The sequence below is a fragment of the Dendrobium catenatum genome, unplaced genomic scaffold (genome assembly GCF_001605985.2).
Source record: "Dendrobium catenatum unplaced genomic scaffold, ASM160598v2 original_scaffold_235663, whole genome shotgun sequence".
NCBI classification, from domain to species: Eukaryota; Viridiplantae; Streptophyta; class Magnoliopsida; order Asparagales; family Orchidaceae; genus Dendrobium; species Dendrobium catenatum.
Window position 1 is genome coordinate 1,205,266 of NW_021554071.1, and position 53,636 is coordinate 1,258,901.

The window sequence follows — 53,636 nt, forward strand, 5'->3', positions numbered from 1 at the left end:
GTGTTTTTAAATTTTTAACATAAAAATTTAAAACAAATTCTAAGGCAACGCGCAATAATAAAATCTTTATCTTTCACAATTTTTCCAAGCAAATATTATGAAATAAAAATGCACGCAAAAAGAAAAACAATAAGAAAAAAGCACACCGAGATTTTTATAGTGGTTCGGTCAAACCATGACTTACGTCCACTCCTCGGAGTCCTCCGCTCTGGGAATTTCACTACCAACAAAAGTTCTCCTTTTGCCCCCCTCGGCAAGGCGAAGAAACCCTTACAATACTCCTTTTCATCAACTCGGCGTGGCAGAGTGCCAAGCACTGTTTTCACCCTCCTGGTGACGGCAGAGAACCTTCTCGTTTTTCTCTCTCTTGGAGAAGGCAGAGTACCTTTGAGGTCAACGGACGTAGACGAGTCTCCCCCTTAGAAAACCTGCCACAAGTTCTTCCCGGGCCACAGGAGGAGCAAGTTGCAGCAAGATCGGAGCAATCGTGTGATCTCCCTCACACCTCTTCTCCCTCACCAAGCTCACCTTCTCCTTCCTCTCTCAACCCCTCAAACTTCTCAAGAGCTCTCTCTAGGATTTTCTCTCTACTCACATTTTTCTCTTCTGTCTCTCACTCCTAAAATATGATAAGTTTTACACATAAAAACGGGCTCCAATAATTCTGAGATTTCAAAAGTAACCGTTACAATCGTACATTACGATTATTGGTCGTACAGTACGATATGAACAAACTAGCTTCGTCCTGGTACGAAGGTGTACGAATAGTTCAAAAACAAATTGTACAGTACGATAATATATCGTCCGGTATGATTCACAACACACTACTCGTACAGGACGATAGCCGGGACGATCAAATGTCGTCTCTATTCATCGTATGGTACGATCTAAATCGTACCATGTGAATAGTGAAAATCAAGGCATCATCCAGGACGAATTCTGAGATGATCAAATATCGTCTCTGTTCATCGTATGGCATGATAGTGATCGTACAGTACGATGAGACAAAAAATAGAGGATCGTCCAGGACGATCTCCGGGACGATCAGAATTCGTCTCTGTTCATCGTATTGTACGAAGGGGTTCGTACAGTACGATGTTCAATTTCTAATTAAGCCTTGATTTCTTGCACTAATCACATGTTAAATTAAGTATGTATTTAAAATAGATCGTACCGTACGAACGTCGTCGTATAGTACGAACGGCACAAAATATCATACTTAACTTGTCATGTCGGCTAGGGTTTGGATCTAAAACAGAACGTACTGTACGATAGTATTTGTATAGTACGATGTGTTCACAGAACACGTGTTATAATAGTATATCATACAATACGAAATAAATTAGTATAGTACGATTACTAGAGAATGAAAAACTATATATTTTTTACTTTTTTAAAAAACCCTCTCCCCCTTTGTGTGCATGATTGCTCAGATTTTACCTACAGTTTGTGGCCAGACTCAAGAAAATAAAAAATAAAATAAATAACAAAATACATTGTCCGACTCATACTCCTAATCAAACTAGTCTTGAGTCTTCCCGTTATCTTGAGTGGCTTGTGATCTTCCTGAAATGTTAGTACTCTCGGACAATAGCAAACATTAAATGATATTCAATAAAAGTAGTTTTGGCAACATTATTTGGCATCATCAAAATCTCAACCTCGGGGTCATGGGTCGCAACAATGTGTTCCGAGATAAAAAATTTCTACATAAGTTGGTATAAATCGCTACTGCTTGGTATTTATAGGTTCCTTGTACCGAGATTATAGATAAGTTCCATACGTATACTGAGCTTTTAGATAACTCGGTACTGCTCGATATTTATAGGTAATGCTCGGTATGGTCCGTTTATGTCTACATTTTGTTTCTTTACGTCAATTATGACTACATTGTACCGAGCTTATAGATAAGTACCATAGGTGTACCGAGAAATAAGTTTCGTCAAAACTTGGTATTGGTCGGTATGTAGTCATTGTGGTATTGCTCGATATTAATTTCCTGGTACTGATTTTTAATACTTAGATTTTTTTTTTTCACCTGAGATTTACAAGTCTGAGAAGAAAGCATATGATAAATATTGCCAATACGCTCATTCTCATGATTTTAGTGTTCGGAAAGAACATCATTCATTCTGACCTAATTCAAGGAAAATAAAATCAAAGGTTTTTATCTGTTCCAAAGCTGAATTCAAGGAGACAGAAAAAAAATAAGAAGGTCAAATTTCAAAAATCGACTATAAGAACTGGGTGTCTCGCTATGGTTAGATTTTTGGTTAGTGAAGATGGAATATGGATGGTGAAAAGTTCGGTAGAGAGTCACAATCATGAATTGGTTAAACCGGATGATCAACATTTGTTGAGATCATCTTGGCACATTAGTGAAGAAAATACCTCCATTTTGAAATCAATGTCTGAAGCTGGCATAAGAACAATTAATGCATTTTCCTATCTATCTGATGAGGTGGGAGGTATAACAAATCTAGGATTTATCCCGAGGCATGCATACAACTACATTAAAAGGAGAAAAGAGCAAAAATTGAGAATGGGAACACCAATTCGCTAATCGAATTGTTTAAAGATTGGTCAGCTACAGACCACCTGTTTGCATGGGATGTACAAACTGATGAAGAAGACAGGTTGGTAAATTTTTTTTGGGTTAATGGGTTGAGGAGAATATATTACGACTGCTTTGGGGATATAATTATTTTTGATACAAGCTACCGTCTTAACAAATATAATTCAGCCTGTGCCCCTATTATTGGAGTTAATAATCATTGGCAAAACATTATATTAGGGGTGGCTTTACTATATGAGGAAACAATTGATTCTTTTTCCTGGCTATTTCAAACATATTTAAGAAATATGGATAACAAACATCCAATTACTATATTCACTGATCAGGATCAAGCAAAACTAGGGCGATAGAGATTGTATTACCTAATACACAACATCGATTATGCCAATGGTATATATACAAGAAGGTTCATTCCAAAGTTTGGTGTTTTAAAAGTAACAACAAAGTAAAAGGCCTATTTTATAGGTTCTTTAGCAAGTGTGATTCTAAGGAGGAATTTGATAGTTTGTAGAATGAAATGATCAGAGAAGAGAACCTCCAAAGTCATCAGTGGTTAAAAGATCTGTACAGAATTAGGGAGAAGTGGTCTACAGCTTTCAACAAAAATTGCTTTAACCTTGGTATATTATCTACACAACGTAGTGAGTCCACCAATTATGTTTGTCATGGTATTTCAAAGGGTACAAGTTCTATCACCGAATGTTTCCTGAGATTGGAGAAAATTATAAATACTTGGCGTAGGAATGAACAAGATGAAAAATTTAGATATAGTCAAACGGAATTACAACCTTACATGAAAAGTAGTCCGATATTAAAGCAAGCTACCAATTTTTATTCGAGAAAGTTATATTTATTTTTTGAAGACGAGTTCTTATATGGTCTAGGTGGACTATGCATTGATCATTCTTCACCGGACTCATCAACATTTTTCGTTAAGAACATAGACCATTCTTTTGATTCACACAAGTGGACGGTTATCTTTAATTCTTATGATGGAACTATACAATGTAGCTATGTAAAGTTTGAGATGATGGATTTATTATGGTCTCATTACATGAGAGTGATGAGACAGTTAGATATTATCAATATTCCTAAAAAATATTTTATTCCAAGATGGTCTAGAGCTCGGAAAGATTTATATAGTGGACGAAAGATCCAACCTATGAGAAGCAATATGTGCACATCGATTCAGGGTTCCCGAAACATGATTTTTAGAAATTATGTTTGCCGATTTGCATATCAAATTAGTACATAAGCACAGGGTAATGAGGATGCTGAACAATGTATGATCGATGCTATAAGTGTAATGGCTTTAAATGTTCAAAACATTATGGAAGGAAAAAAATAATAAACACATACCTGAGGGGAGCCATAAAATAATTAGAGATCTTGCGAAGTGCCGGCCAAAGGGAATCTCTAATGCTAGAATAAAGGATCATTGGGAGAAGAGGAAGAGCAAAAAAGTGAAACCCACATAGAGGAATCCTCCTACAAGCATACATTTCACACCAGGAGAATCTGGAAGTCAGTCGTCCTTTATGTAACTTCTCTGTATAAGTCGGTATAACTCGGTATTATTTGATATTACTCGGTATTAATAGTTTTTCTGCTTTATTAAGAAATATTTTGCTATAGGGTTCAATTGTAAGTTGCACTATGTCTGCCGTATGCATCTTTTTTCATTTTTCAAAAAGAAATTCAAAAATTATTTGTTACTCGGTCTAACACAGAAATATTTTGGTATAGGGTTCAATTGAAGCATTGTAATTTATATAAAATATGAAAAAAAAAAAACACAAAAATTACTTATAAAAATACAAATTTTTATTTTATATTGGTACAGAAAAGGGCATATGCAAAATCAGCCCTGAATATAGGCATATTCTTTTGCCAGTTCTTATGGATATCCCATTCAATAGTATCTTCTTAGATCACTGTTTCCATATATTTACAAACAAACATTCCACAATCTACGCTGTTATCTTGTGTTGGTACGTTTGGAATCGTTAGTATTGGTCAGGTTCACATGTCATCATCAAAAGCATTTTGTGTATGAGTGTATAAATGAGATATCTTAAAAGGTAAAAAAAAATTAAAATTTTATTATTCAAAATCATAACTCAAATCTAATACAAATTTTACTAGCACTTACAACTTCAGGAGCCACAGCTTTGTGAGTGGCTTTGGGTAATGAATCGAAAAATTCCCCACTTTTTTTCTTAGATTGCTGACCAGTAGCGTCCAATGCTTATTTTTATGATCAGAACAAGGATCAGGTTAACATTCATAACAGGAGTTCTGGTGATATTAGCTACGAATGCAGTTGTGTCCATTTGATTACCATGACAGTAATAACCCTAGAATAAGTAGGATTTAAATTGAGAATTTGTTGAATGCACTGAAGTTCTTAATTACAAAATATAACTCACCCAATGGAAACTAGAAACAAAGGAAAAAGGTTGATTGAGTCCTGGTATCAGTTCATTCTTTTCTAATAATAAAATTCTGAAAGCATCAATATGATTGTTATCAAGCTCTTGTGCAAGCAACAGCTCGTCCAATTGGCTTATGTATATAATTGCATTTCCACTTGAGAAAATAGTATCAACCCTACATAGTTCAGTTGATCTTCGTTAGAAAAAAATAATATACATATGAATGCCAAGCAATACCGAGTATTTTTGTACTCGGTACAAGTCGGTATTAAAAAATTTTATTCGGTAGTTGATGTTCTTACTATTTACTTATCACTAAAAACTGGTAATATAGAGGAATACCGAGTATATTGTTATTCTTACTTCTTAATACAGAGCAATACCGAGTTTATCTTTTACTCAGTATTGCTCGGTATATGATATTTGTTCTAGGTACTTAATAATAAAAACTGGCAAGACTCAAACCATTATAAGTTATCAAAATTATTTATTTCAAACTTATCAATACCGAGCAATACCGAGTTAATTTTATATTCAGTATAACTCGATATTTAAATTATCAAGTCGGTACAATTAAGTTCATGATCATTGTACTTATCGATAATGTTCAATACAATAACTACATAAATGAATTACATGGGTCGTTGCTCATTGATACTCACTTGTCCTTGAACTGCTTCAAAAAACTATCAATGGAAATCTGTTTGTCTTAAGTTATAAATAATCGTCCTGGGTACTCTAACATTTTTTATGCTGTTTGTTCAATTATTTTTTATTCATCAACTTCATGAACTACAACAATCAATGCATCAGCCGGAACAGCAATAACAGTAACCTTCAGTTTTAAATTTTCAATGTCAGTGGCATTAACATTAGCTAGAGGAGCAATATTAGCAGCAGCAGTGGTCTTTATTTTTAATATTGTAGAAGCGTGAATGGCAGGCTTTCTTCCTTTGTGTGTAGTAACTTTGTTACTATTTTTTTCAACATCAGGATGAGATATCTTCTTCTTCTTCCTGTCACCTATTGTGAATGGAGTTTTAACCCGTTTCCATTTTCTGTCATTCCTAAGCTGTGCACGTTGAGCAATCCCTCCCTAATTTGATGAAGGAAATTAGTCATCTTCATATTGGCTTACAGCCTTATCTTCAAAGGATTCATGTACCTGGGTATGAGATTGGGAAACAGGGTCATCCATCCCTTTCAAATCTGCTTCTTTTGTAATTTGCTCAATAATTTGGTCGACAGATTTGGCTAATTTTTCCAAATTTTTATGCTCAGATTCAGTTCTTGATGAAGATTTGACTGGACTTTCACTCTAGTAAGCTTTAAAGGAGGCAAGAAAATTATCAGACAAGAATCTCTCTATAGAAGCAAATTTCAATTTAGCATCATCTTTTATGTCAAATACGACTTGTTCCAATGCCACAACCATTCTTTCAAGTATAGTATTCGACAGTTCAACTGAAGCAAGTCTTCTTACCAGTATGTTTTGCTGGGTGATGAGTTTGTAAATAGATTGATTAAGGATCTTTAAGTTTGTCTCCTCTGAAACATGAAGATTTGGATTTGCATCAGGGGTTGACTCTTTTGCTTTTAGTGAGGTCTTACTTTTGCTTGGCGGTTGGTTAGGAGGTTCAGTTTGGCTAGGAGGTTCAGTTGGCCTAGGAGGTTCGGTTGGGCTAGGCATTCTAATTGGACTGTCTGGACTTGGTGGAGATGGAGTTGGTGGCTTAGAAGATATTTTTTGGGTTGTGTGTGGGGTAAGTACAATTTGCAAATTCTCTTCTATTGGATATGTGGAAGAACTCTCTATTAAAGTCTTCTCAGCATCTCTTATTTCTTGTAAATGTGTGAAAATCTGCATAAAATATTTTATAAACATATAAATTATATAAGTATATAAGGATTTTAATTGACTACACATAGGTTTAATACCTCAGAATCCTTAAGGTCAGTTAACATATTTTTAACATCTTTATCTCTATAATTAAATTTTCCATCCCACCAAATGAGATGGGGTCGAGCTACATTATCTACTACCAGGTAGAACTTTGTATGTTCAAAAAAAAAAAAATTAAGAAAATGAAACAAGTCAATGTAATAATAATAAAAAAATTATTTACAATAGTTAAGTGAAACAAATACTCACAATTACAATCATCACAAATCCATTGACATATCATAGTGAATGACCTTTGGATTGTTTTTTTGCAATTGCATTAAATTCATTCACAAGAAAATCCCTAATGGATTTAGGCCAATTGTATGTTCCAAAATTTTGGACATTCTTTGCAACTTCCAATGTTGCAGATTGTACATGAAAGTTGGCCATTAGAAAGAAAATGTTGGACAATAAATAAACAATGAATTCTTTCACTACATTATCTACTGGAGTTGACACATCCAATTTCTCAATATTATGCCTTATATCATTTGTTGTCGCTCCACCCATTGTAGTAGTACCTGGCTCAAATTTAATTCCTCTATTCAGCAAGCCAATAATCAAAGCAATTTCATCAGATGTGAAAGGTAAGGTCTTGCTATTAATAACAAAACTTTCAGACTGCATGTCCCACTTCGACAATAACATAAAAATAAGTGGAACATTCTGAGGAAATCGAGGCAGTAATAAGAACTGATTAATCTGTAGCTCGCGTAGTCTTGTTACTAACGGCTCCCCAAATTTTACAACCATCTCATTGCAAACTTCTCTAAAAGTTGAAGTTCGACATCTGAAATGGATCTTGGGGCAATATCCCTGAATAACAAAGAGTAAAAAATAGAACCTATGTAAATACCGAGTTATAACTTCAAGTACCGAATAGTACCAAAAAATATTAAAGAGGAATGATACCAATCATGTTCCACATAGACAAAGTATTTTCATAATATATCCAAACTAATACCGAGAAATTACTTTGAATAACCTAGCAATACCTGGCTGTACCGAGCAGTACCGAGCATCACCGATCAACACCGATCAATATCAAATAATACCGAGCAACTTCGAATAATATATTATATATAAAATAGTTAGACACCGTACAGTACTGAGCAGCACCGAATACCGTTTAGTACCGAGTTAATGTACCGAGCATTAACTCTGTACTAAACAGTATACATTCAAATTTTATACTGAAAAGAACATTAGTAAGTTAACCTTAACCCTAAAAATTCCATTTTTACTTTTTCTACCACATAAACTATATAACAAGAATATATGTTCTTCGGAAGAAATTTCTAACCCTAGGCATTGTTTCTATGGAGGTATTCGACCGATAATTTGCTTCGAACTCAAGGCAACTGCTTGCGAACTACAAAGGAAAGGAGTAGTTGCAGAAGTCGATTCATCTTTGAGTCTAGTAAAGCGAAATGAAAATCTACATGGTGGGGGATTTATTTAAAATAATACCATATCGTGATCGGCAGGTTGTCGGGTCGACATGGATTTAAATTTCGCACGTGTGACATAACGGGTAGGGTCCGCGGTTTTGAGCCCGCTACGTGGCGGTATATTATTGGTGACAAGACGTAGTTATACATCAAGTCACCGGACCAAATAATAGTTCGATTTTGAGGAAGTGTTTGAGGAGGCATGGGAAGAAATGATCAAGGAAACCTTCATAACCATGAATGGTTGCAGGATCTTTATAAGATAAGGAGAAAGTGGTTAACAACTTTCAACAAGGATTATTTTACCATTGGGCATTTTATCAACGCATCGTAACGAGTGTACTAATAATATGTGTCATGGCATTTTGAAGCCAATAAGTTCATTAACTGGTTATTTTCTTGGGTTGGAAAAGATATTGATGAATTGGTGACGAAATGAGCAGGATGGGGAGTACAAATGCAATCAGTCTGAAATTATTCATGTGATAAAGAATAGCTCAATATTAAAATAAGCTACTCAGTTTTACTCAAGAAAATTATATTTATTTTTTGAGGAAGAATTAATATAGGTTGTGGGAGAAATGAGTATAGACTTTGCCTCGACTGATTCTTCAAAGTTTCTAGTCAACTACATAGAGAAAAAGGACCAACATCATCCTTGGGTGGTTGACTTTGATGTAACAGAAGGTAACATTCAATGCAGCTGTAGGAAGTATGATACCATGAGATTATTGTGTTCTCACTATTTAAGGGTTTTTAAACAGTTGAATATGAATAAATTCTCTGAGAAGTATCTACTTCTGCGTTGGTCAGCAAGGGCTCGACAAGATTTTTACTTTGGTAACTTTGTTAATTCTCAAAGAAGAAATAACTTTGAAAATGGTAGGGGATTCATATTTAGAAATCAAGTGAGCAGATTTGTATATCAAATGAGCACGGAAGCCCAAGGGAATGAGGAGGCAGATGAGTATATTCTTTCTTCAATAGATGGCATGATTCACAATTTATACTTAATTCTTGGTGGAAAGAAAAAAATCAGAACGATGTTGCAAGATCCCAATGTGGAAGTGCTAATTTGATAGACCCTCTAAAGCATAGACCTAAAAGGCAAATTAAATACAAGACTAAAAAGCAATTGGGAAAAGAAGAAGCGGCCTAATAGTAAGTTTTTAATAATATGTTAATTATATAATTTCATACCTAAGACTAAAGCTGTAGTTTCTAATAGATAAGAAATCTTTGATGGGAGAAAAATAATGGATGATCCTTCTTCAACACAGATGAACTTTTTAAGCATGTCTGAATATTTTAGTGAGGAAAATATAATCGGCCAACCAACAAGCCAACTTGGTGCTGAATACACCAAATGATGAATTTTGGTTACAATAATTTTACTTCTTCGTTGTAAGAAAAAGAAAATATGCTAACTCTGTTCTAAATTTTTGCATATACTTTTGCCAATCTTTATAAGCAGCCCAGTCAACTTTCTTGCATTGAACGACTTTCTCTATGTATTTATACACGAACATTCCATAATCAAAATTGTTTGACTGAGTTGGAATTCCACGAACAAGTTGTAAATTCTATTTAGTTATATCTCTTTTAAAGCATCCTTTGGAATATTCATGCAAGTATTTTATCTAAACAAATAAAATTATTATTTAATTTTGTGTTCATATTGAGAAAAGAAATAAGACTTTTAAAATCTTGATTTAACTTACAACTATATGACATATATCTTTGTGTTATGGATTTGATAAGGAATCATATAATTTTTAAACTTTCTCTTTCAACCTGCCTATAACAAGTACCTAATGCTTATTGAAAATTATGAGTTGAATAATAAGACTGCATTCGTTAATAGAAACTGGACTAATGTGTTGGAGAAACATTTTAAAATCTTGATTGTACCCCTTATATACCTGCGATAAGTCAACAATATAAGAATAGTAATGTGAAAATTAGGTTATAAAAAATTATACTTATCCTGTACAATGGAGAAATGTACAAGTAGCGTTGAAATTTATCTGTCATTATCCTAGCCTTCTCTAATAACAAACAAGCAAAAGCATCTACATGGTTGTCGGCTAACCATTGATCTGTGAGCGGATCGTCAATATATGATATTTTTATTTCTATGTTACCAGATGCAAATATTACATCATCCCTACTAAAAAGAAAAAAAATTATAGCGCAAAATAATGTTGAAAGCATACGTAAAACACACTTAAAGCGTACGTAAAGTGCTAATAAAGTGCACGTAAAGTGCACATAAAGCGCACTTAAAGTGCACTTAAAGCTCACTTAAAGCACATTTAAAGCGCACTTAAAGCGCAGCCAAATGACTTAACTTACTTTTTATCAAATTATTTGAAACATTAATTCATAAAACTTTGTTGCTGAGTAGTTAGAAAATCCTTCCCTCGATACTCCATATATTGCAATGCATGTCAAGGTTGAATTTTTATATTATCAACACAAATAATTTTTTCGGTCTTCCTTAATACATATGGTATTTTAGTTTCTTTATTGTCTTCTCTTTTTCTTTTGATTTTTGTGATTGGTATTGGATGAGGTGCTTGAAAGAACTCCCTATTGGTGGTTGAAAAATATCTGTATTGACTGGTGGTGGAGGAACATCTATTGTTGCTGTTGGTGGTGGAAGAACATCTATTGTGGCTGGTAGTGGAGGAACATCTGTTGTTGCTGCTGCTGGTGAAAGAACATCTATTTTGGGTGGTATTGGAGAAACATCTGTTGTTGGTAGTTTTAGAGGAAAAGCTGTTGTGGGTGGTATTGGAGGAAAAGCTGTAATTCTAGATTTTTTTTACTGATTGAATACTCGGGTAAGATGTAGATATAGAATATTTTTCAGTATTATAATCACATTTCATTTGAAAGTCGACGAATTTGTATTGTAGAGAATCTACAGTTGCTTGAAGTTTTTCCACAATGTCTTCAAGTCGATCAATACCCAAATTTTGTTCAATTTTAGTGCACATGTTTTGAAATCCTTTCAGAAGTTTATGCTGAACAGTCGACCAATCTTCAGTTTTTACAAGAGGTGGTTTAGTAGAAGGTTGTGTAGAAGGTTGAGCATACGATTGAGGAAAAATTTCAGATGGTTCTTGATGAGGAGAGGGAGGTGGGGTGGTGTGAAATTTTTTTCATTATGGTGAATGAATTTTGTGGGGTTGATGCCCTCACCGATTTTCTAGATTTTGTATAGCATTTATGTCAGCTCTGAACTTTTTTACTTCTTCGCTTGTAACATTTTGTACAACAAGATATAAATGCAAAAAAATTTAAATATATTATAGGAAAATATCTGATTGTGCGCTATAAGTGCGCTTTAAGTGTGCTATATTTGTTCTTTACGTGCGCTATCGTTGCGCTTTAAATGTGCTATAGTTGCACTTTACGTGCGCTAAAGTTGCTCTTTAAGTGCGCTATAGTTGGGCTTAAAGTGCAACTATAGCGCAACTATAGCACACTTAAAGCGTAACTCTAAATATAAAACATTTAGACTTAAAAATTACCTCATTTTACCTCAAAAATTTAAATAATTTGGTAGCACTTTCTTGTGTATAGAACATTTTAGTATTCCCCTCCCATCTCAAAAAACATGGTCTTAATTCTGTATCAGATAGTTTATTCAAGGAAAAGTATTCCAAAAATCAAATATGTATAATATCAAACATAAAACATTATAAATTAACATTAAAAAACTTTAAGAGAGAATAACAACCAGTAGAATAGACTTTACCAGTATGAGAGGAAAAAAATCATTGATGTAACCTGATGGTCTTTGCATTTTAAACTTGTCAGAAATTATATCAAATTCCTCGATCATGAAATTTCTTATACATGAAGCCCAATTGATAGAGGTGAACTCAGTTACATTATTTGCTACAGATATGAGCTTTTTTAGGGGTTTTAAGGTTATTTAGTGGAAAAAAAGATTAGATAACAAAAATATTATAAAGATCTTTAACTTAGTAGCATTATCAGTCAATCTATCTAATTTTGTCATTTTGGTTTTTATTTCTGTTGATAGATGTCCAGTTAGGGGATCGATCATCCATTTGATATCATCACCTCTATTAGGCATACATGTGAGAAAATTTTTGTACATGTACATGTTACATTTAAAGTAAAAAAATATATCCATAATTTGTTATTCAAAATCTTACCTGTCAACAAAGCAACATCGTCAGAATTGAATTTAAGTAAATGGCCATTCATATTGAATCCTTTATCAGCAGAATTCCAAAATCTCAAAAAGAAGTGGTATATACTGTTGGAATGCTGGAAACTTCAAAAACTGATGAATGTTCAAATTCCTTAAAGTCTGCTCAAGTTCATCATCAATTAACTTGACAAAAGTATCACAAATTTTTCTGAAAGTGGTAACATAGCATCGTGAAGTAACTGACCTTTGATACGACATCTGGAAAAAAGAAAAAAAAATATTTTAGATAAAGCGCAACGAAAGCGCAACTAAACCTTTCGCATCATTTGTTTCTTTCATTTACGAAGTAGATTGAAATCTACTAAATTATTAACATTTTAAGATCACATTGAACAAACAATGTCATGTATAAAATTAACACTAAACCCTAAAATTTAAAATATAACATAAACGCACTAAAAGCGCAACATATGCGCAACATTGCCTTTTCTAAATGCTGACGAACTCCAATGTCGTCGTCTACCGCCAGGTTTAAGGTATTGCAGAACAAAAGGTATTGCAGAAGTCCGAGAGTAGAGAGCCGAGAGTAACAGAACAGTGAAAATGTCGAGTGAAAATTAAAAACATTTCATTTCCATTCTTGTAGTCTTGAATTCAAACCATCTACGGGTTACTGGGTCGGGTTGATCGGGCTGACAAGACATAAAACAAAAATATTATGTTAAAAAAATTCATGTTTATTCAGCCATATGTTCACTTTTTATTGGCATCCGCAGAGATATGTCGGACCTAATAATTTGCCCAGAAACGCTAACCATTATTTAGGATTCTGAGAAGTCAAAATGGAGTTCATCTTCTTCACCATCGCAGATATTTCTTCTCCGCTTAGATTCAAGTATGCGTTCTCAAGAGCACCTCCTTTATAAAACCGCCATAAAAGAAATTCGACCGATGCTCCTTTCTCCAATACACCTCTCCCTGTCCATTTCAATTCCGCCTCCATGGACCCTAAAACCTTCCTCATCTCAACCTCCACTTCCTCAATCCCTTCTCCTTTCTCCTCCAAAACTCCATCTTTCACCAAATCCTCCTCTTTGCATTCAGAAACCGCCACGACACCAGCTCCACCATCCCACCCCGCGGTCAGACGCCGCCGCCACTTCCCTGAGCGTGCTGCCTTCCCTGATTCCCTCCCACTCCACTCAAAAAATCCCAAATCCATCTACCGCGACATTCAACGCCTTGCCCGCGAAGGCAAACTTCGCGAGGTCCTAACAGTTCTCGATTACCTCGATCACCGAGGCATTCCTATCAATCCCACCACCTTCTCCGCCCTCCTCTCTGCTGCCTCCCAACTCAAATCTCTGTCATTAACCCGCCAAATCCATGTCCACCTCCGCATCAACGGCCTCCAGCGCAATGAATTCCTCCTTACCAAACTCGTCGAGGCCTACGCTGCCTGTGGCTCGCCGAAGCATGCCAAGCTCGTCTTTTCCGAGCTTTCCCCATCGACAGTCTACCCCTGGAATGCTCTCCTAAGAGGGAATCTCACCGGCGGATCAAGGTGGGGCCATGGTCCGCTTTCCATCTTCTTAGCCTTGAGAGAGGCTGGAGTGGAGGCTAATGAGTATACTTTTTCTTCTCTCCTAAAGAGTTTTGCTGGTTCACCAGCACTAAGAGAAGGGATGAAAGCCCATGCTCTTTTGGTTAAGAATGCGTTTGCTGGCTCCCCTTTGCTTATAAAGACAGGCTTGGTCGACATGTACTTCAAGTGCAGCAGGATCGGGATGGCTATGAGGATGTTTGATGAAATTCCTGAAAAGGATATTGTTTCGTGGGGAACTGCAATTGCAGGCTTTGCACACAAGAAACTTCGTTGGGAAGCATTGGAATGTTTCAGGTGGATGGTAAGTGAAGGAATAGAGCCGAATTCAGTTGTGATAACGTCAGTTCTTCCAATAATCGGAGAGCTTTCGAAGCGGGATTTGGGCAGGGAGGTTCATTGCTATGTTTTAAAGCGATTCAGAAACTATGTGAAGATGGTTTCGATTCATTCAGGATTGATAGACATGTACTGTAAATGCAAGGATATGAGCTCAGCAAGGAAGGTCTTTTATGCCTCATCTGAAAGGAATGAAGTGTGTTGGACAGCTTTAATGTCTGGATACGCATCGAACAATAGGTTAGACCAGGCACTAAGGACAATTGTTTGGATGCAGCAAGAAGGGATAAAGCCAGATGTTGTCACTATTGCGACGGTCCTTCCTGTTTGTGCCAGGTTGAAGACTTGGAGACAAGGCCAGGAGATTCATGGCTATTCTCTTAAGCACGGATTTCTGCCAAATGTTTCCGTAGAAACTTCCCTCATAACCATGTACTCAGAATGTGGAAGGATAGCTTCTTGTTGCAGAGTTTTCGATGGAATGCAATGGAAGAATGTCATTGCTTGGACTGCACTAATTGAATCATACTTGAGAAGTAGCAGCCCAACTTGTGCTCTTAAGGTATTTAGATCAATGGTGACAGCCAATCGACGCCCAGACGCTGTAATTCTATGCAGGATTTTGAGAGCCTGTGGTGAATTGGAAGCTTTAAAGCTTGGAAAGGAGATACATGCGCAAGCTTATAAGCTGAAAATGGAAATGATTCCATTACTTGTTGGAGAGATTGTGAGCTTATATGGGAAGTGCAGAGACATTAAGATGGCTCAAAAGTTGTTTGATCATGTTCAGGCCAAAGGATCCTTGACTTGGACTGCAATAATAGAAGCATATAGTCATAATAAGCTGTTTAGGGAAGCAATGAATATGTTTGATCGTATGCTTTCAGATGGTTACAGTCCAAATCATTTTACATTTGATGTTGTCTTCTCTGTATGTGATGAAGCAGGATTGGCTAATGAGGCTCTTAAGGTGTTTGAAGCCATGATTCAGAAGTATAAACTGAATGCAAGTAAGGAGCAATTTGATTGCATGATTGGCCTTCTTACTCGAGTTGGTCGCACTGATGAAGCACAGCAATTTGTGCAATTGAGATCTAGACTAGCCTGACTTTGAGCTGTTGAGAATAATGTTTATTCTTGCTATTGCCATTGAGTTTATCATCCTGGAAATGTGATATATTAGCGGTTGGTTATACTACAACCAACCATTGTTTTATTTCTGTTTAACTTTAATAGAAAAAAATATCTATTTTTAATGAGATGTGAATCTTGCTTTCTTTTTTTTTTTTGGATAAAAGTGTTAAAAATCAATATCATCTAGATGAAAATGGTTGTAATTTTTTACGTGCAGTAAAAGACAGTACTGGCTGAAATTTAAATTTAAAAAAAAAATATGGGAGGGAAAAACTTTGATTTGAAAAACAAGCTTAGTTGCTCACCACGTGGCGATTTTATTAGGCATGTGGCCAAAATCATCATCCAACTGGCGATTTCACTGCCACATGGCGGAAATCGCCTTCCATGTGCCTATTTTGATTTTTTTTTATTTGGGTTAGCCATTTGCTACTCGTTAGGGATTACTTAAGCTCCCCCCTATTAGTCCCCTTTATTCTCATTTACCCTCATGGTACTTTTGTCTTTGTGATTTTAGTTGAAGAAGTTATTTTTCTCAAAGCATTTGCGATGATCTTCTTCTCTAGTGACAGATGTGCATTTAATGAGATTTGATTAGTTTTATTCTTCATGTATGTTTCAAATAAACATGAAATGCATAAAATCATTTGCTACAAATATACTATGTATGTTTCCTATGATAATGATGTGACATGTTTGGATGATCTAGAACTAAACCGCACAACAACAATTACTAATGGGATTCATATATAGATATAAGTAGAAAACTTCTGCACGTCTTATTTCATGACTTCTACTGTAATTTGAGCATTTTCTTTTTATTATTCTTCTTACTGGCCCTTGATTCTTTTTTCCTTTTTGGAATGTAATCCTTTTGGGTTTTGGGTGCTATACAATATGCAATATAATAGGCAAAATATCTCCACTTGTCTTATTTCATGGATTCCACTATCAACTTATTCTTTTTTGAATGTAATCCTTTTGGGTTTTGTACTACGCACATAATTTTTTTGGAATGTAATCCGTTTGGATTTTATAGTACGTAAATATTCAATATTTTATGATTCTATATAAAAGAATTTTTTTTTGAAGTATGTTGATGCAATCCATATATTGTTCAATTTTTGTTAATGTGTTTTTTTCTTTTGGGGCTTTATTTATGAATGGAGAGCTACATGATCAAGTGACCTGCAATAGACATAATGTGTAAGAATAAATGTGACTATTAATCAAGATTATAGAATTTTCAGTATACCAAGAGGTGGCTGTTATGATATATCTACATGTAAACCCCCAAAATAATTAGTAAATGTTGTTGCAACATATTTAAGTATACTAATGTAAGGCAATCTTATCTTTACAAGGATGATGCGAAAAATAAAGCATTATAACATACTACCTCATGACATTCCAAAACACACAAAGCCAATGAAACATCTTTTAAAGAATTTTGCTACATTAGAGTGCACAATGATACAACAAATGCGAAAATAACCTACACAAACAACATTTAGAAAGAACTCATACATTAGAAAACATACAAATCACATCTTTTAAAACTACTTACGTGTAGCTTCAATGCTTTATTTCATTCAACAATATATGCATGTTATATTGCAATTGACTTTGCATGAGACAATATGTGTAAGAACCGGACCTATCCGGTTCATTTGAACATGACATCTCTTAACAACAGATGAAATGGAAGCAAGTGGAATAGGCAGCTGCCACCCAGTTGGACCCCGCAAGAGCACGGACCAAGGCTGGAGGGCTTGATTCACAATTATGAGCGAATATTTGTGTATGTGAATGAAAAGCAACGACTCCTTGTGAGTCATAGCTTCTATTCGCTCAATCTGGCAGGAGCAAATCATATGTGAAGGTTTCTGTCGAGAGAAGCGGCTGAGAGAAAGAAGAAGAAAGAAAGTAAGTTGTTTATTTTTTTTTATTCCTCTTCTTTATAGTTTCTAGTAGAATTAAAACCTGAGGTTGACATCTAATTTGAGAATAAAAGAAAGTTGGAAGAGGAAGGCAATACAGATTTTAAGTTTTATTCTATTTCTGATGGCAGAGAAAGGAATAAGTAATTTAAATTATTGAAATTTACATAAGTTTGTTTTTTTCTTTCCTAATTGAAGGAAAATATTATTGTGGATACGATAAATCCAAGTGAAGTGAGTTTTGTAAACTTTGGTTCGACAATGAAGGAAGGAGATTTGCAAGGAAGGAAAATTTTTGTGGGTAGTTTTTATATTATAAAATAGAGAGTGCAATAAAATGTAGAGGAAATTTAATGTTTGTTTATGATAATATTTAAGGCATCCATATTTAGTATTAATTAAGACATTATTATGTAATTTTTAACAGTGAAAGATTTTTCATAAGTGAACTGAGAAGAGTAATTTGAAGTCTATATCAAGCTCAAGATTTGGAAAGAAATTAAAGAACGAAGAAAAATAAAGTAGGTAATTACAGTCGTGTATCAAAATTTTATTGTTATATTTCCATTTAAATTCTAAAGTAATGTTTTATATAATTATTTTTCTTACTTTTGGATGTTATTATGTGTAAGACAATGTTAATTCAAATGCATATGTGATGATGAACAATGGACATTTAAATAAATATGACAAAAGAAATGTATGTCAAATAGTATGATAGCATGGATATGCATATGAATACGTGAATGGAGTACATATTGATTTAAACATATGTAAAGGAAAGAAAGAAAATGAATTTGAAAGTGTATATGGTTGAATATTGATAGGAAATCCTTGAGTTCGCATGCAAACCTACCACGATTTGGTGAAAAACAACGAGAACAGCACAAAATATGGGAGAAAATAACACAAATGATAGATTGCAATACGAAAAGCTAAGCGAAATAATAATGGAATAAAGATACAATTGATCCTCAATTCGAGAGGAGGATCGTTCTCTCCCGATCTCTAGATGATTAATCTAGAGCCCAAAACCCTAAGAGAACTCTAAGAGAATAACTCAAATCATGCATGCCCTAACCCCAGCCTTTCATATTCTTGAAATATAATTTCTCCTTAAAAAAAAAATTCTCCTAATAAAAAGCTTCTTAACATAAACCAAAATTCAAATTCCTTTATACATTAGCTGCTCTCTCTCTCTCTCTCTCTCTCTCTCTCTCTCTCTCTCTCTCTCTCTCTCTGCCGCCCAAGGGGCCTAATCACTTCAGGCGGACTTAAGGAGGTGGCTTAGTTCGCCTCCTATAAAAAAAATTGGCTCCTCCTGGGCCGGTTTGTTTTGTGCAGGGTTATTAACCCCCGCAACAATACCCCACTCCCAAAGAATCTCCTTGTCCTAAAGGTGAAAACTAGGAAACTGATGTTTCATCCTCTCATAAGATTTCATCTTGGACTTCTAATCTCTTTCTTTTCTCCACAAGTTACTACTTCATTTGTATCCTTCTTCTTAAAAATTCTATAAGTTGTGTTGTGTTTATAGTTCTATTGCAAGTTGTAAGTTATTTTTTTATTTGAAGTCGAAAGTAGTTTTTTTGTTTCTTTGCTATGTGCCTTTGAAAGTTTCTTTTTCCCTAAAGTGTCTAATGTTCTCCAACTTGTTTTAGAGCACTTGTTTAGGTTTCTTTTTTATCCCATCAATTTGGTATTACAGCTTCTAATTTATCGTATGTGTGTGAATTTTTTTATAAAAAAATAGAAAGTCAAAATGATATAGAATATGTTGTTGATGAAAGTCAAATGCCTTGGATTCAAGAAAAAAGATTTTATGTCACGAATTGGGTTCCAACTCAAGGATGTTCAACCGATCCACTCCAGAACGAGCTTTACAAAATTCAAGATAAAATGTGATTTTGAGCAAAAAAATATAAGAGTAAGAACATTTACTTCTAGCCAAGTTTAATCAAGAAAAGGAGATGATCGAAGAGAAGTACACTGGTTTGATTCAGGAGTTGGATTTGGCTCTGTCCGCGCATTCATTGATGCTTGTAATAAACTTCATTTTATGTTCATTTTATTTTATTTTTGACCTCTATTGTAATGTGAATTTTATATTTTATTTTATCCCTAATAATGGAAGGCAATCAATGATCATGTGTGGGTAGAGTGTTCTTGGGTCATGTCCACCTTTGGTTTGCTAGCTTCATTGGTTCCTTGGGTAATTATTGTTGGGCTGAAATTCATCTAAATGGGCTTGGCCCAAGGTTCTTTTGTTGTTTGGTGTTTAGAGGATTATGGTTGATTGGGGGCTATCTTTTTTTAGCATTGAATGCTGGATTCATGTGTTGCCGGGCTCCTTTCTTGGTGTCTGTTTGGCTCTTGACTGTTCTGATTCAGGTTGTTCAATTTGTGGTGCTACTGTGCCTTTCCTCTTGGGGGTTTCTCCTGTTCTGGTTGGCTGAATGGGGTGGTTGCTTTGGGTGTATTTCAGGCTCCTTTTCCTATTTATAGGTGATGTTTCTGTTGTTGAAAGATTATTGAAGCTTGATATTTGTCTCTAAAAACCTGAGGGTTTCTTCCTAAGCTTGAGAGCTTCTCCTTCTACCTATTTCTTCCACCAAGGCTTCTATATATTTCTTCTTCTCCACAAGTTTTTATCCCATTGTATCTTTCTTCTCTACAAAATGTGTAAGAGGTTTTATTGTTGGCCAGTTTGTTGGTATTTATCGGAGGAGTTGCGAGGGGTGTTGGATCTGGATTGCTGGGTGGACCTCTAGTTTGCATGTTCTTAAGAGCATTCCAATTCCCTATTTTATCGTTACATGTGAGGTGGCCACTTGTTGGTTGTTCTTAGGATATTTCTCTTTAGTTAAAGTTTTGTTATTTCCTAAAGCTATTTAAGTTTTTGCATATGGTTGGATTTTGTTAGTGGTTTGTTCACTTAGTTTTGGATTGAGTTGTGTTATGTTTCTCTTAAGTGTTCTCCCTTGATTTAAGTCTATTTTGATCCCATTAATTTGGTATCAGAGCCCTTGGTTGTCGTTCTAGTCTTCCATTCTTCTTTATAAAGTATGGATAATCAGCAAGCTGAATGATAATGCATGTTTATGTAACAAATGGTTAACCTACAACAACAAATGAAATCAGTGACTAATACCTTGGCTACACTAAGTCCAAAAGGCAAACCTATTTTGAAACAAATGAGGGATCCAATAAGTTGTCATGTTTTCCTCCTACGAAGAAACATCCTAAAAAAGAAGAAGAAGAAATGCAGCCAAGTAATGCCCTTCAAGATGGTAAGTTTACCATTTATCTAGTCAAAAATATTATGGATAAATTTGAGACTCAAACAGTAGACAAAGTTGAATTTGTGGATAGGTTGGTAGCGTGTGAGGAACAATGTATTAAAAGAACGAGAGAAGTGCATACACCGACTAAAAAAGAGGTGCAAGACCATGAAAGGAACAATGGAGAAATTGCTATTCTTGAAGGTTGATCTAATGAAGTGACATTGTAGAATGTTGACCAATTTGTTTGTTGCAAAATGCCGCTAAATGAAGTAAACATAGAAGAAGAGAAGGTGAGGTAGTCAAAAGAACGACAAATGAGAACAACGACCACGGAGGAAGGTATTGATAAAGCCTTTATATCTCATCAAAATATTGAAGAGAACATGTAACTTATAAGGGATAAATAACTTGAATTAATGAATCTAGCTGCGCCAAGTAAAGGTGCTGTTAAAACAAACAGTTGTGTAAGACTTTGCCCCTTACTATTTCTAATGATGCTGTGGATATCTGTACAACCCAAGCAAAATATAGAGTGCACCAACGACTCTTTGGATGGAATGGACGCCCCCCTGATTGACTATTGAAGATGAGGAGTTGCAGCTTCGTTATCCTGATTTCTATCAATGAATTAATGAAGTATTCTCATCAGGAGTTGAGATTCTTCCACCAAGAAAGAATTGATGCATGCAATAAACTTCATTTCATTTCATTTTATTTTGAACTCTATTGTAATGTGAATTTTATATTTTATTTTATCCCCAATGATGGAAGGCAATCAATGATCATGTGTAGGTAGAGTGCTCTTGGGTGGTCTTGTCCACCTTTGGTTTGATAGCTTCCTTAGTTCATTAGGTATTAGGTAATTATTGTTAGGCTGAAATTCATCTAAATGGGCTTGGCCCAAGGTTCTTTGGCTGTTTGGTGTTTGGAGGACTGTGGCTGATTGGGGGCAATCTTTTTTAGCATTGAATGTTGGGTTCATGTGTTGTCGAGCTCCTTTCTTGGTGTATGTTTAGCTCCTGCCTGTTCCGATTCAGGCTGTTCGGTTTGTGGTTCCGCTATGCCTTTCCTCTTGGGTTTTCCCCTATTTTGGTTGGCTGAAGAAGGCACCTGCTTTGGGTGTCTTTTGGGCTCCTTTTCCTTATTTATAGGTGATTTTTTTTGCTATTGAAAGGTTGTTGAAGCTTGATATTTGTCTCTAAAAACTTGAGTGCTTTTTCCTAAGCTTGAGAGCTTCCCCTTCTACCTATTTCTTCCTCCAAGGCTTCTATCTATTTCTTCTCTGCACAAGTTTCCACCCCATTGTATATTTCTTCTCTACAAAAGGTGTAAGAGGTGTTATTGTTGGCAAGTTTGTTGGTATTTGCCGGAGGAGTTGTGAGGGGTGTTGTATCCGGATTGCTATGGTGGACATCTGGTTTGCATGTTCTTAAGAGCACTATAATTTCCTATTTTATTGTTACATGTGAGGTGACCACTTGTTGGTTGTTTTGAGGGTATTTCTCTTTAATTTAAGTATTGTTGTTTCTTAAAGATGTTTAAGTTTTTGCATCTGGTTGGATTTTTGTTGGTGGTTTGTTCACTTAATTTTGGATTGAGTTGTGTTATGTTTCTCTTAAGTGTTCTCCCTTGGTTTAAGTCTCTTTTGATCCCATTAATTTGGTATCAGAGCGTTTAGGTTATCATGTGTGTCTTTTTTTATTAAAAAAATGGAAAGTCAAAATGATATAGAATATGTTGTTGATGAAAGTCAAATGCCTTGGATTCAAGAAAAAAAAAATTTATGTCATGAATTGGGTTTCAACTCAAGGATGTTCAAATGATCCACTCAAGAACGAGCTTTATAAAATTCAAGATAAAATGTGTTTTTGTACAAAAAAAATGTGAGAGTAATAAGCATTTACTTTGAATCGAGTTTAACCGAGAAAAAGATATGATCTAAAAGAAGTATACTGCTTTGATTCAGGAGTTGGATTTGGCTCAGTCTGCACTTGATGGAAGTTTAGAATCTATCTCATAAGGAGATAAGATTTCTTCACCGAGGGATAATTGATGTAGGAAAAAGTGGGCATTTAATGGTGGGCTGTTTTGTCTCTTATTGGGCTTTGCCCATTAACCCTTAATGTTTGGTGTTTGGAGTTCTTAGCCTTGGATTTTTTTTTGGGTTGTCGTGACTCCTTGTTAGTTGTTCTATGCAACTGGATGCTTGGGATGGCCTTCCCTTTTTTCTTGGTGTCTGTTCGGTTTCTGGCTGTTTCGGTTCTTGCTTGCTGTTGGGCTACTTGTCCGTTCGGTTCTTAGGTTGGACGTGCCTTTTTTCCTTGGGTTTTCTCCCTCTGTTTTGGTTGGCTATTTTGGGTGGCTGCTTTGTGAGATTGCTGGTTTCCTTTCCCTATTTATGGGGCTATTTATGGCAGTTTTATAGAGAAAAAATGTAATGATTTTTGGAAAGTGAAACATGTGGGTTTCGAATAGCTTGCAAGCTATTGTCTTTTACCTACTCTCTTCTAAAATTTTGTCTTGGACTTCTAATCTCTTTCTTCTCTCCACAATTTACCACTCCATTTGTATCGTTCATCCCAAAAATTCTATAAGTTGTGTTGTGTCTATAGTTCTATTACAAGTTATAAGTTATCTTTTTTATTTGAAATTGAAAGTAGTTTGTTTGTTTCTTTGCTATGTGTCTTTGAAAGTTTATTTTTCCCTAAAGTTTCTATTGTACTCCAACTTGTTTTGGAGCACTTGTTTGGGTTTCTTTTTTATCCCATCATGTCCCCATGGTAACACATAATTGACAAGGTTATTAATACAAGAAAAAACATTTACATTATCATAATGAGCATTCTTACAAATTATTAGGAAGATGAGCTGAAAAATGTGTATTTGTAGTTACACTATCTAAATATTCTCACATTTGCATATTAGATGTGAGTTCAATTGGGTATGACCACACTTTTTTTTTTACTTTTCATATTTCATTCAATGGTTAGGTACTTATTTTGCGGTCTATTTTAATCCTATGATACTAATTTTAGGTGTGATTAGGGATGTAAGTGAGTCAAGTTGATTCATGAGTTAGCTCGGGCTTGGCAAGATAAATGGCTCGTGAGTCGAACTCGATGAACAAACTAGTGAAGCTTGAGTTAGCATTGATTTGAAGTAGTATTCTTACTGCTTTCTTAAAGCATTATTAAAGTCGTCTCAAACTAAGCCTTAATGAAGCTCAAATCATGAGTGACTCTAACTTGGCTCGACTTGTTTACACCCCTATGTGACTTCACCCTTGATAGATTTACATTTTAAATTTATATCATTTATTTGTCATAAACTAAATATTTTTATATCATTGATGATTATAACACACCCTCTAACATGAGAAGAGATTTATTTATATGAATTTCTTAAACATTATTATTAAGATTACATATTTAAATTTATCTCCATCAAAATTAGGATGTGACACTCAACTAGGGGTGTAAGTGAGCCGAGTCGGCTCGCAAGCTGGCTCGAGCACGATTCGTTACGAGCTGAGCTTATCAAGCTACAAGCTCGAGTTCAAACTCAAGCTCATTTATTAAATGAGCTCGAGTTCTAACTTGATGAGGTTCGACACCTGTGCTCGCGAGCTGGCTCGAAACACTACTATTATTATTTATTAAATTTGATAATTATAAAATATGATAGTTCAAACTGCAGATTTTTTAAAACCAGTTAGGTACTGATGAGACGAGCTCGAGTTAGGTACTGGACTCTGTCTTGTTTAAGGAAAATAAAATAAAATAAAAAAATCTTGTCCATATAAATTAAAAAAATCGGTAACCTTATCAGTACTAATCCGTTACCCAATCAAAACGATGACGGCTCTGTTCTTTCAGAAGGCAAATTCAAACTTTTAGCTCTTTTTTTTGCTTCAGATTTCTTATCTCATGGTGGAGGACTATTCGATGAAGGAGCTCAAAACCATTGAGAGAAGAATCGCAAGCCTCAACAATCACCTCTTTCCAAAATCTTCTATTCTTTCCGAATGCCGTCAGATTAGCTCCTCGCCCGCGTCGGCGGAGGACAGCTACCGGCGCATCCACGGCGAGGTCTCCAAAGAACCAGCGGTGTGGAGGCCCGCTTTAGATGAGTCAGGGAAGGAGTTCACCGATATTCACTACGAGAAATCCGTGGGAGAGGGAATCGCTAAGGTAAAAACACCGCATTGTTGATTAGATGATGCTCTTCTCTAAATGCCAAATTTATATTAGCTTTTATTTCGAGCGTGCAGATTACGATTAATCGTCCAGAGAGAAGGAACGCTTTCGGGCCGCATACAATTAAAGAGCTTATGAGAGCATTTAGTGATGCAAGGGATGATAGCTCCATAGGAGCTATCATTTTGACAGGGAAGGTAGTTTATGTTATTCCAGTGTGTTGCAATTGCATAGGATTTGAGTTCAAGTTCGCATTTATATTTTGCTTGTTTTGTTAGAAACTGTTATTTTCAGTAGGGAACCAAGGCTTTCTGTAGCGGTGGTGACCAGGCTTTGAGGACCTCTGATGGATATACAGATTTTGAAAGCTTTGGTCGTCTTAATGTTTTGGATCTTCAGGTAGATAGCTAATATGTTGATTTTATGAATTGGAAATACTTGTGAATTGGAAAATAACTGTGGGTTAGTGTTGAACTAGAGAGAGGTTGGGGTGGCTCTTGCCCCTAGATTTAAGAAAAGTCTGATATAATTATGTATTGTATGGAAGCTTTACCTTTAAATACTTATGCAAATTTAGATCTCTAAATTTGGAATAAACTATTTCTGCCCCTGTCATTTAAAATTTTGATTCTTCCACTGCAATGCTTGTCTATTGGGGATTTGATGTAGGGAGATCATTGAATAATCATCACAAGTAATTGCTCATAAGAGCAAGAACACCGAAAGAACAATAAAACTGTTAAATCCCAAAAATATCATTCATATTAAATGTTCGTGAAGGTCGTTAAACCTCAAAGAACCAGCTTGAGACTAATCAAGAAGGGGTGGGAGAATTGGTAATTTAAAATTTATTTTAACAAAAAGAAAATCTTTTTATTAGTTTTCAATATTTGAAAACAGACAATTTACCACTTGATGTGCAAGCGAATTAATTTCACAATAATAAAAAGATTAGAGTTTTCAACCACAGTTAATCACAGAAAAATAAAGTGCGGAAAATAATAATAACAAACACACCAGAATTTATAGTAGTTCGGTCAAACAATGACCTATGCCTACTCCATTGAGTCCTCTGAGTATTGCATTAAATGTTTAGTGACTCTCCTTTAGCCCCGACAGTTAGGTGAAGAAACCTTTACAAAATCTCTACCACCAACCTGATGCAGCATAGGATCTTTCTCTTTTCACCCTCCTAATGAGGCAGAGAACCTGCAATCCTTTTTCACCGTTCTGGCGAAGGAAGCGTACATCGAAGCTTTTTCTCCTTCCAGGAGCAGGCAGAGTACCTTGAATCCTTTTTCATCATCCAAGTGATGGCAGAGAATCGTGGCCTAGGGATGTAGAATGTCTCCCTAGAGCCATCAAAGAATCAAGGTAGAGACTTGAAGAAGACAGGTAAGAACCTTTCTTGGAGTAACCTTTTGAATCCCTCACAACTCTCCCTCACAAAAAGCTCTTCCTCTCTTCTCTCCCAAAGCTATCCTAAACTCCTTCTCTATGCTCCCTTTCAAGACACTTAACGACTAAAAAGCTATTAAACAAGTCTAAGTGAGAGTTTAAATAGAGAGCCTCTCAAAAAGCCCTAAATTTAAATCTATTATTTAAGACCGTCTAGTATGATCCCGCGATTGTCCTGTACGATTAGTACAAAATATCTCTTTTAGACAGTACGAACTGCATTATCCTGTACGATCATTTCAAGAGTTTGTACTGATCGTCCAATACGATAGGCGACGATAAATCATCGTCCCATGTAGTGCTCGAGTCATACAGTACGATCGTTACCAATCATTATATACGATTTGGTCGAACAAATTTATCATAATTGTTCCCTTAATCACTGGATCATTTTGGGCATGATTGTCATATATCATATAGCACGATGCATATCGTACGGTATGATTGGAATAAAATTTGAATATTAAAATATTTCCTAAATTATAATTGGCGGCTGTTTTCATGATTATAATTTATCGTCCTATATGATAAGAATTGTCCAGTACGATTTGTTTAATCAATTTCAATTAACAAAAAATTCATAATTAATGATTTTTTTGTTAACTGATAGTAAATCGTACAATACGATTCGTTTGAAAAATTTATCTTCTTCCTAACTCACTAACTCACTACCTTGAATGTGTGTGTACAAGGTTACTCAGCTTTAGGATCCACCAAACTATATAATTGACTCAAGAAAGATAAAAAGTACATAAAGATTAAAAAACAAACTTTAATCTTAATCTACCTAATCTTGAGCTAATCGAAGTTGCAAGTGAGCAGGTCAAAACAGATATATAATAAACTCAATTATCAGGAGATAACATAATAAAAAAATCCAATAATATATGCTATCTTCAAAATCTCAAGACTTGGGTCCAAATTTACAACACATATATTCTCTTTTATACCTCCTAGAATATTATGTATAAGATATTAATAAAATTTTTTAGAAAACTCTAGAAAACAGGTATAAAATAGGTAAATTACTCCACAGTCTAAAATTGCGCAATTGGGTATTGATGCATTTTTTATTTGTTAGGCGAGACGTAAGCCTTGAGGTGTTTTGAGGTATAAGCCTGAAAATTTAAAAATTGCGTAAAGTCAAAATAAAAGTTAAAAGTAAATTTTTATATAATAACCAAATAATGTGTTAAAGGATGACATATTAACTTTTTATCAAACTCAATGTTTAAAATTGCGTAATTAGATATTGAGGCGAGGCGTAAGCCTTGAGGCGTGCGCCTCAAAATACAAAAATTACGTTGAGTGCAAATAAATATTAAAAGTAAATTTTTATATAATACCCAAATAATATGTTAAAATATGACATATTATTTTTCTATTGAACTATAAAGTAACGTAATAACATATGAAAAAAAAAATTACACAAAACGTAAAATGGTTAGTAAAAAATTGCATGAAATATAAATATTTCATTAGCAAAAAATTATTAAATATTAAAACTGCATAAAAGTATCATATAACATTAAGTTCAACTTCAAATTTTTTTCTTTTTCAGTTCTCTACTCATCTACATTAAATTTCTAAAAAAGGCTAAAAAGTTGGAAACAACTAGAAAATCATCTATATTGTCATCATTGAAATTCGAGGCGTAAGCCTCGAGGCATTTTTCACTGGAATGCGGAAAGGCGGGTCTTAAGGCTAGCCTCATATTGTGCAATTTTAAACAATGATTGAATTATGAAGTAACAAATTTATATACATATGAAATAAAAAACTGTATAAGATATAAGTGTTAAGCTATAAATTATGTGAAATAGAATTAAAATTCAAATATTACTGGAACAAAATGACATAAATATATGAATTTTATAAAAAAAATCATATAATACCAAGTTCAACTCTAACTTTTTCTTTTTCAGTTGCCTACTTATCTACGTTTAATTTCTAAAGAAAGGTAAAATAATTGGCAACTCATAAATCATATATACTATAATTACTAAGGGGATTTTTATTTGAGTCACTGTCATAGCAAATTGATCTCTTCTCTGCCTCATCCTGTAGGGTCTCATATCTCTCAATCTGCTTCTTCTTCGTTTATTTCAATCTTCTTCATCTTTCATAAATGTTTGTCATCAACATAAAGATAATACTCCAAAATTTTAAGAGGAGATGATGGTTGTGTGCGGCTTTCTAGATATTCGCTATGGCGGCTACGATGGTGATGGCTACGGTGAGGGCTGTGGGATGGAGGTCGAGACAATTGAGAGGAAGTTATTATGGCTTAGAGGTGTAAGAAGACATGATTTTTTTGGGGTTTTTGTATAGGATTTAAGTTTTAAATTAAAAAAATATAAATAGAGTGAGCCATACGCCCCGTGCCAACGAGGCGAGGCGAGCCTCAAGGCGGGCCTCATCCAAGATGAGGTGTAAGCCTCATAAAAATAGCTTGAGGCATAAGCCTCGAGGCATTTTTAATTGGAATTAAGTTGAGGTGGGCTTAAGGAAAGCTCATATTGCGTAATTTTAAACAATGAATTACTTCTAAGGCCTATTTTAACTAATTTGCTATCTATCATTCTCCTCTTGTATGAAAGAATTCGTGCGTGGGAGGATCGTGCACGCATGTATGATCGACCATGTGAAACATGAAGCTGACAATAAGATTCTCTAGTGGAAGGAAATGGGAACCCCGAGCAGACAATGCGGAGTGTTAAATTCTATGAACGAGATAACGAACAAACTAACTAAGGATGGCAATGTGAGCTCTTTTTCTTGCACGCAATACTCGAGTTTCGTGCATGAGATTGGGCTGGTACATCATGTATGAGATTGGCAGAAGTGGGCTAGTGTCGCGTGAAAGCACGCGAGATCTCTGGTCGGAATCCTGCATGACATGGGAGTAAATGTACGGGATCGGGATTGTGCTGCAAGTCATGGGGTCAGGAAAGAATGGGGTCGGCCAATGCCTGCTATCGCGAACGGGCGTAGTTGGTGGAAGAATGTGTGCTAACGGGCATGAGACAAATGGGTAAGGGTTGAAGCGAAGGTGGATTTGTCGATATGGTTGTTGGTTGATGGAGGTCAAATCACCAGTATGGTTGCCGGCTAGTGGAGGCTTAGAATGTTGTCGACATCCTATCTTTATCCATGATCTGCCCAAAGCTTCGAAAACCCAATCGACGTTAAGGGCCAAAGTCAGCTCTGATACCAACTAATGTAGGGAGGAATCTTATGCGCCTTGGTATAAAAATAATAACAAACTCCAAGAGATTCAACAAAAATAAATTTTTATTGATAGAAAATCAAATATAAATAAAGCAAGATACAATGGTCATCTTTTGAGAGGACCATCTCTCTCAAACCCTAGATGCCGCTAGGATCCCTCACAAAAAGAAAACTACAACAATCTTAAATCAAATTCTGCATATAAAACATAACATAAACACTACTACTTATACCAAACAATAAACAATAAATCTCAAAACAGCCCTCCCCCAATTCCCCCCCCAAATCAGCCTTTAAATCTGTCATCTTTAATTAGGAAATATCTTCTAATTAATGTCCTCCAAATCAGCCCTCTTTAATTAGGAAATATCTCCTAATTAATCCCTTCCAAATCAGCCACCAAATTAAGCCCCAAATCTATCATTTTCAATTAGGAAATCCTTCCTAATTAATCCCTTTCTTAATTCCTATCCTCACATATGTAATGATAGGTTTAATGGGCCTCATAAGGGGGGAGAAATTCCTTGACCTTTCTGCCCCTTGCTGGTCCAGCTCTTGCTGGACCGACCTGCCTTTTCCCGTATTAGAATCATGAAGAAGGTAGCTAGTAAGAGCAAGAACATCAAAAAATAGTAGAAACTATTATAATCCAAAAATATCATTCATATAATCTTCTTCCTTACAATAACATGTTCATATAAAGGTAATTAAATAATTTATTTTGCACATAATCGCTTTTCACAGACTTGTTTTTTAGTGTTAGAAAAGTTCAACATAATTGGATGAAAATAGCGGTAGGCCAAGGGTCTTTCCGATTTTTGAAGAGGCAAATTGTGTGAAAAAAAAGTCGGCTAGGGGCAAAAAATAAAATTAATGGGGGGCATATTACAAATAACCCTTACTATATTAAGAGTTTTAAATTTTTTAGGAGTGGGGGGAGGGGGGGGGGGGTGCAATTGCCCCCTTCACCACTATACAATTCCGCCCCAATTGGGATGACTTTATTGTTGTCGGAACATTTGGCAAAGCTCTAATATCTTTCTTGGTTGTATTGATACAAGGGGGATCATTTTCATGGATAAGCTAAGTAAGTTTGTTTCCTTATATTTTTCATTTTGGTGTTTCATTGCATAAAATTTTAATTTTTTCTCAGGAAATAGGACAAAATATAACTACATCAACACACATGAGTGGTGCAGTTTATACTACCCTGACAGTTTCATGTACCAACTAGATCTAACATGTGATTTTTTTAAGAAGTTCCTCATAACATTGTGGACTCTTAATAGTTGATAGAACTTATGGTGATGAAGTTGCTCAATACATTGTTAAAATGTGGGGGATTTTGTTCACTCCCTTAAAAGTTTAAAGATGAGTGCATGTCATACTCGCAGGAAGTTTACTGACATTTATTGTCTGTGCGTGGTTATGAAGGCCTTAACATGTTTTATGCTTGAATTTTTTCAATTTAAACAAAAGTCCTCACACTACTTAATTATGTTTACTTAATTTTTTGCCTTTTTTGTTCTCTAACTAGGTACAAATCCGGCGTCTCCCTAAGCCAGTGATAGCTATGGTATACTTTTCATATCAATCCGAAGTAAAACATAACTTTGTATCACAGGGTCAGTGTAATTTATTGTATTTATCTTAGGTTGCAGGTTATGCTGTTGGTGGGGGGCACGTATTGCATATGGTTTGCGATTTAACAATTGCAGCTGAAAATGCCATTTTTGGTCAGACTGGAGCCAAGGTTTTTTTGACCTCTTGAGGACTTATTTTGCTCCTTGTTGCTTTCCTTCATTTTTTTTAGAATAGTATAAACTCTTAGCATTTTCATTATGCTTTGTCTTAGTATTGCTATCCTTAGCTTTGCTGATCTCATTGTGAAATTATTTCCCTAGGTTTTCTTGTATGAGGTTGACTCACTCTTCTCTCTGCTTAGAGAAGCACAACGGATAAAACTGTTGCTGCATATTTGGAGGGGTTTTAATGTTTCTTTTGAAATTTAAGTTTTGTCTACTGTATTTTCTCAGAGAAACACTATTATCTTAGAAGGTCCTTACGTTAACATTACTAAGCCGCATATAATTTTTTTATTATTGTAGGAAGGTATAGATTATGTCCCTTTGTTGGGCTTTGTTGGCTTTAAGATTATTTGGAAAGGTTTTTATGCTAGAACAACATTATACCTTTTTTGTGTGAACTGATAAATTTATTTAGATGGGGATATTATTAGTAGAATTCAAGTTGGATGGTTGAAGTGAAGTAATGCTTCGTGTTTGTTATGTGATAGAAAAGTCCCCCTCAAACATAAGGGAAAATTCTATAAGGTGGTGAGACCTGCAATACTTTATGGTGTAGAATGTTGGCCATTAAAAGAGAAGCATATTATTAAGTTAAGTTTTGTAGAGATGAGGATGCTTAGGTGGACGAGTGGCTTTACTCTTAGAGAAAAAATACGAAATGAGCATATACGTGAAAAGGTTTGGAGTAACTCTAGTGGAAGATAAGATTAGAGAGAGCCGCCTTAGTTAATTTGGTCACATAAAACGGCGGCCTTCTGATGACCCGGTTAGGAAATTAGATGTATTATATTTGGCTTATGTTAAGAAAGGTAGAGGTAGACCTAAAAAAACTTTGTTTGAAAATATTAGAAATGACCTTTCTTTATTAGAATTAAATGAGAATTTGACTCCTAATAGGACACAATGGAGAAAAATGATTCATGTAGCCAACCCCATATAGTGGGATAAAAGCTTGATGTTGTTGTTGATAAATTTATTTAGATACAATTTAATTATGAAATATAGAAGATATCATGACTTTACTCAAATTTTCCTAGTGCTTTATCCACATGTATTGTATGTTGATTATGTGTGGAATCTGATTGTGTTGATCAATCAGGATATATTGTTGACTCAAATCTCAATTCCATCAGTCATGCTCATTGAGGGGTTGGAGGGGTCCTCCCCCTACTTGGGTTTCCTAATTTCATAAAATATGAATAGATGAGTGATTTTTATGATTAATATGGGCCGGAGATTTTTCAATCCATTTTCCTTCCAATTTATTTGGAACTTTGAGGTTGCAGCATTTAAATCATTGTTGTTAAATTTTATCTTCCATATTGAAACCTGTTGAGGGCCAAATTTCATTTGCTTTTAAAAGCATTATGTCATTGTTGGACAAGCACACTGACTTTTTTAATTTTGACTGACTAAAATGGGTAACTACAAAATTTGTTTTCTCCTAAAATGTTACTCAAGTGAATAATAAGAATAATTGGAATAAGATCTGATTTTTTAGCAAAATGTTTAGAATTGTTGTTTTTTGCAATAATTTTTTTAATATTTATTTTTTTCTCGGGATTGATGCCTAGTTAGATGATTACAAAATTTTATTTACATTCTAATCCAATAGTTTATAATACTAAGTTAAGTGTTGCAGAGATGATGATACTTAGGTAGATGAGTGGCTTGATGTCACGACTCGGCCCGATTAGCTCGCAAGGTAGATGAGTGGCTTGATGTCACGACTCGGCCCGATTAGCTCGCAAGTGCGAGGCGGGAACAAAAGTCGGACTATAGAAATTAATAAAAACCTTCACATTACTTTATTAACATGTCTCCAAACATACATAAAACATCATCAACATAATGAAAGAGCCACTAAAGAACTCCAAGTAAAAATTTTCATTTCATTCATAAACCAAAATCAACACATACATGAAGATTCATTACAAAAAGGAGGTGTTCAAAACATAACTAATTATCAAGGTTATCCTATACAACCATTTATACGAAAACATCAAAAACTCAACAAGGAACCAACTGTCCGTCATCTCCCTATGACGGTACGTGAGGGAGGTCTATCCGCCATTATCCTTTACTAGATCCTCTTAAAAAGTGTCCCACAATGTGGGCGAGTCAGAACTCATTAGGTGTAAATGACATTCAAATAAATATAGGTACAAGGGAAGAAACTACAACGTTTTTATATCTCAATAAAAGAATAATCAACATATTATAACATTTGTCGAAGATGATACATGTCTTTACTTCAACATTTAAGTTTTCATTCATTTCATAATCTTTTAATTATTCCTCTTTAATCATTCATGCCTCAAATAAAAATCTCATATGCATATAACATAAAGATGCAATGTTCATAATATCAAAATAATTAACACCCATCTCAGAAATATCATTTATACTGATCAGGTACATAAAATTGGCCATTTTTTTACGATTTGATTCAAAAGAACCCCCTTTACCATTTGGCTTAAAAGAGCCCCATTACCATTGCTCAAAAGATCCCATTTACCATTTGATACTTCCGCGTCAACATGCACATACACATAATTCTTACATATTTATAAGAGGCTTATGTAAACTATTCAAGTGTATGTTTTCATATGGAAATACATATTTTCTATGCTCATATGTATATTTGCATGTAAAGAGAAGACATGTGTAGTACATGTAAAGAAAGAAGTATGAGATTCATCATTGAATTATAATATTGCATGAAAAGTACTTTACTTTTATATCAAATGATCATAAACTTATATAAAAAAACACGCTAGTCATAATGATATTATAAAGAGCATAAAAAAGAATGTTATTTCTATATAATTGCATATAAAAATCTTTTCTAAATTTAAAAGAAGTTAATTTCACCTACCTCACCACAATACGATCCGTCAAAAGTCTTTATGCCCCTTTCCTCTTACGCAATCAAAATCTACATTTTTAATGAAATCAATTCATATTTGGGTTTAAAAACATCCTTTTACCCTTTCCTAAACTTATCTCAAAGCAAACTTAAGTTTTCTCAAAACCCTAACTTTCATTCCTTAGAAAAAACTCAAGTTTTCTTTGAGATAAGTTTAGGGAAGGGTAAGGGGATGTTTTTAAACCCAAATATGAGTTGATTTCATGAAAAATGTAGATTTTTATTGGTAAGAGGAAAGGGGCGTAAGGACTTTTGACGGATCGCATTGTGGTGAGGTAGGTAAAATGGACTTCTTTTAAATTTAGAAAAGCTCTTTGCATGCAATTACATAGAAATGACATTCTTTTTTATGCTCTTTATGATATCATTATAACTAGCATGTTTCTTTATATAAGCTCATGATCACTTGATATAAAAGTAAAATCCTTTTCATGCAATATTAGAACTCAATGATGAATCACATGCTTCTTTCTTTACATGTACTACACATGTTTTCTTTTTATATGCAAATATACATATGAGCATAGCAAACATGTATTTCCATATAAAAATACTTGAATAGTTTACATAAGCCTATCATATGAATATGTAAGAATTATGTGCATGTGCATGTTGATGCGGAAGTATCAAATGATATAGAGGCTTTTTTGAGCAATGGTAATGGGTCTCTTTTGAGCCAAATGATAAAGGAGGTTCTTTTGAACCAAATGGTAAAGGAATGGTCAATTTTATATACATGATCAGTACAAATGATACTTCCGAAACGGATGTTAATTATTATGATATTATGAATATTGCATCTTTATGTTATATGCATATGAAGTTTTATTTTAGGCATGAATGATTAAAGAGGAAGAATTGAAAGATTATGAAATTAATGAGAACTAAAAGGTTGAAGTAAAGACATGTATCACCTTAGACAAATGTTGTAATATGTTGATTATTCTTTTATTGAGATATAAAAATATATTGTAGTTTCTTCCCTTATACCTAAATTTATTTGAATGCCATTTACACCTATTGAGTTGTGACTCACCTATGTTGTGGGACACTTTTCAGGAAGATCTGGTAAAGGATAATGACGGACAGACCTCCCTTCACGTACCGTCGTGGGGAGATGACGGGCGACAGGTTTTTTTTTGAGTTTTTGATGTTTTGGTATAAGTGATTGTATAGGATAACTTTGATAGTTAGTTCTGTTTTGAACACCTCCTTTTTGTAATGAATCTTCATGTATGTGTTGATTTTGGTTTATGAATGAAATGAAAAATTTTATTTTTAAGTTCTTTAGCGGCTCTTTCATTATGTTGAGGATTTTTATGTATGTTTGGAGACATGTTAATAAAGTAATGTGAATGTTTTTATTAATTCCTACTGTCTGACTTTCGTTCCCGCCTCATACTTGCGAGCTAACCGGGCCGGGTCATGACACTTGACCCTTAGAGATAGGATACGAAATGATCATATATGTGAAAAGGTTGGAGTAACTCCAGTGGAAGATAAGATTAGAGAGAGTCACCTTAGATGGTTTGGTCACATTAAACGGAGGCCTTCCGATGACCAGGTTAGGAAAGTTGAGGTATTAGATTTGACTTTTGTTGAGAAAGGTAGAGGTAGACCTAAAAAGACTTGGTTAGAAAATATTAGAAATGATCTTCCTTTATTAGATTTAAATGAGAATTTGACTTTTAACCATACACAATGACGAAAAAGGATTCATGTAGCCAACCCCACTTAGTGGGACAAAGGCTTGATGTTGTTGTTGTTGTTGTTGTACCTCAATGGTCAAAATCTATTGGATGGGAGAGATTTTCCTTACCTATTGATAGGGAAAAAGCAAATAATAATAATCTTCTTCTAATTTCTAAGCCATTGTTTTGGAAAAAAAGATGAAAAGCATCTTTCTTCAATATTAATAGAATTAGTATATAGCATACATAATTCATGAATTTAATGCTCGCTTAATTAATTTATGGTAGTTAGTATGCCTATTTGATTGTCGGGAGTAGAGATATTTTGCCTATTATCCTTATTTGATAAGGTTATTGCTTGTGATCGTGTGTTTGAGCCTCTTGTGTGTGTTTTGATTGCATGTTTTAGTGGGCATATGATTAATCTTGTGAGTGTTAGATGGATTTGTGATTCCTTCAAGTATGGGGCAAGTGTGACTACCTACTTGTAGCTTACTTTTCTTTACTTTTATAATTTCGTTTATTGTTTATTTCCCCTATATATTTTCTTATTAGTTGGTTTTGATTTTGGTTAAAAAGTGACATTTCGGAAATCTGATTTTGTTGAAATTAACTCCTCTTCTCACTTTATTTATTTCCAAATTCTTTTTGCAATTATTGAATATTTATAATCACTTCAATTTCAATTATGCTTAAACTATTATTTTTTGTTTTCATTTAAAGAAATCATTGTTCGTGTAACTAGTAATTTTTGTCAGTTAATCCTTTATTTTCTTTGCATGAAGGCTTCCCATGCACCATACTAGTTGCACCATGTCAATCCTCTATCTTCTTTTGCATGAAGGCTTCCCATTCACCAGACTATTTGCACCATCTGGCATACGATCCCCTGGCCTTGCCATGGTTTATACAAATATGCACCAAAGATTGGATGCCAAACCAAAGAACCTTTTCATCTTTTTTATTGTTGCTGTAGCTATGAAAATCATATTTTCCTATTGATTGAACCTTAGCCCCTTCATTTTTTCTATTATTTATTTATTTTTTAGGATGATGGTTTTAAGTTTTATGAATTCAGACATTACTGGAAAATTCCATCTTTTGCAGTTGGTTTCTTAATTTTTCATAAATGATCTGAAACTGCAGGCTAAAGTCTCATCCTATTTTGGTTCTGATATTTTTCACGTGCAGGTGGGTAGTTTTGATGCAGGCTATGGATCGTCAATCATGTCTCGCTTGGTAAGTTTAGATTATAGTTAGTGTGGTGCATCTTGGGGGGATAGTTTATATTATTTAGACAACAGTTGATAGAAATATGTTGAAGCTGTGCTTTTGTTGTGCTTTATCTTTATGAATTATTATACTTTCCTGTAAAAATACCAGCTTTCCTTAAGCAGTTAATATGCTTGTGAGACCATAGTGATGATACACAGTTAGAGTCTTAGGCTTTGTTTGGGACGGCTTTCTTATTGCTTCTTAAAGCAGCTTTCTATTACAACAAATAAAATTTTTATACCAGAAAGTTGCTTTAAGAAGCAGTAAGAAAACTGTCCCGAACAAAGTCTTAAATTTTTTTTTATATATAAATCAAATACACTTTTCAAAAGTTAAGTGCAAGAAATTTGGAACTCAAATGAAACATCATTTAATTTTAAAAAAAATTCGTCTATAACGTAAGTTCATGTTAACAAATCTTGAGGACACTAGTTCCCTAGAATCAAAGTTATCCAGAGCAGAGACTGTCATTTAATTTATAAATAGTAGAGGAAAAAAAGTAACTATAACAACTCAACGCTCTCCATGCTATTCTAAACAAAAAAAATCATGCATTAGGAGTAATGTAGAGAGGAGAAAACCAAAAACTTAAAAGCAGAGTCACGCCGGTAAATGCACATTGTCAAGGTTGAAGATAGTTTGAAGAAATAAGATTTCTCATTAATTTGACTCAGAAATCAAAATAGTATTTCTTATTTTGCTTCACAACAAAGCTATAAATAAAGAAAGACATGGATGCTACCAAGAATAATTATTTTAGGAAGAAATGAGAGGCAGCAAATCTCAACTTTTGTCCTTTTGGCCGACCTACTAAGACTTAGTTACTGGAATAGCTACTTTTGTAAGTTTGTCTATTTACATTGATTGTCCATATTGTATGATAATGGATACATGGAAACAGGTAGGGCCTAAGAAAGCAAAAGAAATGTGGTTCTTATCACGCTTTTACAATGCTTACGAAGCTGAGAAGATGGGACTTGTCAATGCTGTAGTCAAGGTAAGCATTTTTGTTGCCAAAATCTCTGCCTCTATTGTTTTCCATTGCATACTTTTATCTGGGCTTGATCAAGTTACTGCAAATGTACGTCGTGGCAATGACTTTATTTTCTTAACTAGACAAACATCTTTCTATTTTTTTTTTTCAAATAGAACAAAGTATGCAGAAGAAAAATTCCCAAGCTCTCCCCTATACGGGCTTCATGTGTCTTCATTTGAAAAATGAAATGGAAATTTAAAGCAGGATGTTTGTAAAAACTGAATTAATGTGCCTTTAAATCAATCGATTCCTTAAACTTTTCCGGGCATTATGGATGGCATTAATGCTAATAACAAAGTAGCAGATCAAGTCTTCAATGACAATCTGAGACCATAGAATTTATTGCAATTTGCGCAGCAGCAGAAATGGTTGTCCATTTCTTATGGCAGTCAAATTTGAAATGCACCATCAGGATTTTCATTGAAATTTCTCCTTTACCCGCTGATTCTCGTCATGTCCTGGATTTGAAGAAGCGTATACATGTCTATGCTATGCAAATAACTCTATCTTACCACTGTTTAGTTGTTTCTTCTACAGCTTGAGAATCTGGAATTGGAGACAGTGAAATGGTGTAGGGAAATCTTAAGAAACAGTCCAACCGCTATAAGGGTTCTGAAATCTGCTCTCAATGCAGTAGATGATGGTCATGCTGGTCTTCAGGTACCTTTTGCAGCATTTAATTTCTAATATTTTACATATGATACCATCTAATTGAAGCAACATGACAAATTTATAGGAAGCAGGAATTTGTTTCTCCTCATATGTCAGGTTTTACCATACTGAAGTTGTTGTATGATAATTTTGCTGGACAAAGCTTCAATAATAGCTATATGGTGATCAATGTTATTTTTGTATGAGGAATAGGGCTATACTTTGTTTTTTTATGCATTATTCAGGGATACCTTTGCCCTTAAGTTGAGCTTATTGTTTGTTTTTTCTCTATAGAAGGGTTAATATCTTTTCCACATAACAGTTTTCTTAGACCCTAGCCATCTTCAATTTATCAATTTTTCTTTTTTCTTGAGACATCTAAACATTCATTAATTCTCTAAAGCTTTCCCTGTCAATGAAAAAAATGCCAAGGAGGTAGCTTTTGAATCCTGTCTGATGGTATCACCGATGGACTATAGTTCAAAGGAGGATATGTATTTTCCAAATGAAGGTGAATCAGTCCCCGACATAGCATCGCAAATGGAGCTTGTGTTTCTGGGTGGAGATTCTGAATTAGCAGATGAATCTCTTGAAGCAATAATGGCGGACTCTAGAGAGAATCCCTTACTAAATGAGTTTGATCCAGATGAAGTGGCCCAAGTGCAGTTAAGGAGTGGTAAGGTGCTGCCTTCTTCGTCGAAGAAGGGGGTCTCCAATAAAGATAAAAAAGGAGTAGATAATTGTGAATGACAACATTATCCCCAAGGACTTAAGAGGAAGGACACTTCAACAAAAGGGATAAATTACAATATCTTATTCCACCTAAGAAAAATTCAGATGCAACTAAGCATATATGACGCTCTCGTAATGTCCAAAGATCTTCGGGAAACTTTGATTCAAACTCTCAAAGACCCCAGAAGATACGAAGCATAGTTTGCCGAGCATCGTATGACGGGGGTTCTACAAACCCGGAATGAACCGATCATCACCTTCGCTAAAGACGACATGATGCTCGGAATGGTAGATCACAACCGCCCTCTTTACGTCACTGCAGAGAGCGACGATATTATGATTAGTCGAATCCTGATCAATTTTGGGTCCTCCATAAATCTCATAATCTTGAAAGCACTGAGATCTTTGTGCCTTAATGTGCAGCATCCTGGACAAGATAAGTTGATGGTATATGACTTCAACGAGAAGGGACAGAAGATTATGGGGTCATTTGTATTTCCTCTTGTGTTCATAGAACTTTATACAGAAGCCAAGTTCCTTGTGATTGACGTGGACATCTCGTTAAAGGCACTTTTGGGTCACCCTTGGTTGCATGAGTATAACATTGTCCCGTCAACCCTGTATCAATGTATAAAGTACCTTAGGGATGGAGAAGAGTTTAAGATCTCGAATGATATCCAACCCTTTTGCAGTCCACTAAGTAAAAATCTACGAAGATGCAAAATACTTCATTCCAAAAGAGCCAAAGCCGTCGAGCTCTCTTGATGCAAAGACATCAAACTTAAAGGCTTCAAAGAAGCCAAAATAAGAAGTTGAGAGAAGTGGAGAGAAAGAAGGTAGTGCCGATTCTTCCCAAAGCAACGACCACTTCTAAACAAAGAAAAGTTGTGCCTCACCTAGGGAGTGACATAGAAGAAGATGATGTCATCCAAGACGAAGGAGGAATATCCCGATTCTAACTATGACTATGAGTCTACCTACACGAGTAAGGTGCAGTATGTATTTTCAAGCAGAATAGGTAGCTTGTCAATATCAAATAGGATATTCGTGTTCACATATCTTCCCCCCGCGACATTTCAAGGAAATCATCCCTCGAGAGGTGCATGACGTTAGAGGTAGTTTACTCTATAAAGTTGGGGAATGTGAAGATGAAAGCTTCGTCTGGTTTATCGAGCTTACTGATTCTAGAGAGATAATGCCTACGAGAATGCTTAGATATTGCCCCTGAAATATTCGAAGAATGCTATAAAAACAAGCTCATATCAATGCCAATAGACGATAAGCTCGTCTCCACCTAAGTATTTGGTATTGAAGAAATCCTCATGCATTGCAAAAAGACATTCTTGTAAGAAGAGGTCTCAGATTCGTTGTGCAGAAGTAGTACCATCAAAAAGAGATTTTCCAAGCAATCACATGCGAGAAAGTTGAATCCGATAACAGTGGCTATGAGGAGATCTATGATGATCAGCTCGTAAAAACCAAACCTGCACCAGAAGAGCTTGAAGATGATGGACATGCAGCTACTATGAATGAACTGAAAGAAGTCAACTTGAGGTTTGAAGAGTACCCTCGCCCAACCTTCATCAATGCTCTTTTACCAGAAGAGCAAGTAGAAAAAATGAAGGAGTTTATCTATGAATTCAGGGATTGCTTTACCTAAACATATGAGATGCTCGGCTTATCCCCTGACGTAGCAACTCACAAGTTATCCATTAAGCCAGATGCATCGCCTATTAAACAAGCTATAAGGAGAATAAGATTGGAGATTGAAGAACATGTGATTGCAAAAAAAAGAAGCTCATAGATGCAGGCTTTATCTGAGAAGAAAAATATGCCGATTGGATCACCAACATTGTCTCTATTAAGAAGAACAGTCAGATCCGTGTAAGTATCAATTTAAGGGACCTCAACAAGGTGTGTCCAAAAGACAAATTTCTGCTCCCAATGTCAGAACTCTTGGTGGATAACACGTCAAACTATGATATGTTCTCATTTATGGACGGATCGTCGAGTTACAATCAAATCGAGATGCTGCATGAAGATAAAAAGCACACATTGCTTAGAATGACCATCAACATATTATGCTACATGATCATTCCTTCCAGCCTGCAAAATGCTAGTGCCACCTACCAACGGGCGATGACGTGCATCTTCAATGAACGGATTCATCAGAAGGTCGAATGCTACGTGGATGACCTTGTCGTTAAGAGCATGGACTGAAAATATCACTTAGATGACTTGAGGACTGTATTTGAAAGGATCAATAAGTATGATCTAATGTTGAACCCTCTCAAATTTGCTTTCGGTGTCTCATCTAGGAAGTTTTTGGGGTATTTCATTCGTGAGATCTACCCTAATAAAATCAAGGCAATTATGAGGATGCCACCGCCAAATAGTCTTCTACAGGTCCGCTCGTTGTTAGGCGGCTAGCTTTCATTCGGTGATTTATATCGAATCTGTCAGATAGGTGCCAGCCATTTTTCAAACTGATGAAGAAAGATGTCAACTTCAAATGGAATACCAGGAAGCTTTTAATAATATCAAAAGATACTTGTTAAATTCTTCTATTCTCGTAGCGCCAATTCCTGGTAAGTTTCTTATCTTGTCTACTACAGAGTGGAAGAGTCCCTCGGAGTATTATTGGCTCAACACATTGAAGAGGGCAATAAGAATGCACTATACTACATTTGTCAGAGGTTGATCAGAATAGAGATCCGCTATTCTCTAATTGAGAAGCATTATTTGGCATTGATTTTTGCAGTTCAGAAACTCTACCACTACATGCTCTCTCATAAAATCATATTGATATCAAAGATCGATTCGTTAAAGTTCTTGATGACAAGTCCACCATTGACAGGTAGCCTAGCCAGGTGGGCAGTGATATTACGGTAATTTGATATCATGTACATGCCATGGAAGGCAGTGAAGGGACAAGCCATAGCGAATTTTCTTGCCACTCATCCTATCCCTGCAGACTCTCCGCTCAACGATGATTTTCCTGATGAACAAATCATGCATGTCTAGGAGAAGGAGAAATCATAAGTCTGAGAGATGTACTTTGACGGAGCTTCGTTGATTAAAATTATCCAACCTCCAAATTTGGCAAAGGCTCGAGTTGGTATCAATCTCATTTTTATAGCACTTAAAGGATGCATAATGAGATTTTCATTCCGTTTGACTGAGCTCTGAATAAATAATGAGGATGAATACAAAGCAATAAAAACATGTTTGAATATTGCAATTTCAGTCAGAATCCAAAACCTCCAAATCTTCAGCGACTCTTAACTTGTGATAAATCAGTTTTTGGGCGTCTACAAAATTTGCAAGCTTGAGCTGGCCTATTACTGCCAATGAGCTCTCGAGCTTCTAAAATGAGTGTCGATGTTAAGATAGCTCGAGTTTCTCGAGGTCAGAACAACAAAGCAGATTGCCTTGCCAAATTAGCCAAGGAAATAACAAATGTGGATGATGAGGAGCCTATATTGATTGGAGTCTATAACCGATAGGCCTTATAGTCAACAATCTTGCAATTCCCGCAGGCAGAGGGAATACCAAATTCAAGCCAACAGGATGCAACTTCGGTTGATCCTCAATCTCCCCAACCAATTACTCTTGAAAATCAGCCAGATGAATACCAAGCAACCAAAAGAAGACGCGGATCTAGCAAATGTTTAGAATCATTGTGGTATTTCTTGAACATCGAAGAAGAACATGATTGGAGAAAACTTTTTATCGAATTCTTTAAAGAAAGTAAACTCCCAATAGATAGGTCACTGGCTACACAAATCAGGAAGAGGACATTGCAATACGCATTCGTCAACAATACCCTGTATCGACCACAACTTATATTCAAGTCATTATGGATATATATATAAGTTATTACTTGTGTTCAAACACATGGTGGTTTGGCTAAGTATTTTTTTATTTCAATTTGATTACATCATGGATTAGCTTTAAACTCATATATTTTAGCTTTAATCATTGATGTTCTTACCAGACATTTGCAAGAGGATGTACCTTGATCTATACTTTTTGTTAATGACAGTCTTCTTGTTGATAAGATTAAAGAGGGAGTTGAAGAAAAACTTGAATTATGAAGGTTAACCTTAGAGTCTAAAAGTTTTTATTTGAGTTGATTTAAAATCAAATGCATGGAATATAATTATAGCATTAATAGATCTAGTGGAGGATTATGACTTTGGACGATTAAGTTATTAAAAAGAGTATACGTTTTAGATATCTTAGGTCTGTTATTCAAAGTGATGGTGAAATAGATGTGGATATTATTTGTAGAATTCAAGTTGGATGGTTGAAGTTGTGAGAACCCTTGAATTTCAAGATTTTTGGTGCAGGTTCGTCTTTACGAACCGTCAGTACGAACTGAGTTTGTCTCTATGAACTGAACAAATTTTTTTGACAGAGCCTATCGTCTAGGGACGAAATTAATTATCGTCTGTACGATATGTGGACATAGGAGATTATCCCAGGACAAATGAAAAATATCGTCCATACGATCCGAAATATCTCAGTCAATTAAATATCCCATTCGTTTGATTTTGAAGAGAGAGAAAAGGCTGGGGAGAGAAAGAGAAGGAGAAGAAGAGAAAATTTGTATTTTGGGCGACTTCGATTCATTTTCGTCCGTCGCCACAGTTGGGAAAGTTGATTGACTCAAGGTAAGACACATTATGCCTATCTCAATTTTCAGAAATGTGAGTTTTGGCGAATATTTTGATTAAAGTTTTGTTTCCGTTAGCGAAAAACGGGTATAACTTTGCACCCGTAAAATTTTTACCGCATAACTTTTGGTATGTCATAGAGATTATGATTTTGCACGTTTTGAATATTTTCTGAAAATTTTTTCACCGGGTTTTTTGAAATATGCGGGATTTTTATCGAATAGAAAATTATCTAGATGTCAAAAAATAGTGCTTCAATACAATAAAAGCAAATTCCAAAACTAGATCTTGGGGTTCGCCCGTCACAGCTCAACACGATAGGATCCGTCCTGTTCAGGTTAGGTTGTGACAAATCTGTGGTATCAAAGCGAATAGTTTTGGAATTAGATCGTAAGACAGAGCTATAAGAATTGATCTGTAAGTCTGGTGGGGTAGTTTCTGTCTGTCTGGGTTTTTATTTTTTTTATGTGCATGTGCATAGTTGTGAATTTTGTCTGATTATGGATCTGTCAGACCCAGATATGACTGATGGGTAGAGTGCCAGTCAGGAAGCTCCTGTGAATAGTTCTGCTCCAGTAGTTGGTTCAGATACAGTTTTGTAGTTTGCCATATTGGTAGCTCAGATGATGAGCGAGATGCATAATAGAGTTTCTGCTGTTAGATCTGAAGAGGTAGATAAACATATATAGATTTTTTTGAGATTGAAGCCTCCGAGGTTTGAGGGCGCAGTTGAGTCCAGAGCAGCAGAGGATTGGTTGAGGAGGCTGGAAAAGACATTCGATAGTATGCAATGTCCTTCTGATAGGAAAGTACCGTTAGCAGTCTTTCTGTTTGATGGTGAAGCAGAGCACTGGTGGATGAGCCAGTAGGAGGAGAAATTTCAAGGGAAATTGAACTCTTTAATTACGTGGGAGGAGTTCTCTGAGGTGTTTAGAGCTTGGTTTGTACCCCCTTCTGTAAGGCAACAAATGCAGGAAACTTTTCTGAGGTTAGTTCATGGGAATAAGACAGTTATGCAGTACGAAGCAGAGTCTACTGCTTTGGCAAGATATGCTCCATAATTGGTCAATACTTCTGCTAAAAAGTGTTATAGATTTCTGAGGGGACTATGGGATAGTCTGAGGCAACCTCTGGTGCCATTTCATATTTTTAATTTCTCTGAGCTTGTGAAGAAAGCTCGACTGATAGAGACTGATCTGATGGCTACTCAGCAGCGGTGGAATGCTAGTAGGAAGAGGTTCAGTGGTGAGACTTCTGGAAGTGATTTTTCTATGAAGAAAAATAGATTTGTATATGGAGATTCTAAAAGAAGCAGACAGTTAATATCTGCGGCAGCTTCTGGTAGTGGCAGTATGGCCAATTCCGGTTATGCTAGTGGGGCACCAGTGTGCTAGAATTATGGCCGACGATATTTTGGCCAGTGTTATAGGATGACTGGTCAGTGTTTTAGATGTGGTCAGATAGGACATCGGATAGCAGAATGTCCTCAAGCTAGATTTAATTGACGATCTGAGTCCAGATCAGAGAGATTTGTCAGACCAGCAGGAAGGCTGAGGACAGTTCCTCCCTATAATTTTTTTGAAGGATCATCTGGTAGAGTTGGTGGTTTGGATTCAGTGGCAAGAAGACCACCCAGTGGTAATCGGAAAGAGCATAGTAGTTTTGTAGCTCCAGCTCCAGTTCAGCCACGTGTGTATAGTTTGAATTAGCAAGAGACTCAAGATGTTCCAGATGTGGTGATAAGTACGGTTTATATTTATGAGCAACCCTGTCGTATTTTGTTTGATTCTGGAGCTAGTCATTCGTTTATTTCCGAGCATTGCTTTGATGCATTATAACTGGCTTCAGTTATGTTACCTGTTTCTCTTTCAGTTATTTTGTCGGCTGGAGATAATATGATAGCCAAAAAATTTTATTTATGTAAAATTGAAATTACTTATAAGAAGTGAAAATCTTGTTTGATTTTATTACATATTTCTTTATATGATATTATTTTGGGTATGAATTAGTTAAGTTTATATGAGGCTCAGATTGATTGTTTGAGAAAGCAAGTTACCTTGTTTATGGGTAATGAAAGTTGTGTATTCCAAGGATTAAGAGGTGTTTTGTCCTGCCTAATCTTTATGATGGAAGCATATAGATTGTGGAAGAAGGGTTGTATGATATTTCTGGCATATGTTCATGATGTGAGCATAGATGTGGGTTCTATTTTTGATATCTCGGTAGTACGAGACTTTTCAAATGTATTTCCTGAGGAGTTAGTCGGTTTGCCTTCGGATAGAGATGTTAAGTTCTATATTGATGTATTTCCGGGTACGGCCCCGATATCTAAAGCTCCATATAGAATGGCACCTAAGGAACTTAAGGAGTTGAAAGTCCAGCTCCAGGAGTTGGTTGATAGGGGATTCGTTCGTCCTAGTGTTTCACCTTGTGGAGCAGTTGTTCTATTTGTGAAGAAAAAAAATAGTACGATGCATATGTGTGTTGACTATAGAGATTTGAACAAAGTCACAATCAAGAATAAGTATCCATTGTCACGGATCGATGATCTATTTGATCAACTTGCTGGATCTTCTGTATTTTCAAAGATTGATCTGCGATCTGGTTGCTATCAGGTGAAGGTGAGAGAAGCAAATATGATGAAAACAGCTTTCAGTACTTGATACGAACATTATGAGTTTTTGATCATGCCATTTGGGGTGACTAATGCACCAGCTATTTTTATGGACCTGATGAACAGAGTATTCAAGGACTATCTAGATCAGTTTATGATCATTTTTATAAATGATATTTTGGTTTATTCTGCTTCTGAGGAAGAACACGCCAGACATTTGAAAAGTGTGTCGGAGACTCTGAGGCAGCATCAGTTGTATGCAAAATTCTCCAAGTGTGAGTTTTGGCTGAGGAGTATTTCCTTTCTGGGTCATGTGGTGAGCGGTGATGATATTTCTGTTGATCCCCAGAAAGTTCAAGTAGTTACAAATTGGCCAAGGCCTACTACGGTGTTTTAGATACGTAGTTTCTTGGATATGGCTGGATATTATAAAAAGTTTGTGAAAGGATTTTCTCAGATTTTAACACCTCTGACGAGACTGACTCAGAAGTCAGTAGCCTTTGTTTGAACACCAGAGTGTGAGGCTAGTTTTCAGATATTGAAATATTGTTTGACTTCTGCTCTAGTCTTAGCACTTCCCTCCGGTATAGAAGGATTTCAAGTATTCAGTGATGCTTCACTGAAAGATTTGGGTTGTGTTTTGATGCAACATAGTCGGGTAATAACTTATGCCTCAAGACAGTTAAAATCGCATGAAAGGAATTATCCGACGCATGATTTAGAATTGACTGTCGTTGTATTTGCTTTGAAGATTTGGCGTCATTATCTGTATGACGTCAGGTGTGAGATTTTCACGGATCATCAGAGTTTAAAGTACATATTTACTTAGAAGGATCTGAATTTGAGGCAAAAGCGATGGCTTAAGTTGATCAAGGACTATGATCTGACTATTCAGTATCAGTCTGGAAGGGCAAATATGGTGGTAGATGCCTTGAGCAGGAAGTTTTCTGGATTATCATATATACGATTCACCTCTGATGAATATTTGATACGGGATATGGAGAGGTTGCAGTTGGAGGTGATTTATTCTACTGATTGGGATTCTAGAATAGTAACTCAGATAGTTATTCAGCCCTCTTTGGACGAAAAGATTCATGAAGCTCAAAAGTCAGATACATAATATTCAAAGTTAATTGATCAGATCAAATATGGTAAGAAATCTGAACTACGAGTTTATGATTATGATATTATTTTCTGTAAGGATAGACTTTGGGTTCCTATTTCTGGAGATTTGAGAAAAGAGATGCTGCATGAAACTCATCATTCAGGTTACACTTTTTTTTCAAGGAAGTGGTAAGATGTATGGAGATATGAAAAGTATGTTTTGGTGATTTGGATTGAAAAAGGACAGTGGAATTAATTTCGAAATGTGAAGCCTATCAGTTAGTGAAGGTAGAGCAGTAGCGATTGGGAGGTCTTCTACAGTCGTTGTCTATTCCTGAGTGGAAATGGGAAGACGTGACAATGAATTTTGTTATGGGTTTTTCCAGATCAAGGCAAGGACATGATGCTATTTGGGTTATTGTGGATCGATGACAAAATCTGCACATTTTCTTCCGATTAGACAGATATATTCAGTAGACAAGTTGGCACAAATCTATGTTAAAGAAATTGTCAGATTACATGGTATGCCGAAAGTGATTGTGTCTGATCGGGATGACAGGTTACAAGGCTTGGGTACGAAGTTGCATTTTAGTACGGCTTTTCTTCCGCAGACTGATGGACAGTCTGAAAGGACTATTCAGATATTTGAAGATCTGCTGAGATTATGTGTTTTGGATTTTGGAGGCAGTTGGAAAGATCATATCCCTTTGATAGAGTTTGCCTATAACAATAGTTATCAGTCCAGCATAGGCATGCTCCTTACAAAACTCTGTATGACAGAAAGTGTATAACTCCTTTGACTTTGACTGAGGTGGGAGACAGACAAGTGATGTGTTCAGCTTTTGTGGATGATATTGTTATGAAGATCAATCTGATTAAAGAAATGTTGAAATCTGCACAAGACAGATAACAAAAGTATTATAATCAGAAGTATAGACTGGTTGAATTTCAAATTGGTGACTTTGAATATGTCAAAGTCAGTCATATGAAAGGTGCTAGCAGATTTGGTAGAATAAGTAAGCTTAGTCCAAGGTATGTCGGACCTTTTGAGGTCATTGAAAGGATTGATAATTCTGCTTACAGGTTATTATTACCTGATCAGATGTCTGATATACACAATGTGTTTCACGTGTCATCTTTGAGAAAGTGGATATCTGATTCTATAAAGAAACTTTCTGCTGATGATATTGAGGTTCAGGCGAATCTTCAGTACAAAGAAGAAGCTGAAAGGATTTTGGCTTATGATGTGAGAAAGCTGAGAAGTAAACAGATTCCTATAGTTAAAGTACAGTAGAAGCATAGAACAACTAGAGAGGCTACTTGGGAGAAATAATCTGAGATGAGGCAGTGGTATCCAAGTTTGTTCTGACTCAGTCTGCTTTGGAAATGTCGAGGACGACATTTTTCTTAAGGTGAGTAGATTATGTGAACCCTTGAATTTCAAGATTTTTGGTGTAGGTTCGTCTGTACGAACATAACAAATTTTTTTGACAGAGCCCATCATCCAGGGACGAAATTAATTATCGTCCGTACGATATGTGGACAGAGGAGATCGTCCCGGGATGAACAAAAAATATTGTCCGTACGATCTGAAATATCTCAGCCCATTAAATATCCCATTTGTTCGATTTTGAGGAGAGAGAAAAGGTTGGAGAGAGAAAGAGAAGGAGAAGAAGAGAAATCTGCATTTTGGGCGACTTTGCTTCGTTTTCGTCCGTCGCCTCAGTTGGGAAAGTTACCTTAGATTATTTGGTCACATGAAAATTTAGCCTTCTGATGACCTAATTAGAAGAGGGCCCTCGCCCAATCTTCATTAGTGCTCTTGTACCAGAAGAGCAAGTTGAAGAAATGAATGAGCTTCTTTATGAATTCAGGGATTATTTTGCCTGGACATATGTTGAGATGACCGACTTATTCCCTAATTTAGCAGTTCACAAGTTAGTTATTAAGCCAGATAAACATCTATCAAACAAGCTCTAAGGAGAATGAGATTGGAGATTGAAAAATATGTGATTACAAAAAAAAAGAAGCTCATAGATATGGGCTTCATCCGAGAAGAAAAATATGTATACTGGATCGCCAACATTGTCCCTGTTAAGAAGAAGAACGGTCAGATCCGTTTTTGTATCGATTTCAAGGACCTTAACAAGATATCTCCAAAAGACGACTGCTCGCTCCCAAAGTCAGAACTCTTAGTGGATAACACATCCAACTATGATATGCTCTCATTTATGGATGGATCGTCAAGTTACAATCAAATCAAAATGGTGTATAAATATGAAAGGCACAAGTCATTCAAAATGCTCATCGACATATTCTGCCACATGGTCATGATTTTCGGGTTAAAAAATGCTGGTACCACCTACCAACGAGCGATGATACGCCTCTTCGATGAACTGATTCATCAGAAGGTCAAGTGTTATGTGGATGAAATTGTCGTTAAGAGCTTGGATCGAAAAGACCACTTAGATGGCTTGAGGACTGTATTTGAATCCCCTCAAGTGTGTCTTCGTTGTCTCACATGGGAAGTTTCTGGGGTATGTCATTCGTAACCGAGAAATCGAGATCGACCCCAATAAAATCAAGGCAATTATGGAGATGCCACTGCCAAAGAATCTTCGACAGCTCTGCTCGTTATAAGGCCAACTGACTTTCAGTCGACGATTCATATCGATTTTGTCGGGTAGGTACCAGTCATTTTCCAAACTGATGAAGAAAGATGTCTGCTTCAAATAGGACATAGAATGCCAGGAATCTTTTAATAGTATCAAAAGATACATATTAAAACCTCTATTCTCACAGCGCCAATTCTTGGGAACCCTCTTATCCTGTATACTGCAACATTGAAAGAGTCCCTTGAAGCTTTATTGGTCCAATAGATTGAAGAGGGCAAGCAGAATGCACTCTATTACATCAGTCGGAGGTTGATCAGAGCAAAGATCCACAATTCTCCAATTGAGAAGCATTATTTGGCATTGATTTTCGTAGTTTAGAAACTCCGTTACTACATGCTCTACCATAAAATCATGTTGATATCAAATATCGATATGCTGAAGTTCTTGATGACAAGACCAACATTTACAGGTCTCCTAGCCAGGTGGGAAGTGTTATTACTGCAATTTGATATCACAGACATACTATAGAAGGCAATGAAAGGACAAGCCTTAGAGGATTTTCTCTTTGTGCATCCTATCCCTGCAGCTCGTCGCTCAACGATGATTTTCCTGATGAACAAATCATGTAAGTCTAGGAAAAGGAGAAATCATAAGTCTGGGAGATATACTTCGACGAAGCTTCTTCGATTAATTCTACCCAACCTCCAAATTTGGCAAAGGATCGAGCTGACATTGGTCTTATTTTTATAACGCTTAAAGGAGACATAATGAGATTTTTATTCAGTTTGACCAAACCTCAAACAAACAATGAGGCTAAATATGAAACTCTAATAACAGGCCTAGAGATTGCAAACTCTGTCATAATCCAAAAACCCCAAAAATTTTGGTGCTATCAACTTGTGATAAATCAAGTTCTTGGAGTTTACAAAATTTGCAAGCTTGAGCTAGCCCATTACCGCCAGTGAGCTCTCAAGCTTCTGAAACGAGTGCCAGATTTTAAGATAGCTCGAGTTTCTCGATGTCAGAACAGCAAAGCAGATTGTCTTGTCAAATTAGCTAAAGAAATGACAAGTGTGGACGATGAGGAGCCTATATTTATTGGAGTCTGCACCCTTCTTTTCTTAGAGCCGGCAATCTTGCAATTCCCGTAGGCAAAGAGAATACCAAATTCAAGCCAGCAGGATGCAACTTCAGTTGATCCTCAATCTCTCCAACCAATTAGTCTTGAAATCAACCAGATGAATACCAAGCAACTAAAAGAAGACGCGGATCTAGCAAATGTTCAGAATCGTGGTGGCATTTCTTGTATATCGAAGATGAAGATGATTGGAGATAAATTTTCATCGATTACTTTAAAGAAAGTAAACTCCCAACAGATAGGTCACTGGCTGCACATATCAGGAAGAGGGCGTTGCGATACGCATTCGTCAACAATACCCTGTATCGGCCACTGCTTATATTCAAGTCATTATGGATATGTATATATAAGTTATTACTTGTGTTCAAATACAGGGTGGTTTGACCAAATATTTTTTTTATTTCAATTGTATTACATCAAGGATCAGCTTTAAACTCATTTTTTTTTGCTTTAGTCATAGATGTTCTTACCAGACATTTGCAAGAGGATGCATCCTAATGTATACTTTTAGTTAATGATATTCTTCTTGTTGATAAGACTAAAGAGGGAGTTAAAAGAAAACTTGAAGGTTAACCTTAGAGCCTAAAAATTTTTGTTTGAGTAGATGGAAAATTGAATATATGGAATATAATTAGTATTAATAGATCTAGTAGGGGATTTTGACTTTGGACGATCAAGTTATTAAAAAGAGTATACATTTTAGATATATTTGGTGTATTGTTCAAAGTGATGGTGAAATAGATGAGGATATTATTAGTAGAATTAAAGTTGGATGGTCGAAGTGGAGGAATGCATTGGGCCTGTTGTGTGATAGAAATGTATCCCTCAAACTTAAAGGAAAATTCTATAAGATGACATCATCATTTTGAAATTTCTGTCCTATTTCTAATGGTGGACTACTGAATTATCATGTGATGGATATATTATTCATATTTCTTGTTCTCATTTAGAGGAATGAGTAGTCTAAATTAAGAGCTTATGAATTATGATTCTAGAAGCGTGTTTGCTAGCATTGCATTGTAGATCTATTATAGAAAACTCTTAAATCTAAGATGTCTTGTTTCGCCAAGAGTGCAATTATTGTATAGTTTGATGAAAGCTTATTGAAATCTCTTGATTTGAGACTTTTCTGGAGACGCAATGCTTAATTGCTTCTCTCTTCTTTATGTTCTATTTTTGAATTTCAGCCCTCGAAACCAATGTGTCATTTTTAATTTGAACCGTAGGTTAATTGCTTGCAATGATTAGCTAATATATATACATTTTAAGCATTTTGCAGAAATGCAGAATGCTTGAAAGTTTCTATATACATGTATGAAAAGAGTGAGATTTAAGTAGGGGTGTCAATTCGGGCCAACGGGTCGGGTTCAGGTCGAACCCGGAACTGACCCGATGCTATTTGACATGACTTGAACCCGACCCGTTTTTGCAAACGGGTCAGAAAATGCAACCCGGATTTGACCCGTCAGGTTGTCCGGTTGACACGACCCGACCTAGAAATTGGGAATGCGGAAGCACGAGCCTGATCCGCGTGGACTTGAAGGCAGCCAACTTGGGCTCGTCACGCGTGCGGAAGTGGGA

At 35.6% G+C, this 53,636-nt stretch overlaps 2 protein-coding genes across 2 annotated transcripts; both read left to right on the forward strand.

Annotated features, from left to right (window-relative positions):
• Window positions 1-13,409: 13,409 nt before the first annotated feature.
• On the forward strand, window positions 13,410-15,801 carry LOC110116146 (pentatricopeptide repeat-containing protein At1g71460, chloroplastic). The gene has a single exon (XM_020849620.2). The coding sequence runs from the start codon at window positions 13,600-13,602 to the stop codon at window positions 15,646-15,648; it is 2,049 nt and encodes a 682-aa protein (XP_020705279.1). The 5' UTR covers window positions 13,410-13,599; the 3' UTR covers window positions 15,649-15,801.
• Window positions 15,802-24,745: 8,944 nt separating this feature from the next.
• LOC110116160 (1,4-dihydroxy-2-naphthoyl-CoA synthase, peroxisomal) lies at window positions 24,746-39,232 on the forward strand. Its single transcript, XM_028692592.1, has 8 exons — window positions 24,746-25,088; window positions 25,169-25,291; window positions 25,392-25,493; window positions 31,321-31,359; window positions 31,438-31,536; window positions 37,403-37,450; window positions 38,388-38,483; window positions 39,060-39,232. Exons 1-8 carry the CDS (start codon window positions 24,825-24,827, stop codon window positions 39,207-39,209), a joined length of 921 nt encoding a protein of 306 aa, XP_028548425.1. The 5' UTR covers window positions 24,746-24,824; the 3' UTR covers window positions 39,210-39,232.
• The last annotated feature ends 14,404 nt before the right edge of the window (window positions 39,233-53,636 follow it).

What these genes read in the sequence shown, in the direction of transcription:
- LOC110116146 (XM_020849620.2), top strand. Translation starts at nt 13,600, where the DNA reads ATGGACCCTAAAACCTTCCTCATCTCAACCTCCACTTCCTCAATCCCT.
- LOC110116160 (XM_028692592.1), top strand. Translation starts at nt 24,825, where the DNA reads ATGGTGGAGGACTATTCGATGAAGGAGCTCAAAACCATTGAGAGAAGA. An exon ending in CTATCATTTTGACAGGGAAG is followed by an intron (nt 25,292 to 25,391) that starts GTAGTTTATGTT and finishes TATTTTCAGTAG; the next exon opens with GGAACCAAGGCTTTCTGTAG. An exon ending in CGTCAATCATGTCTCGCTTG is followed by an intron (nt 37,451 to 38,387) that starts GTAAGTTTAGAT and finishes ACATGGAAACAG; the next exon opens with GTAGGGCCTAAGAAAGCAAA.